This window comes from Daucus carota, chromosome 1 (genome assembly GCF_001625215.2).
Source record: "Daucus carota subsp. sativus chromosome 1, DH1 v3.0, whole genome shotgun sequence".
In the NCBI taxonomy this organism is placed as follows: domain Eukaryota; kingdom Viridiplantae; phylum Streptophyta; class Magnoliopsida; order Apiales; family Apiaceae; genus Daucus; species Daucus carota.
In genome coordinates, this window is record NC_030381.2 from 19595257 (window position 1) to 19667345 (window position 72089).

Consider the following 72089-nt stretch of genomic DNA (forward strand, 5'->3'; position numbering starts at 1 on the left):
CTTATGTCATTGGCATAGAGATTCACAAAGACAGAAATCAACGAGTTTTAAGTCTGTCTCAAAAGACCTACATTAATAAGGTTCTTGAGAGATTTGGAATGAAAGATTGCTCGCCTTCTGTTGCTCCAATTATAAAAGGGGACAAGTTAAGTGAAAAATAAGGTCCACAAAATGAATTGAAAAAGGAGAAAATGAGTAATATTCCTTATGCATCAGTGGTTGGTAATCTGATGTATGCACAAGTTTGTCCTAGACCTGATCTTGCATTTGTGGTTGGACTACTTGGAAGATTTTAAAGTAATCCAGGCATTGAACATTAGAAAGCTGCCAAAAAGGTGTTGCAATATTTGCAAGGAACCAAGAACTATAAACTTACATTCTGACATACCCATTTTTGGAAGTGGTTGGCTATTCAGACTCGGATTATGCTGGTTGCGTAAATGAACTAAAGTCCACTTCAGGATACATTTTCCTTCTTGCTGGAGGAGCTGTATCTTGGAAAAGTGTTAAACAAACTATTGTTGTAGGATCTACCATGGAAGTAGAGTTTATTGCTTGCAATGAAGCAACAACACAGGCTATATGGTTGAAAATTTTATTTCTGGTCTCAAGGTCGTCGATTCTATAGTGAGGCCTTTAAAATTTTTTTGTGATCATAATGCTGCACTTTTCTTCTGTAAGAATAATAAAAGTGGAAGCGGCAGTAAACACATCGACATAAAATATCTCATTGTACGAGAGAAATTCAAAGGGTAGGAAGTGGCCATTGAGCATATAAGTACAAAGTTGATGGTTGTAGATCCGATGACCAAAGCATTGCAGGCAAAACAGTATTTGGTTCATGTAAAGGATATGGGTATGTATTAGCTTTTTATATGCTTGATATGTACTTTATATTTAGTTTGATAATCATTTTAGATTATAACTTCTAATGTTATATTTGTGCACATTATATATAACATTATTGTGGTATATATAAAGTTGGACCAAAATAACTTATAAGAAGTTTATTCATATAGAAAGACTAAGTCACCTATTAAATCTCGTAAAATATTATACACCCTAATACATAGAAGGAAATACTTGATTATCAAAGTACAACCGCTATGATTCTGTGTATTGTATTTTCTTGAGTTTAAGTACATCCACGTATGTTGTATGTTGAGTTATCTATGGCCATTGAAGATATGATCGCTCATACAGATAAGTGTCATTTGGGTGAAGTGGGAGAATGTAAGAAATATACACATGCATGCGTATATTAATTTTGTGACCCTTCATGCACTTATATTTTAGAGGGTGACCAACTAAATGATTTCAACATTTATTACTGATAAGTGGAAAAGACATAAATTTCCTTTATAGGAGGAAACATTACAAAATGAAAGGGTTATCAGGCCCCCAACCTAGCCTATAAATGAGCCTGTGTTCCATCCCATTTGGATTGCCAAAGAAGAGAAGGCAATAGGTTGGAAGCTCTTTGATAAACATAATAAGTTATATACATATCTGGCTCACCAAGAGCAAGTACCAAGTTCTTCTTTGACATCAAATTGCTTAGCTTAGCATGGCCGGAGGTAACGTTCCTATCCTGAGATTTCACGCTGCATATAGTATTGCTTATATAGATAGTGTAGTTCTGTCATAAAGATATATAAGTGTCTCACATTACAAACTAATAAGACGTAGCAGTAGCTTCATTTCATTTAGTACCTCATTGTCAAAATAATGATTATAAAGGTTTGCATCACTATAATTTTGCCAGGAGGAGTTACTAAGCCTCTACTGTCTACTAGGAGTGTAGATTTGAGAATGCAGTTCACAATGTTCACTAGGATGATTATAACCCGTCAAATGAGCAGATAATTGTGAAAAAGCAAATTCAGTTTAGGTTTTCCAGGCATCAATGCACCAGTAAAGCCAACTCTGAAGTTATTTGTAGTACCATGTGCCAAGAATTCCCTGTCCTTATGTGGATTCATAATGTTGGTATTGCTAACAATTATGTAAGAATATGGAATAATTATGTAGGGACGGGGAATAATAATGTTAAGTTATTCAAGACACCATGAAGAGGTTTCTGGTCTAAGATGTTCCACGTCTGTTTAGTGATTAGCCAGTGAAGATGTCTAGGGTATATTTGTTGCTCCTGATTCTCCAACACAGTGAATTCACATTATCCGGAAACATGTATTAAGCTATTGTGAAAGCTCTAGCTCTAGCTCGGTCTGTCTTTCAAACGAATTTTCTTGCACTAAAAATTGCAAAGCCTAAAGCTTAAATCTTGTTAGACACACGATTCTCCCCATTATTTCATTTTCAGAGAGCTTAACTTAGCTTGATTTTATTAATCAATCATAATTAAAAAAAAGGTTTCATGTCTTATTCATCTTGTTTCTATTTATGTTTTAGCATGGAAAATTTTGGTTGCAGTACATTAAGATTGTACTAAAAGTTGTACGAGTGTTTGTTAGATTTTGTTAGATTAATTATATCTAGTTTTTATATTGATCTTTTAAGTGTGTCTTTTAAAAATATAGTAAGAGTTGTAATTAATTTATTATCCTAGATAGTAAATTAAGTAAAGATTATAAGAAATTGTTCTTATTCACTTTGTTGAAATTCACAACAAATGCATCTTTAGTTTTTATTAAGTGTTCAATAATGTGTTTCAAAGGGTTATAGAATTCTCTTAAGTGTTTCACACCGAGATTTACCTTATCTAAATTCCTAACCAAAAGCTACAGTTTTATGGTGTACGCAGTTTCTTGTATTCTTTGTTTCGCATTCGAGATCGGTTTCAGTAAAGCATTTTTTTTTTTAAATTGTTGAGAAATTATTTGCCATGTGATATGTTTGGTGTGCACTTGGACTTTTTTGCTACATCTTGACCGTTTGTATTTCTTTTATATATATATCGCATTGGTGATGGATGGCTCCATCCACACCGATCTTTATTGGTTGTTTAATGTTCTTAGCGCGCTCTTAATGCTCGGATCACTGACAATTATGAAGGGATAAGAAATAGTATTAGTAATTATTATGTATGGATAGTGGGTAATAATGTTAAGTTATTCAGGACATCATGAGGTTTATAGTCTTTATGGTATATCAGTCGCTCTTGATTCTCCAACACAGCGGCTTCACATTCTCGAGGGACATGCATTTAGCAAACGCGAAAGTTCTAGCTCTGGCTTGGCATCTATTTCATGCAAATTTGCTGACTTTGAAATTGCAAAGCCTAAAATTTTATGATCATGATAGACACATGATTTTTCCAAATATTTTATTTTGAAAAATAATATTAATTAGAAATTGAGCTTTGTATATAGATATTTGTGCGGGTAAACAAAATTTAGTGAATATTACCTTTAAGGATTCTCTTAAAATTATTTATTTATATATTTTATGACAGATTCAATCCGAAAAGGAACCAAATTGCATGTCATGTGGTCTTAATCTAAATTTTATATGATATTTTATCGGCATTTGACTCAAACTAAAATGATCCCATCCAAAGTGAATCTGGTTCAAGTTATAAAAATCTCAATTAGATTCGAACCAAATTAGATTTAATTCAAATCAAAGTACATTAAAATTAAACTAAAAGTTGATCGGATCGGAAGCGGATCTAATTAAAAATCTATCATGATTATCAGAATTATCAGGGACAATTTTTTTAATTATAAGAGTACGGATGAATTGAGAAGTATATTTTGAAAATTGAAAAAAAAGTTAATTAGTTTAAAATTTAAAATTTATATAAATTAAATTCTATTCTTAGATTTTATTAGTTGATATATATCATTTGCAGACTGAACAACCTCTAATTCGCTTCTTAAAATTCGATTCTTAGGATCAGTTTGGAGTGCTGTCAAATAAAATTATGGTGAGAAAGAGCAAGCTCAAAACCGTCTTTTTCAAAAATGTGAGAATAACCTCTTTTTCTAAAAATAACTTTTTAAGTTAAAACTTAAAAGTTGCTATAAAAAAATTTACTTTAAAATTTATCAAATAATTTTTGAACCGATTCTTCCACAAAAATTTGCTATTAGTGTCTACGATGACAAAAGGCACTTTTAAGCAAGTCTAAGTCTAGAATTTAAGACATTTTTTATAAATAATTCTTCCAACAATGTCGTAGTGGTGTCTTAAGACAGTAAGACATCCCTCATTTTTAAGGCATCACTAGGCTGTCCTAATCAATAAAAAATTCATTTTCCTCCCTTTTACACATCTCTTGTTTTCTATCTTTTCACTTCTCCTTGATTATAGTTCGATTATAATATTATAGTAATTATAAGGCATAATTATAAGACATATTGTTGGAATTAATATACAAAAATCATGTTTTAAATCTAGGACACAATATTTTAGGGTGAAGGCCTTTTTTTAACTAATTTTAAAAGAGAAAGGCCCGAAATAACCATGAGCGGAACAAGTGTCCTAAATACTCAACTGGATACGCATCGTGGACATGCGCTTAGAACAATACGCATTTGACAAATGCGAGTGTCAGTATACCTTCTTCATCCAGTCACAGGCAAGCATCTAGCGATTGCGTATTTATTTTTCTTTTCATTAATATACGCATATGAAAGATGCGAATGTTAGTACACGCATATAGAAGATGCGAAAGCTTGGTACAATCCATATCCAGAGAAAGTAATATTTAAAGTAAAGCACAAGAGCAATTAGATAGAGGTCCCACACTAGTATCTTGATCTTAAAAACAAAGTGAATGCCCTGTGCGTGTGTTGTTTAAACTTTAAACTAAGTATACGCAGGCTAAATATGCGAGTTACGCAATGCAGAATCTGATATTATAGACATTTACATTTAAAAAATATATTATTTAGGGCATTATCTCCAATATTTTATTAGAGCAACTCCGAGGGACATCACCTGTTTGGTAAAAGTGTTGAGCTAGACATTGAAAAAACAAAATATAGTTTTTCTCTTCAAAATCACAGCTCTAACCGCTCTCACGTGTTAGCTAAAATTTTAGATATTCACTATAGTTACGCTATTTTGTTGAAAGCGAGGATCGGCCTCTAAAGTTGCCACATCATCTCTGGCATTGTTTTAGGTTAAAATACGCTGATACCTAAAACTTAGATTTATAGAATAATATTTTTAGTTTTAAAAATTATCTTATTTTTAAAAAATTTAAATAAAATTTGGGAATGAAATTAATTTTTAAAAGCTATTTGAATTCTAAAATAAAATTATTTATTTAATTAAATAACATATATTCTTGTATAAAAGCTTTATTTGATTAAATTCATAAAATAATTTATTTATGAGTCTTGTTTAGAATACATAACTACAATGGGAAAATTTAGCTGTTAAAAGTTGAAAATAGTAAAATAATAGATTTTTAAATAATAATATTATTTTATTTATCTATAAAAATATATATTTATATAAAATATTTATTTGACTGAATTTATAAGAAAGTTATTTATGAAATTTATTTACGATAAATAACTAATATTTGAAAGTATAACTATTAGAATTCGAAAATAACAAAACAACAAAATTATGAATATAGCCTATAGCTAATGCCACCCAGCTTACACATTCAGCAAATTTTTACCTAATCCATCTATATTTCCACTTTTAAGCAATGTTCTAAAAGTCGGCGATTAATCGGGATTAATCGTCGATTAATCGCTGTTCGGTCGGCTACCGTCTCGATTAAGCGTTAATCGGTGTAAAAATCGTTCGGTCAAAGTCGGGATTAATCGGTCAAAAGACGGGATTAATCGGAAAAAGTCGGTTAAAAATCTGTGAATTTTAAAGAATTTAAAAATACAAAATATTTTTTTAAAAATTGTTAATTTATTTTCAAATAAAACAAAAGGCACGGAAATGAAAAATCACAAAAATTAAAGTTATTTTTATTACTTTTAACTCTTTCAATATTAGGCCCTAAATTTTAATTACAAAATTTGCAATATCATTATTCGCATATTCAATCAAATTCAAGTTTATATACGAGATGATTAGACTTGTATATGTATATAAAAACATGTTTTGTATTATAAAAAATCATTAATCTTTAAATTTTATAAGAATATTAATTTATAATATATATAATTATATTAATATATATATATATAATTTTAAAAATAATATGAAATTTATTACGATTAATGATCCGATTAATCGCTAGACGATGCTTTCACTGACTTAGTTTTAACTAACAATTATAGCTATATACACTTGCCGTTAGTTTTCATGGGTTGATACCTAACGTGAAACTTTAAACATATCTCTATTCAAATCAAAAGATGTACTCTCTTTCGCAATGATAATGATCAACAATTTGATGAAACTGTTTCAAAATTTGCCTCCAATTCGATACATAGATCGTCACCTTTCATGTTTGCAGTTACAGTTATACACTAAGGAGAAGTTCCCATACTTTTTTAAACTTCCCATATTCACAAATAGTTGGTTACACTTTTAGTGCAAGTGGCTACTATTCACCTCTTTTGCACGAAAGAAGAACATTTAGGTTCTTCTAAACTGCACGAAACAATGCACATAAAGATTGCAGTTATTTCATGTTTGGATAGAATGCATGGTCACTATGGTCCTCCAAGAACACTATATAAGCTGGAGCAATGTGATGTAAATTCATCTCATCATATCTTGGCTATCAAGAGCTTTAGTAACAATGACGAGAAATAGGTTGTTCAACACTGCTGTTTTATTTGCACTTGTTGTTATCTTCTCTGGTTTCGAAACCAGAGGAGTCGAAGGTAGAAGTGGGAAGAACATTAATGGAAAAGGCTTCATTAAAACGAGCCGAACTCATTTCGTGCTTAATGGAAAGCCATTTTATCTGAATGGATTTAATGCCTACTGGTTGATGTATCAGGCGTCGGATCCTTCCACGATAGGGATGGTGAGTACGACTCTCCAGCAAGCGTCGATGCATGGCATGAATGTGGCAAGGACTTGGGCGTTTAGCGACGGAGGTTACAGGTCGTTGCAGTCCTCTCCTGGTGTCTACAATGAGGACATGTTCAAGGTACAAGGCTAGAAAGACAGTTTAATTAGTGTGTTAACATGGTCATTTTTATTTTGCTGTTGGAAAGTATAATTTGGTTGATTTTTGTTCAGGGTTTGGATTTTGTGGTAGCAGAAGCTAAGAAGAATGGGATTTATTTGATGCTGAGCTTGGTGAATAACTGGGACGGTTATGGAGGACGAAAACAGTATGTTCAATGGGCGAGGGATCAAGGCCATTACATGAACGACGATGACTTTTTTAGCAGCCCGGTGACTAGAGAATTCTTCAAAAATCATATTAAGGTATTTGTTAAGTATAAAAATTTCAACTGCTTGGAATCATTTTGCATATATGCTTTCCATATCGAAAGTGGTTAGTTATGCCTGTTGAAGAATTTTAAATCCGTACACAAACGACGAGTGCATGGCTGCAGCATGCCATATTCAGTTACTTTGTGTGTGCAACAGGTCTTCTTTTTGCTCTGTTTTGTGACCATTTTTAATTTGTAGGCTGTGCTGACAAGGGTAAACACAATTACCGGGGTAGCCTACAAAGACGATCCGACCATTTTTGCATGGGAGCTGATGAATGAACCTCGCGTCCAGTCTGATCTGTCTGGCAAAGTTTTGCAGGTATGTATAATATTCTTGTCTGCAACTATTTATGTTATGTTCATAATTAGTATGAATCTTATTATATATGTCAATGCTGCAGGACTGGATCGTTGAAATGGCAAGGCATGTGAAATCAATAGACAAAAACCATCTTCTTGAAATTGGCCTTGAAGGGTTCTACGGTGAGTCCATGCCCGAAAAGAAGGTATTCAATCCTGGTTACGAAGTTGGCACAGATTTTATCTCCAACAATCAGATCCCTGAAGTCGATTTCTCCACCATCCATCTCTACCCCGATCAATGGTACATTCATTAACTAATTATTGCACGAACCAGAACCAGAACCAATAAATATTACTAACAATTTAACATTTATGAAACTAAAATGTGTGATCAGGGTGCCAGGAGCCAATGAGCAGGGACAAGCTGATTTCGTGAACAAATGGGTAGCAGCACATATTGAAGACTCGGAAAAAGTGCTAAAGAAGCCAATCATGGTGACTGAATTCGGGAAATCATCACGAACATCAGGCTACAGCGTTGCAGCACGAGACGCGTACCTGGGGAACATCTATGATGCAGTGTACAAGTCTGCAATATCAGGTGGAGCAGCAGGTGGAGCTGCGTTTTGGCAAGTGATGGCCAAGGGAATGGAGGGTTGGGGTGATGGCTATGAGGTTATGTTGGATCAGAGTCCTTCCACTGTGGCTGTTATTGCTCAACAATCTAAGCGCCTTTCAGCCCTTACCCACTGATTCTTGGAGAGGTTATAAATAACTAATAATACACTGAATTCTTATAAATTAAGGGGTTCATTATTCTCCCAGCTTGAGCAATATTGTTATAGGCAATTTTCAATGACATGAATTAATGAATTTCGGGTTTGTTCTTATTGCATTTCGACTTTGTTTTATGCAGTCTGGACGGTGATATTATCCTTTAGATTTACTTGAAAGTTAAAAATACATAGCAAAAAAGATGATTAAAATATTCAAAATAAATATTTCCTCCTTTCATTACATCCTATGCAATAAAATTTCTCTCGATATTAAATATAAACTAATAAATGCAAAGAACGAATTTAACCGTATTAACATTCTCTTGTAATAATAATAATTTTAAGAGGACCGCTTATCTCTTAACATATATATATTCATAGATCATATTTTATTCAAGATTATCAATAAATTTAAATAATTAATGATGGTGTAACAATACCCGCATTTTAAATATTTTTAGAAATATGTTTCGGTAACTAATTTTCAAAAATATAAAATATGTATGATAAATAAGTAGTTAGGTGAATTAGTAATTAAAGACACTAGTTATCATCTATACTTCCACCGTCCCAACTCCCACCCAATAGTATACATTTGGGGACGGGACGCGGCACAGATTTAATACTTTAATAAAATATAGTTCTATAACTCATGTTTAAGAAATTTTTTTCCTCTATAAAAATATAGTCCTTCTGTTCTACTCATTTGTTTACATTGGGGGACGGGGGCTTGGCACGCATTCTAATTTTCTCGTAAAACGTAGTTCAATAAATTATTTTGAATTTTTTTCTTTTGGAATAAAAATTTGATGTTTAAATTTTTATACAAAAAAGAAAAATTTCAAAAATAAGTTATAAAACTATGTTTTATATGCGCCTTAAAATGAGTGTCGAGCAGTATGAAAAAATCGTAAAGAAATGAGAGGGACAGAGAGAGTAACATTTATATTTTTATACAGAGAACAAAAAATTTTTAAAAAAATTATAGAACTATGTATTATTATAAGAACCTTTAAATGTGTGTCGAGTGGTGATAAAGAAACGTATACAATTGATTAGGACGGACGGAGTATAAAGTATCAGTTTATCTCTATTTTCTAATTTAATATAAAAATATATCTTCTAGTAAATTAAAATTTAGATAAATATAATATTTTTTTTGAATTTAATAAAAATAATAAAATATATTTATACTTTATACTAATTAACATAATCATAAAGAAATAATTTATCAATTTCGACATTTATGATATATAATAAAATAAACAATAAATTTAAAATATTCACAAAACAGAAGTTTTAACACCCGGTTCTCGGCGGTTAAGAACGAATAAGAACACAACGCGAGATCTGGAAGTAATGTACAGCTGAAAGATGTTGTCGGCGACGAGCAGAAGCTCCGCATCTTCATTACACTTGAAATCCACCAGACATTTCCATAGGAAACCATCTCCATACACAATCACGCTTTACATAATCGCCCTATTTGCTCTCTCTATTTTCATTTTTATTTACTACAGTAAAGATATCTTAGACATTGATGATCAGCACAAGCCCTTTTCGTCTCAATCCCACCAGGTCTTATATGTTTGCATAAGCGTTTATGTGTGATTTTAACAACTGGGTTTGTGTTTGTTATGGTTTTAGTCATTTGTAGTTGATGTAAGATGAAAAATAGGGGAATTAGGGTGTTTCTTTGTTTTGTTACATTGCTTAGGTTTGTGATTGTGTTCGACAAGTGGCGTGTATGTGTTTGTAAGATGTGATATTGGGTTGTTGTTGAATAGGTTGGACTTGATTATATGTCAATTCACTATGCCGATTGCTTTGTTTAAGTAGGTGTTTTGTCTTCCGAAAAAATATACTTGAATAAGTGATCAAGCAAATTTATGTATACTAAGAGAGATACATACATTCTTTATAGGTTATGCTTACCTCCCCAAGTAGCTACCATGGAGCTTGAATAGCCACTTATTAGAGTGTTTAATTTTCTGCTAGTATTTGAAATTTTCAGATATATCCGTATTCTTAAGTTAGTTTGGGAATAGGAACTAGTCATTGTGATGAGATTTAAGCTATTGTTCTGTTAAGACAAAAAATCAGATGTTGATAATTTATTAATCCATGCAGTGCGTACTAATGTTGTGTTTGGTTGGGGAGAATGGAATGAAATGACTAAAAATACATGAAAATGGTAGAGGTAGGAGAAAAGTTTTGAAAAAAAAATTGAGTTAGTGTAAAATTGTGATGATAAAATTTGAGAAGAAAATGAGTATAGGAAGGAATGGAGCATTCTTTCTCAAATTGGAGGTGTGATTTCTAGTAGGTGTAAGGAATGGAATGGAGGAAGGAATGAAATTTTAAACATTTGTCCATAACATAGTTCAAATTTCATTCCGTTCCTTCCATATTCATTCACCCCAACCAAACACAACAGAAATGGAGTGTCTCCTGAAATTTAAGTATCAATCCAGCTAGGGTCTCACTTCTATAGGATGATGTTAATATTTCAGCAGGATGCAAAATGCTTTAATATAAACAAAAGACTCCATGCATTCATTTCTCATGATTTTTTATAATATCGATTTTTCATGTACAAATATCTGTTGTGCCAAGTGATGTAATAGTCACTCTGCAGAGTAGAAGTGCTAAGTCAAACTATTAGTTGTACTGGAAAAAGATATATTAGACATTTTACCTGATAAAAATGTTACAGCTGTCAGATGAACAAGTCCAGGGAGCTCTCTCGAGCTATGGTTTACATCAATGCGTCGAACCAACTGCAAAATATAAAGGTTCAATCTTCTCATCTGTAGTATTTGTTTTATGTTATGTAACTGAAAGCTAAGACTCAATAGTGCATACTCAAAGAACATGTGAGAGCACTAATTGAACATGAAAACATCCCTAAATGGACGATAATTTTCATTTTTGTCAGTTTTTCTTAGATGATCCTATATCGGTAATATTCTATTTTATTAACTCTAGAACTCCAGCCCGTTACTTCTTATAGAGCTCATAATTTTTGTTGACAATGTCCATTTTCCAAGTTCAGCGGCACTAGGATCGGATCATTATATAACTGTAAGAAGTAATGGAGGACTGAATCAAATGCGAACTGGTGTAAGTAACCAAGTATTCTATTCCATTCCTGTATGTTGTATTATGTATGCTCATCCCGTTTGTGATAGAATCTCTGTTTGTATCGGAAACTATAAGACATTTCTTTAGAATTTCGCATGTAAAGCTGTAGCATGTTTTTATCATCGGTTTTTCTAGTGTGTGCCCACTGCCCATGGACACATGCAAAGAACTAAATTCTATAAGTTTAGCTGATTTTGATTGGCTCCTACTTCTTAATAATGGTGGACCCCCTGCATATACAAAAACTATACCAATCAAACTGAGCTAAATGCATAGAATTTAGTGCTTAGCATGTATGTGCGCATGGGCACACACTAGACAAACCGTTTTATTATACCAATTAAGTGTAGCAAGTTCTTAGCATATGGTTTGAATGATATAGAACATATATGATTGAGAACATTTTTCTTTCGGATTGTTTCCTGATAATAGGAGTCTACTATATATTGCATGTCATAATCTACTACCATAGATAGATCTTACATGGCCACATGGAAAAGATACACATTATTAAAGCCCCACCATATGGACATCTCGACAAAGCTTCTTTTCATCAGGTTGTCTGTGGTGACTCTGGTCCACAACTGTGCCAGTTTTAGAGTAAAGAGTATTGTGTTCTTGTTTTGTCTATTTTCGGATGAGAAGAAAATACTCAATCATTCGTGTTGCTTTCCATCCTTTGTTTCTTGTATGTTGCATCAAAAGATGAACTACTAGTTTAGTTTAGCAGTACTTTAATCCGCTGCCTAGTCCTCTCCAATCTCATGATTTGTATTAATATATTATTATTAAAAAAAAAATTAGATAAGAATTCTATATTGTTTCGTTGGTAACGAAATAATGAAGTTATGGGAGGGCTTGGGACTTTTGGTCGCTAAATTTTTTCTCTTACAGGATTAGAGATACACTTTCCTTTCTTGTTGTTCTTACTTAGGGATCAATTTCTTGTTTAAGTTCATAAAAGAACATGATAGTTTATTATATGCGTAAAATCACATCAAGGAAACACAATTTAATACAAGGTTAGTCTATCTAAATACAGGGTTCTAAGTGCAATGGTCCATTGTCCAAGATAATAGAATGATGATTTTAGTTAAACCCCAAGAGAGACTAAAATACCACAGAATAATATAGGTACTTTATGTTTTGCACATACATACTCACGTACCGTAAGTTATGGTACCAGATATTGTTACTTAATAAACCAGTATATTTCTTGGATACTATATTCCTTTTTTAACTAAACAAAGTATTATGTGGATATGTCAATGCTCATTTAAGCAAACTAGCCAGTGGTTATATGCTCTATTAATATGAATAATAAGATTTTCATATAATTTTACCAATCTATATCTTAAAACTTCGTTTCACTCACAGATATCCGATATGGTGGCTATTGCACACATTATGAATGCAACCTTAGTAATTCCACAGCTGGATAAGCGCTCATTTTGGCAGGACAAAAGGTGGTTTATCTTGCCCCAGTAATATGTTTATACTCCCACCCTTTGTTTCAGAATATATGCACTCTTGTCTGGTACAAAATTAATCAAATTTAGCCAATAATTATTGTTTTCTAACCGTGTAAGTACTCTTATTACATTTTTTTTTATCATCTGAATTTCTCAATTTGTGATTCGGAAACAATTTCACTGACTTTGTTATAATAGATCATTCTTTTAAAATATAATAATGTGTGGTACCAAATAAGTGAATTACTTTTGTTGCTTATGATGCAGTATACAGTACTTGCATCAAATTTCTGTTATGCAACATATATTGTTGTCCACCAATTGTCTGCGCCACTTACACTCTCCTCTCTGTTGCAGTAAATTTTCTGATGTATTTGACGAGCCACACTTCATTAGAAGCTTACAAGGAGATATTCGGATTATCAGAGAGCTACCTGGGGAACTTGTATCTCTCCCTCATGCCAGAAAGCACTTCACCTCCTGGTCTGGAATGGGATACTTTGAGGAGATGAAACAAATATGGAAGGACCACCAGGCATGTTCCTGCTTGCTATCCATTTAAAAGGGAAACATGTAAACTGACATCTTACAGGTGGAAAATAACTGTATCACCATAAAGAATATAGATAAATGATTAATATCTTACTACCATAAAGAATATAGATACATGATTAATATAAGCCGACTTGTTGAGTGGAAAAGTATTTGTGTTTAACTAAAGGAGAAAAGTTATATGTTTCTTAGTGTAATTTAAAATCCAAATGCTACAGGTGAATCAATCCGGGTCTTCTAAGCTATTCGCAATGGATACAGTTTTTTTTTTCCAGCTTTTACATTGCAGCCAAGTGCCCTTACGGCATGCTTATATTTCTTTATTTTACAAAATTCAACCATTTAGTAGTTATACAATTGTAGCTCATTGTTCGTTCAAGTTCAATATTGAGTTTGACATGTAATTTCTGATACGTGCAGGTAGTACATGTTCCGAAGTCAGATGCTCGCCTTGCCAACAATGATCTTCCCCTTGATATCCAGAGGTTGAGATGTAGGTCGCTTTATCATGCTCTTCGCTTCACACCTCCTATAGAGAATCTAGGGAAGGTTAGACTTTTGGCTTACCCTACTGAATTTGCATCCCTTTATCGAGTCTCATTTAACATATGAGGTGCACCAAGGTGCAGAAGTCTCTTTCGAAGCTTAGGCATGGGCCACAAGGCGAGGCACGAGCCCAAATGAAGTGATTTCATCATTTGAGGACATTATATGCATAATATGTGAAATGGAAAGATTAGTCCCATCAAGTACGAGTCCTTGTCCCCCATAATCACATATGCCTACATACTCCTACTGCTTTACACTATAAGCTGTTGCCAAACAGTGGGTATGTGTGTGTCTATATAAAAAATGGTAGTAAATGTAAGGTCGCCAGAAAGAAATGAAATTAATGAAAAGCAGCAGTAGCAGATGGGGATGAAAAGAGGTAAAAAGAAACATAAGTAGCAATAGATTCAAGAAGAAAAGTGAAGAAGAGCAGGGCAGCAGAAGGGGAGAGAGCAATACTACGACAAAGAAGAGAATAAATACTACATACCGGAGTAGTTGAGATTTAAAATAAATATTCACAGTGGGATCACATTGATTTACTACATCTCATCTCATGCATATTATGCCTTGCGTGCCTTGCGCCATAAAGGCCAAGGTACATGCCACATGCTATGACTGCACCTGGTTCAAGGCTTGAAGGCATGGTCGTACAGCCGTGCATCATATAATTATTAACACAAGCTACAATCCCATATTCTTTTGGCTGTATATTTTCTGGTCAGGGCAAGTAGTATTTTTTAGTTTGATCATTGATGGCTTACAGTGTAAATAATTTGCAAGTAGTTTTTTTTAAGATATCAGATTTTGTAGCATGCATGACAATCTTTGATACAAGTTGGAATTTTAAACATGAGAATATTAGAGATACTTTATATGTTTAAGATCATGTGTGATAGTTAAAAGGATACTTTTAAGAGGTCTCCTATGGGGATTCCTGTTAAATTAGGTTCTGAGCATACATGACGGTGACACCACAGAAGCTAGTGGAGCGGCTGAGATTGCGTGCGGAAAGATATATTGCTCTTCACCTCAGATATGAGAAAGACATGTTATCTTTTACTGGGTGTACCTATGGTCTTACTGATGCTGAATCCGAAGAGCTGAGAGTGATGAGGTGAATTTTTTTAAGACCGACACTCAACTTTAATTTTCGTAATTTGTATATAGTCATAGATACCCATATGTGATTTATAATCTTCCTGCTAAAATTTTCGTAGAGGATTCGAGTTAAAGCAATTTTCAATATTGTTTAATGTGGAAATACAATGTGAAGCTTGAGCTAAATATTGGTTTGTTGACGCATGATCGGCTATAAATTATATATGGATATTATATAAAATATTCTATATATTCTTAGTTCCTTGTTTAACATAGTGATAAATTTCACAAATCCCTTAAAAGTCTGTGGATACATGTAACATTTTTAGCATAAATTTATAGGGAAAACACCAACCATTGGAAGATGAAGAAGATAAATTCAACAGAGCAAAGAATTGGAGGGTTTTGTCCACTAACTCCTAAAGAGGTTGGCATATTTCTTCAAGGTCTTGGTTATACTTCATCGACACTAATATACATTGCGGCTGGGGAGATTTATGGTGGAAGCACTCACCTTAAAGAGCTTACATCTCGCTTTCCGAATGTTGTTTTCAAGGTCTGCTGAATGTTACTTTCTTTTGCTTGTATTTCTTTATGTGAAAATACTATTATCTTCCTAAATTTAAATAGGTAATTGAGTTAAGCATAAATTGATGGCAGGAAACAATTGCTACTGAGGAAGAGCTGAAAGAATTAACCAATCATGCATCTCAAACTGCAGCTCTTGATTATATAATATCAGTAGAGAGTGACGTATTCATTCCATCGCATTCAGGTAACATGGCAAGAACTGTTGAGGGGCATCGCAGGTTTCTAGGCCACCGAACAACAATTACCCCTGACAGGTATGTATTATATGTTACTCTTTTACTATAAATATCTTATCAATGTTACACGATATTATTTTTCTCTACTCATTGTGTGTAAAAAAAATGGTTAGCATCACTTCCATTTTAAAGTCCTGTATCAACAGAAAAACACTCTTGTTCATTTCCAATGCATAGAGTAGTGCGAAGTGTGCTATCATAGTGGCCAAGCCTCTGGAAATAAAACAAAAGATCTTTCCTCCTATAATCATGCTGCAGTTTATTTGATTGGATTCTTCATCTGTAAAATGATTACAAGTAAGACCTGTATTGAATCTGATTTGCTTCGGGATGCATAATTTGCAGGAAAGGTCTGGTTGACATATTTGATAAAATGGATAGTGGACTGCTTAATGAAAGCTCATCGTTGTCGCGCCTTATAATTAAGCTGCACAAAAACAGGTAATTTGCTTACTATTGGTAGATTTGGGTGTTTCTGCTGTAGCTTGTACTAAAGTCATAACTGTACTCACGGGAAATAAAAATCTGTGAAGTTCTAGTTAGTTTTGGAATCTGAAAAGTCTATTGTAGTAGCTTCCCATAACACACAAATTTGTGACTTGATAATTGATATGGATTTACAATTACACATCATAATCAAACATTAAAACTAAACTCGTTAAACTTTACATAACTATAACTAGATATATGCAGTCCCTGTTGTTCTTTGTCATCACGTAGTCTCGTAATTTGTGACTTGATAATTGATCTGGATTTACAATCACACATCATAATCAAACATTAAAACTAAACTCGTTAAACTTTACATAACAATAACTAGATATATGCAGTCCCTGTTGTTCTTTGTCATCACGCAGTCTCGTAATTTTCTGTTTTGTAACTTATTCTCATAAACCAACCCCCCCCCCCCCCCCCCCCCCCTCCCCCCGGGGCAATTAAAAATGCAGGATAGATCACTTTTGTAAAAAAAAAAAATTAAAAAGAAAAGACCACAATTTTACCAACTGTAAATGTTTTTTTAACAAATAACAATTCCAGGCGTGGTGCTCCCAGAAAAAGAGGCGGCCCTCCTCCAGGACTCAAAGGCCGAGCAAGGTTAAGGTTTGAAGAACCCTTCTACCAAAATCCATACCCAGAATGTATATGTGATTCAAAAGTCACTACAAATAGTAGTCATAGTGCGTAGGTCAGCTTGCACTTATCACTAAAAAAGATGTTCCGAGACATTAGATAATTCAAATTAGAATGACAGTGCTTTTTACTGCTGCAAGCCTTTTTGTAATTGAACTGGTTCCTTTTTTTGGTTCTTCGATTCTTTCTAGAATCTGTATTTTATGTTAAGATCCTGTACAATCAATACAAGTAGTTATCATATATCAATTATACATTTTACTTGTATATCTTTTAACATTTTTATTAAAGAATTGTTAGAATCCTCCCTCCCCTCTTGTTTTATTTTGAGAGGGTCACCATGTAGTATTTGTCCTTATATATGTTAAATTGATGTCATTAATTGTAGTGTTCTTAATTTTACATAATCTTAAACTGGGAGGAAACCAATTTCGTAACAGAAAGTTTCCTCTGCTTCCTGCACTATATACAGGCCTGTTTGGAAGTAAGTCAAAGTTTTGAGAAAAATTTAGCGGGTGGGGCATATAAGAGGTTTGATCACATGAATTATTAGTGATTGAAAATAAAATAGTGATTTGGACTTAAAAAGTCAATTTTAAAAAAGTTAGTTAATTTTTTTTTGATCTTATCTATATGAATATATAAGCTTAATTTAGCACTATCAATCAAGAAGTGTCTAAGAAGAAATTATATTAGTTAAAAGTGTGAAATTACTCATTAATTATTTATACATGTTCATACATCTTGATTAGGGATGGGCATCATGTCACTTCGGGTCGGGGATCGCTATAACCGGCCCCGATCCCCGAATCTAAACCCAATCCCCATCCCTGGCCCGATCCCCATTGAGGATTATTTTTCGATCCCCATCCCCGGCCCGATCAGGATTCGGGGATACCCGCGGGTGATTCGGGGATTTTTAATTTAAACTAAAACTTTTAATTAAATACTTAAATTCATAATTAGGATTAGTTTTAAATCTGTCTTATTAATATCCCATTATTTTGAGTTATCTTCAATGATTTAATTATGGCATTTTTAATTTTAAGACTTATATTAATAGAATTAAATATTAAAGTTTAATTCAATAAATTTAATTATATTAAATATATAATTATAATATATGTAATAAATAAACAAGTAATGTGAAAATCTATGACTAAAGTTGCACCTAAAGAGGTATATAAACATATTAATAAGTAATTATAATATATATATATATATATATAATAATATAATAATCGGGTCGGGGATCGGGCCGATAATCGAGGGAAATCGGGCCGGGGATCGGGCCGGGGAATGTGAAAAACCGTACCCGGCCCGATCCCCGATATTCGGTGCGGGGATCGGGTCGGGATCGGGCGGGTCGGGATTAATGCCCATCCCTGATCTTGATCTTCAAACTTCAGTGGTTTGGTCATCAAATTGAAGGCTTTTCCACGTACATGCATGATTGCAAAATCTGCGAAAACAGTTTTGGTCCAAGAGATTTGCACATACAATCTGCAACGATCTTGATTTGGCCGTGGGCCTCAACTCACTTAGAGGATAAAAGCCCAAAGACCAAACTTAAATTAGGAGCTTTATAAATAGAAGAAAGGAAAAATAAGCAAAGGGTTGGAATACTTTAGAATGAAAGAACATGTATATGGGGAGAGCCATATAACTCTCAACATTTGGCGTTGGGAGGGGACTCTAGAGTGTTCCAACAAAAAATCACTAGTCCGACCAAAGCATGGCCGAAGAAGAAGGAGAACGAAGAAGGAGCTCCAGATCCGCTCCCAGAACAAAGCTATTGAAGACCATCAACTCGCCAGAAATCCAACTACCTAGCAGCTTAAAGCCTAAGAAGCTGTTCGACGAAGCCTCGCCGCAAGGATCTGTCGCCGTCCCGGCGTTCTCAGACCCTACGGGAGGAGGAAGAAGACGTGGCCCTAAGATGAAGCTCTGAGATCTGAAAACAGATCGGCGCCAAAAACGCATGAGATTTGCATTATACGGTCGCCGGAGGTGAGTCGGCAACGAGAACTTGATCCTTGGAGGTTGTTTGACGACGAACAGCATCCAACACGCTCAGATGCGGTGTGTGGACGTCGCCGTCAAGCTCCAAAAATGACGATCTATTACAACCGGAAAAGAAGGAGAAAAAGCAAGTCAAAGTTAGATTCTGAGAATGATACCTGTAGCAGCAATGAAATCTCCAGGTGTGAGTTAAGGCATAAGAAATCTTCAATGAGGAGCCACAATCAGGTTTGAGCAGAGAACTGATGTTCTCAGATCTGATTGAAAAAGGAGGCGCTGAACCATGGAACCGATATAGTATTAAAATTTTCAGAAAATTATCTAGCATAGCCCTCAAGTGGTTCAACGATTTGCCTCTATGCTCTATCGCTTCTCGTAGTTCATCGGATCACCAGCTCATCAGCCTCCTTAAAGCTAGCTCCTAGAACTTTCTTAAATCTCACAGTGAAATATCATGTATCTTACTCGAAGAAGGAAGCGCTGAGCCGTGGAGCCAGTGAAGCTCTGAAGTCCTTTACAAAAGTACCAAATACAACCTTCAAGTGGTTCAACAATCTTACTCCATATGGCATTAGCTCTTGGAGCATACAAAAATTTGAATCCCAAGGGGATTTAAAGGAAACAAGCATACATCCCTATGGGAATCCAAAAAAAAAACATGAATCTAGAATTCGCCTATTTGGTCCATCAGCTCTCAGAGCATCCTTGAAAGTAAAAGACATTGCCTCAAAATGACTCCATATTTCGCCTCTTCGCTCCATCAGCTCTTGGAGCATACAAAAATTTGAATCCCAACGGGATCCAAAGGAAAAAAACATACATCCCTATGGGAATCTAAAAAAACATGAATCTAGAATTCGCCACTTCGCTCCATCAACTCTCGGAGCATCCTTGAAAGTAAAAGGCATTGCCTCAAAAGGACTTCATATTTTGCCTCTTCGCTCCATCAGCTCTTGGAGCATCCTTGAAAGTAAAAGGCATAGTCCTAAAATGACTCCATAATTCGGCTCTTTGCTCCAACAGCTCTCAGAGAATCCTTGAAAGTAAAAGGCATATTCCTAAAATGACTCCATAATTCGGCGTTTTGCTCCATCAGCTCTTGGAGCATCCTTAATTGCTCTTTCAGCGTCCAATTCATGAAGCATTCTCAATTGCTCATTGAGCGTCCAATTTTTGCCCCGTTTGTGAGGCGCCTTGCCTGTGAGGGGTCTCGCTTATTATGAGGCGTCTCGCTTATGAGGCGTCCTTAAATACAGCTCTTGGTGCGTCCTTAATTGCTCTTCGAGCGTCCAATTCATGAAGCATTCGAAATTGCTCATTGAGCGTCCAATTCATGAAGCATCTTAATTGCTCTAGGAGCATCCAATTTTTGAAGTATTCTTAATTACTCTCTGAGCGTCCCAATATTGGAGCGTCATGCTCTTGAAACATCACACCCTTGAAGCATCACGCTTTTGAAGTGTTCTTAAATACCAAAAACAGCTCTTAAAGTGTCTAGCTCGGCGAGCGTCCTTTAAATGGCAGGGCAAAAACCTACATCGGATCTCAGGTATCACGCCTCCTCACTACATTCCTTCACTAGCTCGGCGAACGTCCTTTAAATGGTAGGCAAAGCCCTACAACGGGTCTCAGGTATCACGCCTCCTCACTACATTCCTTCACTAGCTCGGCGAGCGTCCTTTAAATGGCAGGCAAAGCCCTACAACGGGTCTCAGGTATCACGCCTCCTCACTACATCGCTTCACAAGCTCAGCGAGCGTCCTTTAAATGGCAGGCAAAGCCTTACAACGGGTCTCAGGTATCACGCCCCAAGGTTTCATCAACCCAAACACATCACCTCCGAGATAAGCCCGCTTCGCGGGCAAACAAGTATGTGAATCAAGGCATCAACATTAACTTCCTTATCTGTATGCAATAGTCCACCAACATTACTGTATGTGAATCCGGAGTGCATGACAGCGTACTCTCATATCCAATGTTTTCATTTACCTATTAGATGAAAATTAAGGTGAAAGCTAGAAGTGACAACATTGATATCACCACCAAAGACTGTTCTCCGAGCTAAGCTCACAACCGCTCTACTTCACTCGACAGTTTGTTCTTTTAGCCATCATGTTCTTTCAGCAATTATCACCATCAGATTGGCTTCGATTGTTTGGTAGAAAACAATTAGAGAGGAAAGAAACTCTTTGTACGCAAGGATCTCATCAACCTTCACTGTAGCTTCCTGCTCCTCAACTTCACTGCTTCCATCGCCTCCAAATTTCAGTGCAAGTTTTTATGCAAGTCAGCAGTCCTCGCCACAACGGCCACCATCAACCTCACCACCTCATGCACCTCTTTACACAAATGGCTCACCGCCTCCACGCCACAGTAAACTTGTCAAGCAACAAAAGTCACATGCGGTAAAGACGCTTTCCAAAATAATCTAATCCACATCTAAAGATCTGGAACTACTTTGGAAGGGGACTAATGTTGGGCCTCAGCTCACTTGGGAGATAAAAGCCCAAAGGCCAAGCCTAAGTCAGGAGCTCTATAAAAAGAAGAAAGGAAGACTAAGCAAAGGGTTGGAATACTTTAGAGTGAAAGAACATGTACATGGGGAGAGCCATATAACTCTCAACAGGCCGTATACATTTCGGTCACTCTCATTTCTTGTGCACTTGTATCTCTCAACAGGCCGTATACATTTCGGTCACTCTCATTTCTTGTCCACTTGTATGTTTTTGTCGAGGCCTGCAATCAAGTATCAATTTCCAATAGTTTGTGTCATGAAATTTACTTTAGTGTGTCCGTATGTTTCCACGTAGACACTACAGTAATTACACATATTTACAAAATCTCTGGTTGGGTCCCTAAAGAAGCATTTCTCTCTTCTTCTTCTGGTTATCATCTTCCGGTGAGAAAAATCTAATTTTGATCCTGTTTTTCTTACTTTTGCATTGTACATCATTATCATACAATCTGCATGGACCATCGAAGAGATCATGTTCGTAGGGGCGTAAGGGGTGCTCGGGTTCTAGGAGGGGGTTCTTTAGGAAGATATCAGATCAGATTGGCTAGTTTGAATGTTGGTACTTTAACTGGCAAATTTTAGAATTGGTCGATGTCCTATGGACAAAGAAAGTCGATGTGGCTTGTATTCAAGAAACTAGATGGAAAGGGGGAAAAACCAAGGAGGCTAATGGCTTTAAATTGTGGTATTCAGGCTTAGTTAACTCCCGTAATGGTGTTGGTATCTTGTAATCTACCAAACTTAAAGATAAAGTGATGGAGATCAAACGGTATGGTGATAGAATTATGTATATTAGATTAGTTGTTGGGGCAGTTATTGGGATGGTGATTTGTGTATATGCACCTCAGGTTGGGTTGGGGGATATTGAATTTATGACTTTTTGGGGTTGTTTGGATGATTTGGTTCGAAGTATTCCTCAAGACCAATTTCTATTTGTTGGTGGTGATTTTAATGGTCACATTGGTGCAAAAGTGGATGGATATCAAGGTATTCATGGCGAGTTTGGCTATGGTGTTAGAAATGACAATGGTTCGACACTTTTGGAATTTGCGACAACACATGATTTAGTGATTGTTAACTCTTTATTCGCAAGCGTGATGACAATCTAATTACTTTTAGGAGTGGAGGTGTAATATCCCGTAATTTTTTAGAATAATATTAATTGATTAATAATAAAAAAAGGGATTTAAAATTTGATTATGATTAGGATTTAAAATTGAATTAGAATAATGGGCCTATAATATCGATCAGACTTGTATTCGGATAACGGGTAGGTATAGAATTAGGGTTTGGAGACTCTTTATATATCGATTGCGTTCCGTTATTCTTTTATAATCTTGTGCGAGCCGCCCAAGCTTTTCTTCGTTTTTCTTACAAAAATTCGCAGGCCTTTATTCACGAAAATCAGCTTTCTTGTAAAATTTGTTAGAAAATTCAATTCTTATCGTATTTTGATGATTCTTGATGTTTCGAAAAGATCTTCCAATTTTCTACAACTTTCGTTCACAAAGTTTTCTCATATTCTGTTTCGAACTGTCTTCAAATTACAAAACATATTCAGACCCTGTTTTTCGCTTTGAATCTAAGCAGCAGATGTTTTATTTAATTCCTGATTCGTTAGCAGTCCGTTTTTAATGAGACATATCTTTTCGGAAAGATCTTTTCGTGCTCTACAACTTTTGTGTTCTGAGTTTTTCCAGAAAACATCGTTTAGGGGGTCAAAACAGCAGATAATTGATCTGGGCAGATTGGATTCATGAAGGGTTTTGGAGTTTTAGAGGAGATGATTTTGGTTGCTTGCTAAGGATTGATTATATGATCTAAGATGATGTTAATTATTGGTTTCGGTGTCGAGGTAAGTTTCTGATTGGTCTTTCTAGTGTTTTAAAAATTATGTGTTATATGTTTATATTTGATTGTACAAATTTGGGCTAAGTGGTTATATTTTGAATTTATCTGTGTTCTTGTATGTGTGTGGTGTAGACGATGATTTCGGAACTCTGATTTATGCCATGGTTTGTGAAAATAAGAATAAGAATAAGGACCGAGTTACCGGGTTATAGTGACAGTTTTCAGAAAATTAAGGACCGTTATCACCAGGTTGTAGTGATCGTGGTATAAATTATGAGTTCTGAGTTATTGTTCACTATATGATTATTGTATCGAATAAGAATATGAAAGTGTTTTGAAAGTATTTGTTGCGCATATTGTTATCGTATAAAACTGTATGTTTTATCTTATGTGTATACTTGTTACTTGGCCCGACTAGTTGGATCGATAGTTGCTTGCTAGGCTGTATAGCTCATTACTTTCAATTTTCAGTTTTGATTTAAGAGCAAATTAATGTGCATTGGATTTGGAGTGTGGTGATGTTAGATTTGGATTGACTTTTGGACTTCCGTTAGCTTGTGCTTCAGAACATCGTCTCTTAGCCATGGATTTATCTTTGGATAGTCAGCTAGTGGAGGGATTGAGCGTTGCTACACCAAGAATTCTTTGGCGAAATTCGACAGGATCGAAAATAGCAAAATTTAAAGACATGCTTGAGGGTTGTTTTGGGTTGGTAGATGATGTAGACCAAATGTGGACAAATATGGCTAACTCAACTAGGAGTGTAGCAAAGAGGGTGTTGGGAGTGTCATCAAGAAAGGTCCGTGCTCAAAGAGAGTCTTGGTGGTGGAATGAGGATGTACAAGCCAAAGTGTAATCATAGAAGGGGTGTTTTTTGGAACTAATGTCATGTCCTGAAGAGCCCGATCGGCATTTAAAGAGGGAGTTATTTAAAATTGCAAAAAGAATGGCTAAACAGGCTGTCTAGGGAACAAAATCTAAGGCGTATCAAGGCATGTATAGGCGTCTAAGTACTAAGGAGGGGGTAAATGAAATTTTTGAGCTAGCTAAAGCACATAATAAGAGACGTCAAGACTCAAGATATCGGTTCGGTTTGTTATATTAAGGATGATGGTGATCGTGTTTTACTTCATGATCGGGATATTACAGCGAGATGAGGTAGGTATTTTTCTGAGTTATTTAACGCAGCACGAGGAAGGGAGATTGTATTCGAAAACGAGATTGTACATGTTCCTCACAATGATGTGGATATGGGTCAAGATATTACTGTGGCAGAGGTACGTGCAGTTTTATGCATGATGGGGAAAGGTAAGGCAGTTGGGCTTGACGAGATTCTGATTGAGGTATGAAAGTGTTTGGCAGAATAGGGTGCAAGATGGTTGACGACTCTTTTTAATGTGATCTTCCGAACATCCAAGATGCCGAGTGAGTGGCGGTTGAGTGTTGTGGTACCCATCTACAAGAATAAAGGTGATGCTTAAAGTTGTAGTAATTATCGTGGTATTAAGTTGTTTAGTCATACAATGAAACTCTGGGAGCGAGTTATTGAGTGTAGGGTTCAAAGAATATTAACCATTTCAGTGAATCAATTTGGCTTTATGCCTAAGAGGTCAACAATTGAGGCGATTTATCTTATTCGTTGTCTTATGGAGAAATATCGAGAGCGTCGTAAGGATCTTCATATAGTATTTATAGATCTTGAAAAGGCTTATGATAGTGTACCACAGGCCGTTCTTTGGAGATGTTTAGCAGTGCGAGGGGTGCCGTCGATACATATTCGAATCATACAAGATATGTATTCAGCGGTGGTGACTTGTGTTAGGACGCCCGTTGGAGATACTCAGTATTTTCCAGTAAAGGTAGGACTTCATCAAGGTTTAGTATTAAGCCCGTTGCTTTTTATAGTTGTTTTGGATGTGATTACCTGTGAGGCTGTGACATTCACGCTCCTGTGCCTTGGTGTATACTTTTTGCTGATAATATTGTATTAATAGCTGAGTCTCTGTATGAGGTTAATGTATAACTAGAAAAGTGGTGTACATCACTGGAGGGTTATGGGTTGCGTTTGAGCCGTTCTAAGACTGAGTACCTTTAGGCCAATTTTAGCAAGGAGATTCATGAGGAGGATGTATCTGTATGTATCGCGCAGGCTCGTGTACCACAAGTTAATATATTTAAATACTTGGGTTCTATTATTCAAAGTAATTAGGGCTGTAAACGAATCGAGCTGTTCGCGAACAAGCTCGGCTCGACTCGGTTCGATTCGGTTCGTTACCGAGCTCGAGTTCGAACAAAAAAATTTGATCGTTATTTCACTAGTTATTTCAGGACCACACATATATAAAGTACTAGTTATTTCACTAGTTGATTATTAAAATTTCACATCAAATATATTTTTTGTTTCGTGATATTTTTGTAAAATCATTAAAATAAGAAAGTACTAGTTATTTCACTAATTATTTTTTTCAAATAAAAATCAAATTTTCGCGAACAGCTCGACTCGACTCGAACTTGATTCGACTCGAATTGTTCGCGACCAGCTCGAGCTCGACTCGGTTCTTAACGAACTCGAGTTCGAACAACAAAAAATAATCGTTTACCTTATCGATCAAGCTCGACTCGTTTAGCAAAAACTCAAACTCGAACTCGACTCGCAAAAACTCGACTCGACTCGGTTCGTTTACAGCCCTAAAAGTAATGGTGATATTTCTGCGGATGTGATGCACCGTATTTCGATAGGATGGTTTCGATGAAGGGCTGCTACTGGTGTGTTGTGTGATAAAAGTTTACCTTATAAGTTGAAAGGTAAATTCTATCGAGTAGCGATCAGACCGTCATTGCTATATGGTCCTGAGTGCTGGCCATTGAGAAAAGCCCAGTAGCGTAGGCTAGAGACAGCAGAAATGCGTGTGTTGCGTTGGATGTGTGGTAACACCATGAAAAATCATATACCAAATGTTACTTTTTGACGCCTTTTTTAGGTGTGGAGGCTATCTCTAAGAAAATAAGGGAGGGGCGTTTACGTTGGTATGGACATGTTCGACACGAATGTAACTCGGCCCCGATTAGAAGAGTTGAACATATATCGGTTTGGGGGTAAGAGAAAGAGATGTCGGCTCTGTCGGACGTGGGCTGATCAATTAAGTTTGGATGTGGGAGCCCTAAATCTCACAGGTGATATGACAGTAGATAGAAATGATTGGAGACGGCTTATTAGAGTAGTTGAGACTCGGTCTTGTGGCTTACAGAGGTTTTGATTGTCCGGGCATTATGCTTTAAGGAAAGGTTCAGATCATTTGATGGACAGAGGACATGTTTTTGAGTGTTATGGCTATATACTTTGACGAAGAGGTTCAAATCTTCCATTGACAGACGAATTCGCGGTAAAGGTGAGTCCCATGTGTTCGCAACCATAGGCTCAGGTACTAATTTACATATACATATATGTATACATATGTGTGTGTGTGTGTGTGTGTGTGTGTGTGTGTGTGTGTATCACACCATACTTTGTCTTGCATTAGCCGGAGGTCTGCACGGAAACAACCTCCCTATTCTTTACAGCAGGGGCGTGGTCTTCGTACATTTTACCCTCCCCAGACCCCACTCTAAGCGGGATATACTGGATATGTTTGGTTTGGTTTGGTTAATCAAGAAGTGTCTATTTGGATAGAAAAAGTTAATTTAGTACTTTTTCCGTCCTACTCATTTCTATACAATTTCCTTTTTGGGATGTTCCATCATTTCTATACATTTCAAAAATAGTAATTTTTTATACTAATATAAAACATTATTACACCAACTATTTTCTCTCACTATCTCCATTCTATAATAATAAAAACACTGTTTACACCCCGTACTTTCCTCAACTATCTCTAATTTGTTATTAAAATAAATGGATCCCACCACTTTATCTACTTTTCAACTAACTTTAATTATTTTGTACTCCCTCCGTTTCAATTTACATGTCCACTTTTAAAAAAAATTTTTGTTTCATATTACTTGTCCACTTCAACTTTCAATGAAAAATTATATTTCCAAAGTCAATTCTACTCCACATATCTCTTATTTATATTTCCTATATCAATCTCACTCCACATATTTTGATCATTTAATGCAATTAATTTATGAACATCCATTTTTCTTAAACTGTGTGATTTTTTTAAAGTGGACATCTAATTTGAAACGGCGGGAGTACATTTTTTTGGTCTCAATGTCCGATCCTAATATATATTATTCATTGGGATAGAGAGAGTACTAAAAGTTACTCCCTCCATCCCATTTTAAGTGTCCACTTTGTCAAAAAAAAAATTCCCAAAATATGTGTCATACTCTTTAACCCATGTAAAATTTATACTATTTCCAATATAGTATTAAATACAACCAACAACCCCTCATAAATATATTTAGAAGCATTATGAATGTATAGTGTAATTTGAAGTGAGAGAAGGTCCAATACACAATAATTAATGAGATACGTAATTAATATGTATGAAAATTAAGCAGATTAGTTGTGGAAAGATGATGATAAAAACATTACATTAATTGTTTCTTAATATGTGTGAAAATTGCAAAGTGGACACTTAAAATGGGATGGAGGGAGTAATTTAGTAGTACTATTCATGAAAAGTTTTATATAACTAATTGAGAGTCTGTGAGTGCGGTGAAAATCTGATTATTTGGTAATTTTTTGATATTTGTATATCTTGATTTAATATAATAAAATAGTATTTTGAATTATTATTTTTAAAAAATAGTATCTCTGGTGTAGACAGTTTCTCTAGAAAAGGTGGAGTGCTGTTCAAAGTTACGGTACTGTTAAAGAAAATGTCGGTAGAAAAATATTCTTTGAAAAATCAAAGAATGTTTGATATTTTTTTCATCTATGCCCATTGTGAATTATAATTTAAAATAATAATATTTTTAATGAGTTTTGCTAGTGAAATACATTCCAGTCTGATTTCACTCAAAAATTATTTTAAAATTTAACAATTTTTATCCAACTTTTCGGGTGAAAATTATTGTTTCAAAACAACTACTTCCGAAATCCAGCTTTCTAGTAAATTTTTAGCTAATGTCAGTGGACTAATCTATATAGTAGGCGTAAAATTGGTTAATAATTGGATTTTTTGAGCATGTCTCGAATTCTAAGCACAACCAAAATCAATTTTAAATATATATATATATATATATATATATATATATATATATATATATATATATATGAGTCTCACTCTATGGAGACCCTTCTTATGTGGAGAATCATGGAGACCTCGGATCCAACCATTAATTACAACAATATAATCTAACAGCTGGGGATTTTATTACGAATAGAAAAAAAAAATACACACACGATACACACATTGGAAAAAGGAAACTATTCTATAGAGGGAGAGCCCGTACAATCTGCGCAGATGAGAGAGAGAGTGTCCAGATAATCACAGCAGAGATTAGAGAGAAAACATGAAGAATCAAAGCGGAGATCAGTAATCGAGCATTTGAGCATCGAATCTGAGATTTAAACTTCCGATTTGCGTGTATTACATAGGTTATTCTCCAGTTTTGACTCGTGATTTGATTTATTTGTGATTTATATCTGATTCCACATCCATGTGTTCTTGTATTTGATTATACTCACAAAATAACAATAATTGTTAAATTTATGTGTACTGATTAGCGATTTAAGATTCTGTAACAGAACCAAATGATGTGAAGTAGTGGCTTTGAGTTGAATCACATGTTTGTTGTTTATTTATGTGTAAAATTGTGGTTTTAGAGTAGAATAATTTTTTATTGTTTATTTGATGACTAATTCTGTATATGAAATCAAAGTTCTATAATAGAACCAAATCATGTGAAGTCCTAATTGGGAGTAGAAGCATGTATTTATTGTTAACTTTTGTGTAAAATTGTGGTTCTAGAATAGAATCACATTTGTATTGTTTATTTCATGACTGTTTTTGAAATTAAAAATAATATTCTGTAATAGAACCAAATAATATGGGATAGTGGCTGTATAGTAGAATCTTATATACATTTGGTTTTGCAATCAATCTATGTTACTAATTCCTTGGATTCTGATTCTGTGATAGAATGTTTGATGATTCATGTAAACTATTAATTTGTTTAGTTTTGATTCTTTATTAGAATATTTTTAGTATTTTCAAGTTCAGCTTTGATTCTATAGTCGAATCATATATGTGTTAGTAATATAATGTCTAATTTCTTTTATAACCAAATATAAAATTTGTGATGCTAGAGTAGTAGAAGCATATATGTTTTAGTTAATTAAAGGACTATATATTTGTATGGATTTAAGGTCCTATAACAGAACCAAAATCTCATTATTAGATTTATTGTATTAGTTATTAGTATAGAAGAACTATTTAAGGTTCTATAATAGAACTAAAATTTACTGTAGACCTGTTTATTAGATTTGTGTAACTAGTACTAAAATTTAATGTTAAAATTACATAGTAACTCATATTATTCTATATTGGAATACAGGCATATATATTGCTGGTAGGAAACAAAGAAGGCCTAAATCTGAAAAATAACAAAAACAAGAGTGAAAACACATATATTTTCTCGCATATTGTTGAACTCCCAACATCTTTGATCACAACATTTATCTAATCAGTTTTTAAGAGAAATTTGTAACTTTGGCCTTAATGGTGAGCTTTGCTTCTACTATCACAGGTCAAGCAGTGACTGAGCTCTTTCTTAAGGTTACTAGCATTAACTTGCCAACACCCCAACTCTGTCCACATCAGCAGTCGATGCAGCAGCAGTACTAAACCATGAATCACCACCTGAAAAGTAGAAATTGAAATTACTATCACATGCTCATCATGCTCATGTACGTGTTGTAAAATGCTATCATAAGCAGCAGAGTTGGCTCTTTCATTGGCTAAGTGTTCTGCATTTTAAGAAAATCTATTACGCCACTAAAAATTTGTGCAAGATATAGTACAAATACTAACCGTATTCTCTCACTTCCATAGGTGACTGCAATGTACCAACAAATCTGACCCTCATTTGTAAGTAGAGGACACTTACAAGGGCAACTTGTAAGTGAGGTTGAAGAGATGGCTAGTATTGTCAACAACAAAATGGACCAGGTGTATCAGGTAAATTCTAGTATATATTCTTTCTAATCTCCTTTTAGCAAATTTTTTTCAGATCTGGATTTTTATTTTAATTTTGCATAGTCATTTAGGCAATGTTACTTTGAGGTCATGAGTACTAGCAATTTTTCTTCAAGTAGTATAATCTTTTGTTACAGTTTCCCTTTAAAGATATTAAATTATTTAATTATGGGAACTTATATTGAAGATACATTTACCATCTTCACAATCAAACTGAGAAGCAGTCTTTTCAACGCTAAATAGTGTATCGGCCTGGAGTGGCCAAAGGTTGAGGTCTATGTAGCTGGTTGCTTTTCTGGTGTACCAATTATCTTGACAAAAACTCTACAGCTTGGTTCGAGGAAAAGGTAGGCGAGAAAGGGGATGTTGAAATCAATCCCAGAATATGAGGCAATGGTATGCCAAAAACATTTGCTAGCTTCACCACCTGAAAGGTACGAACAATAATTACTATCACATTTACCATCTTCACAATCAAACTGAGAAGCAGATTTTGATTTTGCAGTAGAATCATTTTTTTGTACTTTTTTATTGTTGTGTGTGGATTCTGATTCTAGTATAGAAGAATATTTCATGTGCGTGGATTTTGATTCTATTATGGAAGCAGATATATAATGATTTTGTAGTATAATCATATATTCATATATTTTTTATAATTATTAAGAATATTTGTACATTGTTATGTTATGGTTCTATAATAAAATAAATATGACTATGTAGTAGAATAAGTAGCGGAATGATTCTATAGTAAAATCATATATTCCTATTTTCTTAGAATCTTTTAGAATATTTGTGTAGTTATCTTATGATTCTATAGTAGAACAAAGCCTTCTCCAGGCTTTGCATTATTAAGTTTCTAAGTAGAATCTCTCTTTCCAGCACATGCTTGTCTACTTCCCATGTTCTCCTCAATTATTTCAATCATACACACACACACACACGCACTACATCTGAGACTCGTTCTACTCTTTGTGCAAGTAAGATTATTTTGAAATTATTAACATGATATGCACCAAACAGGAAGTTAAATGTTATGAGGTGCTGCAACATGTGACCAAACGATGTGATTCCTATGGGAGTGGCAAGGGAGAAGAATATAGTCATTATTGTTCAGTGCAGAGTGCACTAGTAAATTAAGTTTTGCCTACCATAACATTTGGTACATGTTTACGAGATGCAAAATAACACTTTAGTTTGCTGCATGTTCAACATTGCTATTAGATAATGGGAAAGTTGCTTTTATTTATACTTTGTAGTGCCACACTGTATTAAAGGGGAAAGCTAGAGACCCTACCATCAAATTTACCTCTTGCGTTTTTGTTTTTGGTTTTTGGCCTAGATACTGTCATATTGTTATTAAAACCTTGGAATCAGTACATTATTTTTGTCTTTTGTATTACTTGTGCCTTAATTATGGACTTTTTGGTTTACTCAATTTAAGTGGAATGATGCTAGTACTTCTTTAGGCAGGCATGCAGTGGCGGAACCAAATAGGAGTGCACAATACAAGTTTTTGAGTTAAGAATGAGAAACTAGTGCCTTCTAGGATCCGAACCTACACTACATTGTAGAAAGTTTTCTATAAATAATCTCAATTCTGCCCACATGCTCAACATCTAGAACTACTTATAAAATCCAGGGGTGCCCTGGTTTTGCCCCTGCATGGCCTTATTTCCTTCCTAAGATACTACTTCAATTTTACAATGCCTGCATAGATCATGATTCTACACAAAATTTAAATTATTCTACATATATATAGCTCAATGCTTTAGTTTAATGTGTTAGATAGGCATCTGAATATCTTATATGTTATCCAGGTATAGATCAGCAACAAGTGCATATTACTACGGAGCAGTAGGAGCCTTTTTTTTGTTTGTACAAATCGTTAGTATATTGTGTATGGTTTCTTTTTATAAATAGTAGATCTTTGTAATATTGCAATAAATTCTAAAACTGATGATGACATCTATGAAAATCCTGACAGAGGAATGAAATACTGATGTTTAATTGATTCTATAATAGAACAATGTTTTATATTTCTTTCTGGTGAGCTAAATTTGAGTTATATTTTCTTTGTCCAAAATGTTGGTTGGAAATATTGTGCACAGTTGATGAGATGAAGCCTGGTACGAGTATAATCATCAGGAATGCAAAGATTGACAAGTGAGGCTTGCGGTTGATAAATGGAGGCGCTTAGAGGTCACAGAACCTGTTAAGATTGAGTCATGAAGGATAGTAACCTCTCTCTTATATGAAATATGAGCTGTAGAGCTGGTGATTGTTGTTGATCCCAACTAAATACATGAAGCTGGCTGATGCCTGTCGCTTTACTGGTTGAAATTAATTGTTGAGCCATAAAAGAACGACACAAAAGTATTTTTCTCCTTCAGCGTCCTATATTTTTCTAAAACCCAAAAGATAGTCCCGAAAATCTTTAAAACATCGTACTATATTTATCAAAAACCGAAAATACAACCCTGAAATTCACCTGTTAAGCCAGAACGACACAAAAGTATTCTTCCAATTAGGGGTGAACACGGGTTGGGTCGGTCGGGTTAGAGCCGATAAAATGACCCAACCCAATTAGTTCGGTTTTTAAAAATCCAACCCGTTAATTCAAAAATATATGCCTAACCCAACCTTACCCTTTTTGTATTGGGTTGGGTTGGTTCGGGTTAGTTTGGGCAGTTTAGAATTTTATATTATCATGTCAAAAAATTAAGTATTGGACTTGTGAAAAGTAATAAACAATTAATTGTTTTGTTTGTGACATGATAATATAAAAATTTATATTTTTAAAAATAAAAATAGATACTCCTTCTTTGTCCACTTTTAAGAAAGAAATTTGTTTCAATTTAGTTGTTCACTTCAACTTTTATATTTTCAAAATGAACTGTACTTCACATATCTCTTATCTATATTTTCTAGATCAATCTCATTTCACATATTAATTATGAATTATGTGGATTCACTTAATATCAGAGAGCTTGATGTTTACAAAAAAAATACTCTGCTAGCTTGATGTCATTGACACTTCTAGAACATAGCTAACAGGTGCACTAAAAAAAACTAGCATGAATTAGACAAATATTACTTAGCAAAACAAATTAAAATACTAAAATACAATCAAATGAAACATAAAGATGATGTGACGGAAACTAATTTATTTGTTTTGTATATAAACGGGTTGATTTGGGTTGGTTGAGGGTTATAATATATTAAACCCTGACTCAACCCAATTTATTCGGGTTTTTTGAAAATGAACCCATTTAACTATCGGTTTTGGACGGTTCGGTTTAATAGGTTCAAAAGAGGGTTGGTTTGGGTCGGGTTTCGCGGGTTGGGTCGGTTATGTTCACCCCTACTTCCAATCTGCAAAATATTTATAAAAGAAAATTAAATTGATTCACATATAGATTCAAACTTATTGAAAGAACTTGACAAATGCTTGTTTGTTATTTTCTTCTGTAGTGGAATCCAGATGATTTTTCTCACATTAGTAGTTTGTAAATAATAATAATAATTAAAATTCATTATATATTTATGATATAAAAAAACATCAGTATCAATGTATCATCAGTATTTTGTGGACATGCATTTTGTGTATCAGGATATCATAATAAGACCCTTGAATTAAAAATTAATTCAACAAATTTAACAAACCAAATATTATTATGGTTTTGTAACTCATACGTTTCTATAACTTATAAAACATGATTCCAATACAGAATAACGTTATTATTGTATTCTTGTGTTGGGATTTGATATCTCTCATCATCACTAATTGGTAGTTTATTTGTTATTTTAACTCTATAGTAAAATCAACATAAAAATTAAAAACTAAAATTAAAATTAAGAATTATTAATTAATTTAAATATTAATCAAGAGTAATGTCTTGATTCTACAACAGAATTTCGACTGTATTAGGACTTGTTTAGAAAGATTCTATTGTAGAACCAAACCTACTATAGAAAAATGAAAGTTTAATAAATTCACTATCCTGATTCTACAACAGAATCTGAATTCAAGAAATAATTTCAAGCTACATTATTTACGAAAAAAAAAAGATTTCAGAGTAAAGGCAAAACTACAATACAACTAAAAACTAAATGTTTAAACATACTGATTTGATTCTAGAATATGATTCTAGAATAAGACCAATCAATCAAATATAATACAAATTGAAACTAAAACATATTAGATGAATAATATAACTTAAATTTCAACATTTAAAAATCAAAATCCTTAATGAATCCACTAGTTATTAGGTTCAGGACCTTGCCTGTTCTGCTGCATGTTTTCTCTTATTCGTTCAAAGTTTCTTGATCTATCAAAGTTGCAAGGTCGGTCATTGCGCCTATTTCTCTCATCTATATAGGCATTTTCTTTTAGATTGCTTTCCACTTCAATGTCTGCATTTCTCCTATAGTCTGTATCCTTTACACCACAGGCCCTAGAAATGTACCTGATAGCTTCATTAGGATTTTATGAGCCTTCTAGAATTAGACAGGTATTGCACCACAGGCCCTAGAAATGTACCTGATAGCTTCATTAGGATTTTATGAGCCTTAGAGAATTGGACAGGTAGTAGGGTCTCCATCTAGTTCTTAGTTCAGACTCGCAAAACTGACATTGGCATTGTTATTGTTCATCTCATTTGATAGTTTACTTGCATTCCTATAAACTTTCAAGCTAGCATCCTCCGCAGCAGCATAGTAACTATCAGCAGCATGTCCTTTCATCCAATATTTTGTATAATGTGGGACAATCCCTGTTGCATTGATGGCAAACTTAACAAAAGATTCTACTGTAGAATCAAGTCCACAATATAGAACTATGCAAAAATTAAAATTTTATTAAATTCAATGTCTTGATTCTGCAAAAGAACCAAAATTCAAGGAATAATTTCAAACTTCATATTTACAAAACAAGATTCCACAATACAAACAAAGCAACAATACAACTAAAAATTAAAACAAGCTGATTTGATTCAAAAACAAGACCAGCAAAAACCCCTCAACCATGATTTTCTCCTCCTCTTTCTTCTCTTGTTGAACCGCGCAATGGACTAGGCAGTTTTTCCCTCTCTGTTTTGCGGTTTTCATCATCTGTAGTGACTTGAATGCCTCTGTATCTCTTCATCTGAGCCACTTCAATGTCGAGCTGAGAGTACATGGACACAAACTCCCCAATGGCCATGCTACAAGCACCTACAACAAGCCCTGGAAAGCCACTGAGTATCATAGCTTTTACGTCTTTCTTAACAGCTCCCACGCCCATCATCAGCGAGGCAATGGACACAAGTCCATCCGCAGCTCCTAACAGAGCCGCACGAATCCATTGCCCTCTCCTAGAATAGTCTGTCTCTTCCTTCTCGTACAGATAACTCTTGTTTCTCGATCACCTGGCTGTTAGTTATGGTTGCCATTGTTGTCTTTAGCCGAGGCTTACACTTATCACCAACAAATATATGATATATGGTTTTAATTGTAGGAAAAACATCCGAGCACCAAGGATATTTATAGAGTAGGCACAACAAATTCGGTCAGCATTGACAGTGCAATGAGCATTAGTGCTACATAAAAAACTACGCGAGTGTGAGCCACAAGCCCTTTATGATTAACTAATCTGAAATCTTGAGCAGATTGATCAGCAGGTATACAATAGCTTGACGAATCTTAGTAATGTAACAGAAACTTTAAAGGTGAATATGTGCATAAGAGAGCACAACAAGAAACAGAGATTCTATGAAGATGCATTACTAATATAAAATTGTGGGAGTGTGCATTCAATAAGAAAGAGAATTCATAAATTGATGTCTTCATCATATACCTGTGAAACTTGTTGTTCAGGTTTGGCTCATTCATTAGTTCCACATGAAGTGTTATCTTTGTCATTAGCTACAAGTTAGTAGCATCAATTGTCTAGGAGTTAAATGAAAGCTAGAGCCATTTGCAGAAAACAATCAATGAACTCTAAGCAAAATATGAAAATGTCAAGATCCAAAATAAAGCAACCATCGACACTGTCTGTATACAAAAAGAACCGCGCAATCCTTCCTCTACACAAACAAATCCAATTACCAAATCATGATCAAGGGTAATGTCTTGATTCTACAACAAAAGCATAAAGCAGACATAACACGGTTCTAATTAGAACTCTATTACGAAAGATTTCACTATAGAACCAAACCTACAATACAAAATTATGTAAACTGTAATATTTCAATAAATTCACTATCTTGATTCTGCAACAGAATCATAATTCAAGAAAAAATTTCAAATTGCATTATTTACAAAAAAAAAAAAGATTCCACAGTATAACCAAAGCAACATTAATGCTAAAAACTAAAATTAAAACAAACTGATTTGATCTAGAATAAGACCAGGAAAATATAATACAAATTGAAACTAAAACATATTAGAAGAATAATAAAATTTGAAATTCAACATTTAACAAATCAAAATTAACAGAGAGAGATATATATAAGGAATTGTATAGCTAAAAATTTAGAAGTAAATCAGATTGATTTGATTCCACAACAGAACCAAGCAAAATCAATACGAATTGAAACTAAAACATATCATAGGAATAATAAAAATTAAAATTCAGCATATAACGAATCAAATTCAACAGAGAGATAGAGAGATAAGTGTAAGTGTAGCAAAATCAAAATCAAGAGAGAGATAATGAACCTTATGAATTGGTTAAATCGACACTATCACAAATCCGAGCTTGATTTGTGGATGAATGAGTTTGATTTGTTAAAGACGCCATGTACAGCTTCCAGAGAGATAACACGAGCGAGAAAGACGAGAGCGCCGTTAGCGAGAGAGAGAGAGGAGAGAGAAAGAGATAACAGATATATTCTTGTTATAATAATTTAATATTTATTATCCGTTATTACTCACCGTCGGATCTAATCTTTGATCTAATGGTCCATATTAACGGAGGGGGTTCTCCACGGGACTCCATATAAAATGGGTCTCCATGGAACAAGAGCCTATATAACCATATATATATATATATATTTATAAAAGTAAAAGTTATTTCCATAAATAGAATAAATCAAATATTTTATTCAATACTCCCGCTCACTGTCTTCTTTAATTGTTTATATTTGGAATATTAATTGTTTACATTTGGTCCATAGATACGAACATGCATTTTAAGTATGGTTATATGAATTTAAATATTATTATTTCTAAATAAAAATTTAATATTTAAATTCTTTTCCAGATAATTGTTTTTTTTTTTTTGAAACTGTTTCCAGATAATTGTTTTAAAAAATAAGCTGGCCTTAGCATGGGTAGAAACGAGTCGAGGGAAGGAAGGAGCAGATCTTGGCGCTGCTCCACCTCCCAGTATTTATAGCCCAAGCTGAAAGGCCCGTTTTTGTGAAATTAGCCAACGGCCCAACAATACTCTGAACGCGCCTTGGTTTGGGCTGGAACTTGAACATTTTTCACTCACTTTAAACACCCAAAATCCACCAAACCCTAGTTCCCACCCCTCCGATCGAAATGGCCAAAGACGAGCTCGCCGACGCCAAAAGGTCGTACCGGAGCGCCACCGAGATCGGCGACCGCACCGAACAAGCCCGGTGGTCCAACGTCATCGGCGACATCCACAAGAACCGAGGCGAGTATGTGGAAGCTCTCAAATGGCTCCGCATCGACTACGATGTCTCCACAAAGTACTTGCCGGAGAAGCAGCTTCTTCCTACTTGTCAGAGTATCGGTGAACTCCATTTCCGTCTCCTCCACTTCCAAGACGCACTTGTTTATCAGGTTTACCGATAAATTAATAATCTCGATTAATTGATATCCTCAACAAGTTAATTTATCACTTCGAAGACGCACTTGTTTATCAGGTCTACCTATAAATTAATAATCTCGATTAATTGATATCCTCAATTAAGTTAATTTATGTCATTTATTATTATCCATTGTCAGCTAACAACAATGTATCGAACCAAAATGTATGGATACAGTAGAAACTTGATAAATGATTATTCTCGGTGTTGATGTAATAGATCTATTTTTTTTAAAAAAATATTAGGTATAATCATCCATATACGTGTCTATATAATTGTGATTTTGATACAACTTCGATAAATGCTCTTGGTCTTTATGTGATTGAGAGAGTGTGTTTTAATTGTGGTGGATGAATAAAGTTTACCAGTTCTGAGGGCATTTATTTATCAAGGTTTTTTAACTGCATAATGCAAATAATAGTTTGACTGTTCTTTTGGTTGACGTTTTTGCTAAGTAGACGGAGAAGATATTCCTAAGTTTCAGATGATCGAACTTAAGATGTTATTTGTGGTTTCATGGATATTTATTGAGTTTTAAGATGATAGTTAGACTTTTCTTTTGTTTGTAATTTTTGCTAATTAGATTGAAAAGATATTCCTAAGTCTCAGAGACCAAAATTAAGAAGTTGTGTGTGTGTGTGTGCGTGTTTTGACATCGAAAGGGAGGAAATGGTATTAAGGTGATGCTCCTGTTAATTCTTAAGTATGTTAGGTGTTTAGTGACTGAATAGTGATTGAAATGTTTTTCTCGACACTTAGGTAAAGGATACACTTTAAAAATATGCTGCAGAACACTACTGACAGTTTGTAATGATTATTATATGTCACACCTCTCCACAGATTGCTGATGCTTATTTGCTTCCTACGAGTTTTTGTGTGTTTCTGTGAATAAATAGTTTTAGCAGTGTATCATGCATTCATGAGTGATCAAGATTCTATTATTTCTACCGATTGGCTATAGATTTTCATTATGTTTAATTTTTTCTTGGTAGAAAAAACATTTAGAGCTTGCCAAAGACAAGGAAGATCTTGCTGAGCAACAAAGAGCCAGCACCCAACTTGCCAGAACTTACCATGAGATGTTTTTAAGATCGGACGATGATATTTATTCAATTCAGAATGCTAAAAAATATTTCAATTCTGCAATGAATCTTGCTAAATCTCTCAAGGAGAACTCACCTAACAAGTCGAATTTCTTAAAGGAGTATATTGATGCCTATAATAACATTGGGATGCTACAGAGGGATCTTGAAAACTTTGATGAAGCACTAAAAATGCTTACCAGAGGATTACAGATCTGTGATGACGAAGAGGTTGCTCGTCTAGATGATGCACGATCTAGGCTCCATCACAACCTTGGGAGTGTCTACATGGGGCTGAGGAAGTGGAGTGAAGCCCAAAAACATATTTTAGAGGATATCCACATTTGTAATAGCATACAGCATCGGCAAGGAGAGGCGAAAGGGTACATTAATCTTGGTGAATTGCACAACAAGGTCCAAAAATATGATGAGGCAATCTCTTGTTACAAAAAGGCTCTTGATCTTGCACGATCAATGGAAGATGAGGATGATTTGGTTAATCATATTAACGAGAATATGAGAATTGTAAAACAAGCCATTAAGGAAATGGATGAACTGAAAAAAGAAGAAAAAAATCTCAAGAAGCTGGCACGAAACATGGAAATGGCTATTGGTACATCGAGTGAGCGAAAATGTCTCCTGCAGCAAGATGCATCGCTTAGTCGCCTTATCGATATATCAAACTCCATCCTGGCATGGCGTGAAGTATGTTTAACATATTCTTTCTATATTGTTAATATGCTATCCTGATATCTTCATTGTTATAGTTTATATGAGATTGTATCACAAAAAAGCTCTCCTTGGTGTTGACATATTCGCGTCATCTTTATTGACTTTCTGCCATGATTCTGTTTATGACTACAAAATCAAAATAACATGGTCATTTCGCAGAGTTTTTTCCTTATTGTGAAAGTGACAAGGAATTGAGGCCTGCTTGGAAAGGGTCTGAGTTACATGGAGCTTATTATTAATTAATAGAGTTATAACCACAAGTTTTGTAATCTAGTTCTTGTATATGAATTTTGTACATAAAGCCGTTGTACCATAAAAGTTTTCACAAGTGCAGTAGTATTCTGTTTATCAAAGAATAGCACAATTAAACTGTTAGATGTAAAACCTTCTGTTTATTAAAGAATAGCACAAGTAAACTATTCGCTATAAAACCTGGTAGAAAGACTATCTTGTGTTTAAAATTATCACATACAAATTATGCTTGTGTTGTGCCAGGATTGTTTATTGTTTTATAGTTCTTTGAAATACTCAATAGGGATACATAACAAGGAAAACTTGATTCACATGATCTCACATCTAATAAGATTTTCTGGATATGTGATGCTACTGCTATTCTTTGGTATCTAATATGTTTGTTAAAATTAGGTGCAATTAGGATATAAAAACCCCGTATAGTCAGTGTAAGTATTCACAAGGGGAATATGAACTATAGTGTTTCTCCCCACACCTTGAATAATTAACACATATGGCACCTTGAATAGTTGAAACATATTACAATTACTAATGCATAAAAGGGGACTACTGATAACATATATTTATGTACTCATAACGCAAGTTACTTCTTCCACCAATTCTACCTCAACACCGCTAATGATGTGGAATGAGAAATTAAACTATAAATTGGTCCACATTTTATGTTATTGTTTGGATCTAGGTTTGATTGTAAATTTTGTAAATCATTATAACTCTATCTGTATTCTATAAATAGTTCATTAGAAATATTTTAATTCATTCTATTGAATAAGAAAAGGATTCGTTTCCTTTATTATTAGCAATTTACTTAATATTTAAGATTTAGGGATTTACTGTTGTATAAGGAGATGTGATCTATTATTATTATTATGAATAATTTGATTATTTAATTAATTTGAGACTTAATTCTCTGTTGTTATGTGTTTTGATTCATGCAAATTCTTCTCTTTACTGTTAAAAAGACCTAGGGCTAGTTCTTTTGTTGTTGGATCACCTTTTTTGAGGTTATCCTTTTTTACCATTCTTGTCCTGCAGCAGCTAAACAAGTACCCCTGCCTATGTTATAAATCTGACTTTCAGTGGCCAATTTAATTATTTGCTTAAACATAGCAACACTGTGTTCGAAACATGTCAGCTTTGATGAAATGCTGATGTTTTTTTAACACATGTTGCATACCCACTTATTTCCTGTCATGTCTACATGTTTTCATGAGAAATCTTATGTTCTTTCAAGTTGATACAAGTTATATTAGATGTTTACTATTTTAACTTTTCAATTGTAATTGACTTGGCATGTTATATTCTTTTCCAGCATAAAGCTTTTGCTAAAAGGAAGAAGCAAATAGCAACAAAACTGTGTGACCAAGAGAAATTAGGTGATTCTTTCTTGCATATTGGAGAATCATATCAGAAACTCAGAATTTTCGACAAAGCCCTCAAATGGGTCACAAAGAGTTGGAAAGTTTTTAAGGCCATTGGTAATTTGGAGGTTAGTTCATGTTTAGTCTAAATAAATTTTCTGTGATGAATGAAAGACATGTTTAGATGAGAGCTGAGAGTTTTCATAAATGCATAAGCTGCACATGTGATCTAAATAAGTTAGATGGATTGTTTGGTGTTATTTAAATTTCCATAAATTTTGTTAACTTGTTTTTTTCAACCTTATACTTATCTTAAGATGTCAGTGATTACAGGGACAAGCATTAGCAAAAAATAGTATAGGAGTAGCTCTGGATTCAAGTGGTGATTGGGCAGGTGCTTTAGATGCATTTGAAGAGGCTTATGCGTAAGTTGAATCCTTTTTCCTCGTGACTGAGAATGTTTTGATGGTGGAACTGCAATTGATTCAACCAACACAAAAAAATGAAGAGATTAACACAGACAGGGACGGAAATACTTCAATTAAAATGCTAATATAAACTCTCTTCAAGTAACTGATTACAACCTCAGACTTTCGAGTTGCCGAGGAACTCCCAGGTACCACTAGGATTACTAAACAAATATTCCCAGAACCAGACCCCTCTCACTTCTCCCCCTTATCTTGTTTCTTCTCTTCTACCCTGACTGTTTTGATTACTCTTTTGTCCTGTTTTCTTAAAACGACGTCGTACATAATTTATAGCTGAGCCTGTTTTATTATTCAGAATACCAGCCTTATACTGAGGCATTGCAGGAACTCGTATTCACTGGCCTTTCAATTACAAAACTGATACAGGGTGTATACAATAATAAAATTACTATTTTTTACTGCTGTAGTAACAAATGGTTATGAAGTTAGCTTTGGTATATTATGACAGCACTTGCAGCCTAACTAGCACTCTCCGTTCCCTCTGTACAGGGATTAACTGTTGGCAATATATACTGATAATTAAAAGGGAAGTGAATGCTGAATAGTCTAAAGCTCTATTCATCATACGAACCAGAAACCTGAATTTAGAACTCCACTTATGTTAGTCAGTGATGAACAGTAATTTTTATGGGTCATCGGTATTCATGTGCTTATGAGTGTACTTTATGTTTCAGAAATGCCTGTGAAGCCAAACTTCCTTCAATACAGCTGTCTGCACTTGAAAATATGCATTATAGCAATATGATAAGATTTGAGAATTTTGACGAGGCTAGGTAAGCAAGCTTACATGGTTGCTTATTGTTTTTCAGTATGTTTGATTTGTCAGTTGTGGCAATTTAACTTGGCAAAAAGGCTGTCACTCACATGCGCGTAATTAACTATATTATCATGCAGATTTGGTGACTGTTTTATCTTCCCTACCAGCTGTATTACTATGCATGTAATATATGATGTTCTCTGTTTTTGATTGGGTAATATTGTGTAGGAGATTGAGATCAATAATAGACAAAAAAAGGGATTCAGCAACTGAAGTGCTTGAGCCGAAAATCCTAAAGAAGGATTGCTGCTCGGAAACTGAAACTGAGGGAGATGATCAACTTTCAAATAGTAGATCTGACATCAGCTGTTCACCAGAAATAAGTAAATCAAGCTTTAATAGGTATAAACCTGGTCCTGGTGCCAAAGATATAGTGGATGATGCACCTTCAAATTCCTTTCTGTGTCCTGAAAATGCATCTAAATCAAAGCCTCGCCCCATAAAAAAACCTTCCACTAGTAGAGAACCAGATGATAGTTCTCTCAGAAGTCAATCCAGACTTGCCAGTAGTCAGGCAGTTAGCCGTAAACGTGTACGAGTAATCCTTTCTGATGATGAAAGCGAAAATGATGAGGTGCCACCTTCCAGTGGAAGGTTTCGTTTTAGTCCAGCAGAAGATGTTGCCACTTCCGATGAAGGTCAGTCTCTACGAACTTTGTTTTTTCTTCTTTACCGAAAGAGAGTGGGTCTGACTTTCTTATCTTGATTGATGGCAGTTGACCGTACGTATAATATGAGAACTGCTCATGGATTGCAGGTAGTAAGTTTTTTGATTAAGAAAGATTCTATAGCTGCAGTACAGCAGTGGTCATATTAGGATTTATTATGATTAATTTGTTTGACAGGATGTGTCTCCAGTTGCCTCACACTGTGTTATCAGTGCTAATACTCCAATTAATCATGAAGGAACTGCAAGTTCCTACAAATCAAGTGGTTATATGCGTGCAGATCAAGATGCAAAAGATGTTAGATCATCGTGCTCGAACGAAGTTGTTAGTGTTTCTAATGTTCATTCAACTTCTGCCAGATGCAGGTTTAATGACAGTGAAAACCTGTTCCAGAATCACAGGAATTCCGGTCTCAGCCATCATATTTGTGATGATAGCTGTTGTGTGAGTTTCTTTTCGATTAGGCATCATGAGTTTTATCCAAATCATTAGGCTACCATCTTATATCCCGTGTGATGCAAGGGGTATCTTTTAATATTTGTTTTCTTATTTTTTGTATTTTAATAATTAAATTTTCTTCTGTTACATACTTTTTTTTAATTTAGAATAGGTTTTCAAAATGTTAGTGGATAGGCTTGTAAAATAAGTAGGCCCTATATATGTGTTAAAACTAAAATATTGTATATATGATTTAATTAGGATATGTATTTATAATAAACTATAAAATAAGTTTCTACAATAAGTAGGTCCTAGATATGAGTTTAAAATAAGAAGGCATGTAGGCCAAGGTCCTAGATATAAGTTTAAAATAAGAAGGCATGTAGTTTTGCCTTAATGATATGGTATATGGTTGTATGTTTTTGTGCATATTAAAAACTTGATTTCGAAGAAATTTACAAATAGGGTTGCAGTAGTAATAATTAGAAGCAGGATGTGAAGCTTTACAATGTAACTGCTGTTATATCATGCTACAGAAATGTCCACACACCAGTTTTTGGGTTACTCTGCAAGCCTTTTTTAATCCTTTTCATTTGCAAAATATACATGTAATTCATGAAATGAAGATAAAATCTCCACATGTGGGTTGTGTGAGACTACGTATTTGATGGTTCCCGACCATAATATTGAGAAACATGCATAAAAGAGCTATTATATTTGGCTTTAATCAGTGACATGTTGCATATAATACTGGATATTGGTCACAGGATCTGTCAAAGAGGAAGTCATCATGTATACAACGAATGCCTGATAAAGTAATAGTGCCATACATATTGATGCTTGCAACTCATGTCCCATTGGTCTCTGTTGTTACTTATGATCAGTCTGTTTCTATGAAATCTGATCATCCGTAATTGTTTTTGAAAACTTAGGTGCTTTGTCTTTTGTTGTTGATTTTAGAAACATGTGACATTCAAAGTCGAGGAAGAATTGGTAACCATGGAGCTGAGCTCTTGTATGATTGGTGATAAAGTCAGCATAGCAGCCTTAAAGGTTGACATCTCATGCCTGTATTTTCTACAGCTACCTAAGCAAAAAAGGTCAAAGGGTAATAACTCTTTCGTGTTCCCATTTTCTATTTTCTTTTCTAACAATTTTCCTCTGGTTCTTTATGATCTATGGTTGAGATAATGAGATTGTGCCTTCCACAGATTAAATTAACTCACTTATAACTGACACATCTAAAAGATAATACAAGCTAGGATAATCTGTGTTATAATCTTTGCGGTCTTCTTATCATCTTCTTTCAGAATTGTGGTTGTGTACTTGTAATTTTTGTTTTATTAAAACTATGGAGCTTGTCCTTGAGTATGTTGATAATAAGGAGAGGCGCAGAAGTTAAGTCAGGAAAGTTTTTGTAGTATTGACGAGAAATGATAACAAAAGTAATGATAAGAGTCTTTTATATTGTCTGTAAATAATTTAATCATTATTTATTATAGAACTTTGGCATATGTATTTCTGTGGGACTAGTGGTTCATTAATTTGTTGCTTATATATAATAAGTTCTATTGTTCTGGGCTAGTCTACTAGGTTATTTTAGTAGGGTTTCTGTTCCATATATAGATACTGTAATCTCCACATCATTTTAGAATTGCTTAATATACTGTGATTTTCATATTAATCGTGATTTTCATACTAATAGTGATTTGAGCCTCTTCTTGGGTTGCAATTTGTAGCTTTTTTTTCTTTATCTCTTCCACTGTTGGGAAATCCTCGGGGTAGTGATTATTTAGCGGCTGGAATCACCTTACGTTTATCTTATTATCGTTTTGTTAGTATGAAACTATGAATTATTCTTTGTGAAAGCTGTCCTGCACCAAATGGTATCAAGAGCTTAGGTTTTTTTTCATCAAGTTTGAATTATATCCTAATATTATATATTGCCTGTAGGTTCTATTCACGTTTCTTCTGTTTTGTCACTATTGTCAACACTCTCTCATTTTATATATTGTCTTTGGAAATTTATAAAAATATGTTGTTTGGATGTCTATATGCACAGTTCTTGTCCGAAATTATTGTTCACAATGAATAGAAGCATATATACCTGTTTATCAATTGCATGTCCTTCTTAGGTCTTTTACCTATAATTCAACACCTGAAGTGTAGAAGCAAAGTTCTTGACTCACTGGAATCTACTGAAACTTTCAAGGATTACTTTTCGGGAAAAGGATGGATTGATGTTTCTGTTGATGGTATGTGTCCTGATTCCTGCTCATAAGGCCTCCTGAAATTTATCATTCCTGTACTGATGTCTTTCTCCTTTGCATTAAGACCTGTAGTTTTAGATTGCTTAATCAATGTTGCGGTATCCCGTGTAGGTGGGATGATGTTAAATCGATAACCTAAAACTATTCTAGCATAAAAGAAATATATGTTTAAAACATCTGAATTATGCTACAGTTGCCTTTATTGATGAATCATTGCAGATATATGTTAAACATGTTCGTAAAGTTTCAGCACGAAAACAAATACATCATCAAAGAAAGCACTCCCTTTTGAGTATATAAAAATGTCAGACTGTGAAATCAATATATATGCTTACTAAATGGAACTCTGTACTTTAGTTAAACTCAAAAACATGCATTGGGGTACTTGCCAGCAATGCATAGCAAAATCCTAATTTGTGATGAGAAGTGGAAAGGAAATGTTCAATGTCGTGTTTTCATTTTCTTATGTCGGACAAATTGATATATTATTGTTAAGCTGCATTACTTTACTTAAAGAAGTAAATCAACAAGGAAGGCTGCATGAGAGTCATGAAGGAATTTAACTTTGTGTCGTAGAAGAGCTAAATTAGAATTTTAGATATCTGAATATTAGAATTTTAAATACTAAGTGTGTTATTAATGTCAACTATACATCCATGAAGAAGTCAAGCAGCAAACCTAAATAATTATAGGAGGATTGACCTTTGCTACTCTCCTTCCACCACTAAACTATAATTGTTTGAAGCAAGTATAAAACAATGAGGAGCTGATTGGTTCGACTCAGGGAAACGGAATGAAATTTGGAAACGAAGAGAATGAAAAGGAATGATACTCAATTGCGTTACTGTTACCTGTTTGGTTTAAATCCGGAAACGGAATGAAAAGTTATATGATTATTCTATATCTAATTTATCTAATATTACATAATTTGGAAAAAGTTAATGATATTTGATGTTTATAATAATTTATTTATTTATTTAATTTATATAAATTAATATAATTTATTATTTAAAAAATTTATTATTTTTTAAAAGACCTGACTTATAAATTATATCAAAGTTATTTTTAATTTATAAAAGTTAAATTACTTTATCCGTCCCAATGAATTCTTTACATTGGGATTGGGCACGAAGACTAAGAAAAATGTATAAAATAGTATAAAGTGAGTAAGAAAGAGTAAGAAAAGTGGTGGGATCCATTCATATATAATGAATAGATTTGCAGAAGTAGATGAAAGTAGTGGGTGAGATTGAATTTTAAATTGTAAGAGTTTACTAGTTTTGGAAAGTTTCGTAATGTAAAGAAATGAGTGAAATCAAAAAGGGAAACTGTAAAGAATCCGGTGGCACGGAGGAAGTAAAATTTGATTTTGATTTTCCAAAAAGCATTTACATATCATTTTTGTTTTTAATGATTTCTGAAATAAATTATAAATGAAAATGAAAAGAGAATAAGGAAAGGGAAATCAAATACCTAGTGGGGGCTGGGGAATGGATGATAAAGGAAGTTGGTTAATCCTACAACCAAAAAAATGAAAATTTTTATAAAACAAACACCAACAAAGGGAATTAAATTAATTGTTTCCCTCTCCCTTTATTAGTTACCCCCAGACAGACGGCCCCTAAGAGTTCTTTATAATCAAAATAAAATCAACTCTAGAGGCTCTTTTGGGTTTCTTGCATAATTTTAAGCTTAAAGTGATACACTGTTTTTATCACAAAGTACTGTTTTATTTTTGACACAAAGATAGCTTTTGGATTATATAATCCAGAAACAAATTTTAAGAGAGTATTTGACATAGGCAGCCAAAAAATTTAAGGTCTAGATTGAGTTTTTAGAGGACTAGGCCAAGATTTTCTTTTGACTAGTTTCTTATACTTAATTCTCGGTGAGGTGCAAGTGTGATATCTGGTGAGCCACTGATATCAGGCTTATTATTGCTAATTAATTTATTCCATAGCTCCTCTTACCAGACAAGCCTGGTTGACCTTTTACTTCTAGTGTTCTTCAGGTTACCGAAGTATTAATATAGATGAAATGAAGAATGCAAGTAATGAACAGATTATGATTATGGACTGAAGTTGCTGCAAAACAGTTTTCTTAACATCTATATCTCACTTCAAAAACTCTAGCTTAACTTATATTCTTTGCCGAAGGGAATTTCTACAAATGAAGGGTTTGTACTAACAATGATATTAGGAGTCAATGTTTAGGTGAGTTTTGTTACACCCTCCGTCCCTTTCATTTTTTTGCAGTTTTTTTTATTGCTTGGCACGTATTTTAAGGTATATATAAAGTATATTTCCATAACTTATTTTTAGAATTTTCTTTTTATATATATATATAAAAATTTAAATATTAAACTTTTATTCAGAAGAAAATAATTTTAAAATAATTTATGAAACTATACTTTACATGAGCATTAAAATGTGTGCCAAGACCTCTGTCCCCAACGCAAACAACTGAAGGTACAGAGGGAGTACAATTGCGTCAAGAATAATCTAGGAAATATGGATATAGAATATGATATATAACTATATATTTACAGACATGAGGATAAATATTTTCCTTGAGGACAATGTATACTGTAATCTAATGCAATATATCTTCAGCTAAGAATCTTGGGTACAATTTAGGCTCAATCTGAATATCATACTATGCTGAATAATACATGGTATCATAACAACTATAAATTTATATAAATAGTATTACTTTAGACATCCAATGGACTCTTATGCAGATGATTCATATCGTAAAGCATGCATATTATTGTTGTGTATATCATCAAAATTTGAGATTTCGTAAATGCCTTGGTGTACGGATGTATTCTGAAATGAGTATTTGATGTCATCAATATGACTCTCTGACATGCATTGCTCGCAGCTTGGGTACCAAAGCGTTTAATGAAACTGTACATCGACTGTTGCATGGAGCTTTCTGAGCCTCCCAACCTACATCTGCTTAAAAAGCTATACAATTTAGAGGTAAGTGATATTTGAGATGATCTGGTTGTGTAGTACTAGTCACATGCACAGTCGAAGCTAAACTGGTAGTGATGAATAGGTTTGATAACTTGGTAGTTGACAGGATCAGAACTATGTGATGACTGATGAAACCACCTACTTACATTTCCTTTACAAAATGTTGTAGCAAGTCTTAGGAAAACAATGATACATTTTTTGTAATATTAAATCTTGATAAATAATGTCTGTGATCTTTTTAGATGCATTAGTACATAATGGTATATATTTCTATGCTTTCATGTACACCTCAAATTGTATTTGAAGCTATAAAGATTATTTTGTTATCAGGTTTCGGAGGATGAAATCATTGTGTCTGATTGTGGCTTGCAAGACATGTCAGTAGCACCGTTGTTGAGTGCCTTGCATTTGCACAAGACAGTTGCTGTCCTTGACCTTTCCCACAATATGTTAGGTAACGATCATTTGTTTCTGGTTGCACCTTTTATTTGCGATCTTATTACCTATAATTGAGTAATCTATTTGTTCAAAATATCGTGGATATAATCATTACAGATGTCACCTCTGCCTCTATTTACTTGCAAACTTAAAATTTGATGAAGAAAAATGACCTACTTGGTTTGTGTGTAATTCCCAAGAAGTAACAGTCCTCAGTGATTGGTTAGTTTCTGTGAATTCCATCATGAAAGGGAATTCTGATTTTTTTTTTTTGTTTGTCCATACCATTAGGTTTAATAGAACCTAATTTAAGTATGCTGAAATAGTTTATGCGATATGAAATTGATTTTCTTTCATGTATCCAGGAAATGAAACTATGGAGAAACTTCAGCAATTATTTACATCTTCAAGACAAAAGTATGGTGGTCTGATATTGGATTTGCACCAAAATCGCTTTGGTCCTACTGCTTTGTTCCAGGTTTTTACTTTTTCCAACCTAGCTTGCTTGTCTCGCCTTTTGCGTCCTGTTCCTAGCCTGCCGTTCTACTACTTACTAAGGCAATAGAAAACAGTAGAATCTGGTCAAAGCACTATTAAAAAATGATCTTTTAAATTGTATAATTTTGAATGTATATTTTTACTGCAAATTACCCTATGATGTTAAATGTTGACATTCACCAAACTTTCTGTTCTATTGCTCATTATCTATAATGCTTCTACATGCCCACATAGAGACAGACAAGAACGAGAATCCAATCTAGTGTGGGCAAACAAAGTACTTAACCTGACAAGGTGTAAGCTTAAAAAGATCTTTGGAAGTTGTAGAAGTGCTTAAAGAACATACTTCTGAATGTAGAAAACAGTAAATAATCAGGTTAGTGGTTTCTGAACACATAACCAGCTTATGAGCTATTGCTAGCTTTAACTACTGATAAGGGATATTTGACACTTGCTTAAGGTTAAACTTATATATTAGTAAAAGGAACAAGAGCGGTGGCATTTAAACCCTAACAGGTCATGAGAAAGTATATAACCTTTGTAGACAGTAAATTCGATTTTGTGAGAAATGTGTCACATATGTATATTATACGTAGGAAGCCAACCAGGGAAAGTTTCCCCAGTTTACACTAGACACGTGACGTGTCCCTTGTGTGCGGCTGTGCGCGCACACACAGGGTGAGTCAAAGCCCTATAACTGTTTCATGTATGTTTATTGCATCTTCATGTACAGATATGTGAGTGTCCTGTTCTATTTTCTCGATTGGAAGTTCTAAACATCTCTGGAAACCGTCTGACTGATTCTTGTGCATCCTACCTTGCAAACATCTTGAAAAATTGCAAAGGTAAGTAGTAGTCTGATTTCGTATTAGCATTTTTAATTTTGATATGAGAACATACAATGACACTAGCAAATCAAAAAGATATGCTATATGACGTGTAGTGTTGTATAGTTTTTAGTTGGACAAGGCTTATATTATATTTAGGAAATCTATCTCTGATCAGTTCCTTTCTGGAAGCTAGTAGCGTAGATTTTGAAACATTTGTGGTTTTTAACCTTATTTTTTTGTTTTGTAGCACTGTATGGCTTAGACATAGGGAGCTGTTCTATCACATCTAGAACAGTTCAAAAGATCGCCGACTCGCTAGATTCCGGATCTTCACTAGTACAACTTGGTTTAGGTAAAAAAATTGAACAGTATTCTTTTCGGCTGATGAAGAGATTGTACTAACTCTCTTTTTAACAGGATACAACAATTCCATATCTGGAAATGCCATAGTGAATCTATTGGCCAAGCTTGCTACTTTAGATAGGTGTGTGCATGTATTTTCGTTAGCAATATTTTTCACCGGTAGAGTAGGTTGGGATCAGAGAACATTGACTTCCATAAGAATTCCTTACAAGTTTTTGGTTGGTTCACAGATTTGCAGAACTGAACCTCAATGGTTTAAAGTTAAACAAGGCTGTTGTAAATGGCATTTGCCAACTAGCTAAAACCTCATGCTTGTCCGAGTTAATGCTTCAAGATACTTGCATAGGAACTGTAAATCACTTCTTTCTCAAGTTAATTAGCCTCTCATGTTTTATTCATTGCTTTAGTCACTTCTCTTTAGCAAGGGTGATTTGTAAGTGTTGATTAATGCAGGATGGAGCATTACACTTGCTGGAGTCTTTGTCTAGCGAAACTCGAGAACTGGTGAAGCTTGATCTATCATCTTGTGGACTGACATCTGAGTATATTTTCAGACTTAATGATGAAATATCTTTGATCGGTGGTGTTATTGAACTAAAGCTTGGGTGGAACCCCATAACACAAGAGGTCTTTCCCAGAAATCATTTAATTAATGCTATACTTGCAAATCAAATAAATATAGCTTGGTGTATGAGCTTCACTGTGCATAAATTCATAGGATCTGAGTTTTATTGTGTGAAGTCTCAGGCACCACTTGACTGCTGATTAACAAAAATATGCTCTCTTTTTTTTTCTTTAGCATGTTTGTTAGTCTGACTGAAGGTTTTAATACAGTGTGGAAATGCATTGGCGGCATTGCTAAAAAATCCTTATTGTTGCCTAAGAGTTTTGGTATTGAATAAATGCCAACTTGGAGTAGTTTGTCTGCTTAGGACACTGGAAGCACTAGCAGAAAATCTTGTTCTTGAAGAGCTCAATTTGGCAGCAAATACATGTTCTGGTGAAGTTAATAGCTTGTCCCTTAACTTCAATGGTACTTTAAATTCCATGCATGCAGATCTCAGTTTTGCCAATTCCTCAGTTAAAGCATCTGCCTGTAACGATGCTCATGGTGCTTCAGTTGACCCTGATATTGATCAGCTTGAAGTTGCTGACAGCGAAGATGATCTAGACAGCACCAAACCTTCAGTATCTGGTATCCATGGCAGCAGCATGAGCTTTTCAGAAAAGTATTCTTCTAATCTGGAATCCCAATTCATTCAAGAGCTATCAAGTGCCATTAGTAGGGCCAAGCATTTGCAAATGCTGGATCTTAGTGATAATGGGTTTTCTGAACAACATGCAGAAACATTATACCATGCATGGTCAGCAAATTCAAGAGCTCCAGTAGCTGCCAGACACATCGAGGGAAATGTAGTTCATTTGAAAGTGCAGGGGAATTATTGTTGCGGCTTGAAACCTTGCTGTAGAAAAATCAATTAGCTTCTACGCAGGCTCTTGGATTTTCAATGACAATTGTCATCAACCAGTAGCCCGTTTGAGCAAATTGCAAATTGTAAAAACCTCTTCATTTGCCAAGTGCAATTAAGTTAACGGTCCTGTATTTGCATGTATATGTATCCAACTCGCAGTCATATAATTTCATAGCTTTGGTGGTGAACATCAGAGATTATGACTAACAGCATGATATTAGTATTCAGTCTTAGCGCTTACAAATCCGATCAAATCTGAATAAAGAAATTACCCTGCATTCGACTTCTATCCCGGGAATGGAAGAATTATAGAATGTCATCCTCGTACATGTGACAAAATACTATCCGTACTGGAGTCTGAAAAATGGAAAGCGGCTGGTTATAGGAATGATAAACTACTTGTAATATATCATATATCGTGCTTTCTCCGTCCCACTCATTTCTTTACGGTTACTATTTTGGATGTTGCTTTCATTTCTTTACGTTACTATAAATAGTAAGTTTTTCCTATCATTACCCCACTATCTTCCCCTACTATCTCATATTTAACAATAAAAACTACTATTGCACCCACTACTTTCCTCCATTATCTCAAATCTATTACTCCCTCTGTTTTTTAATATTTGACACTTTGACTTTGGACATGTACTTTTAAGTGTTTTGACCAAGTAGTTAAAGATATTATTTTAAAAATTTTTTTTTTTTGAATAAAAATATATGATCAAAATTTTAGTTCACAAAAAAAATTAATCAAAAATAATAATTTCTACTATCCGGTCAACTCACCTAAAGATGTGTGCCAAAAGTCAAAACGTCAAATAATAAAAAACAAATGAAGTATTAAATATTGATAGGTCCCACCACTTTGCCCATTTTTCATCTAACTTTAATCATTTTTTATACATCGTCTTGTTCTTCCGTCCCCCTCCGATGTAAACAATTGAGGGGGACGGAGGGAGTAACAGATTTTTTTTATTATAATTAAAACATACCGTACTTAACATTTTCATTAAAATATATTTGTACCTATTTATATAAGAAATTTTTGACAAGCTTAATTATTATAATTTCTTTTAACTAACTCAAAAATAATATTAATCCAAACATGTTTGTTATCTTATATATATTTTTGATTTACAAACCCGAAACATCTAAATCAAATATATTTTATGGAAATATTAGATATTAAAATATAAATAATAAAATAACAAATACTTTAAGTCACATGTAATGCAATGCATATCTCAAATTGATCAAATTGATCGGCCGAATTGATACTTTTCCCCTTATTTTTTACATGTACGTTTCGTAATGTTAACTAAGTTTTTTGATTTCTTATTTAGTCAGAATAGTTGTTGTGAATTAAATTTGAGTTGTGTTTAATATTAAAAATTCTTTTTTTTGGGAAAACATTAAAAAAAATAATTGGGTCAATTTTATAACTACCTAATTTAACTATCGGGCTTTTAAATATCCGGCCGACATTTCTCAATTTACATATGTATGGTTCATACTATCCTTTTCTTTTCCTTTTTTTTTTTTAATTATGGTTGTTCACACAAACAGATGATTCTTCTCTCTCATTTAGCAACCGCCTCGTAAAAACATTATCACGGACGATTCTCAGCTTCGAACTTGAGTGGTGCGTCACTTCTTCTCATGCAATCAATTTCATAACAGTTTTAAGTCAAATCTGTGACGCCCTTAGACCTGCATCCCGCCGGGTCGCTACTCAACATCTAGCTCACTACAACTTGCATTATATTAATATTACAATTACAACTCTCGACTCACAGATTTAGGGTCGATCGTCTACAACACTATTAAGTCTACTTTGAATGTACAGACTATGATTATTATGAGTATAGTCTGTCCTACTAAACGTAGTTGCCTAGAAGTTTCAGCTCGTGTGATGCGTCTTCTCCTTTCTCTTGCTGACACCTTTTTCTGGGCGGTTCTCTTGAGACGTGCCATACTCAATATTTACTGCTCAGAATGATATAAAGTAGATGTAAGGATGATCACTTGAATACTCAGCAAGTCCATATAGCATCGGACAACAATTAACAAGATATGCTAATAAAGCATTGAAAACAGTTTAGTCAAAGCAACAACATAATTACCACCAAATAACAGAACAAGTCTCAAGCTAAGAAATGCTGGTCTTCCATCTCACAATAACACTACATGGCTCGATCATCATTATTTCGTGTTTCCCGTTCGCTTGTGTAATTATTGAGTTTTCTACGGTTTGAAAATATGATAAACTATCAAGTGTGCTACAGCTCATTCGTCAATAACTCAAGTTCGTGGTAGAAATCATCGATAACTACTTGACTTGTCATTATGTGATACACGTGAGCTATTTATATCGTACTTCGAATTTTTCTAAGTCGCACATTTTTATTTTATTTTTTTTTCTTCAATCTGACAATACATGATTTTGATGATTTTTTCAGTGGACATCTTTATTGTAGCTGATGAATTGTGAAGGAAGAAATATCATAATAGTGATATTTACAATCTAATTACAAACTTTATCACAAAATTGACCAAGTACAAAGTGTTGCAATAAACAAACAATCTTGGGATTATCAATATTATTTGTTCTTATTAATATATATGCATGTCTTGTTCAACAATAATGTTGAAAGGATATATATTTTAAAAAATTGTCAACCTATATGATGTTAGGAAACAATAGTTTTGATGATAACATGACACAATGTAACATGTTCAAGTTAGAGTCGTTGTCAATTTATCAACAGAAATGTTATTTGTATTATCTTGAGATGCATCAACGGATAGGCAGAATAAGATGACTGATTGTAAATATCCAATGCCATGTAATTTTATCTAAGTGAAGGATGATCAACGGATGAATCAACAATATTTCAGCGGATGAAGTCTGCACATTCTCAACGGATGAATCACAGAGTTCTCAACAGATGGGTCTTGTACGGAAGTCAATAGATGAAGCTTGTAAATCAATGCTTGTAAATCAATCAACAGATGAGTCATATTTCAACGGATGAGTCTATAGTCGTTGAAAGTGAACAGAGCTTAACTCTGATAGATCACATGGGTTGATTACACTAATTTGGACGTGGTAGCCTATTTGGGACAATAAAGAAGAAACAAAAAAACATCTATTTCATGCAATGCAACCTGGATTATTTGAAGAAGATCAGTCAAAGATGAAGACAATTCAGAAGACTAAAATAAGACAAATGTATAGCAGCAAAGTTTAGTTTAGAGTGCAGTTTTTGTATCTATTTCTATTTAAATTATAAAGCCTACTACATAAATGGGTACGAATTGTCCAGTTTGTCCCTCACTTTTTGTTGTATCTACTGTATTTTGCCACTCTATACACCTGCTTTATACGGTATAACCACGTGTCCTCTGTTTCAGCCACACAATGTTTTGAAACTACGCACAGCAGCTACCACACACAGCTCATCTACACATCTCTCTCGGCTTACCAATCCAATTAGGTTTCAAATTTGAAAACATTATGCCTTAACCTCTCCCGCGTGAGCTCTGAAGAATTCGGCCATGTCGCCCTTTTCACGCACCTTGGCAGTTGTTCATCATCTTCTTCTCCGAGGCTTGGTTTCATTATGAAAGAGGTTTCTTGCTAGGGTTTCAAGCACGGCGATGCCACTGGAAAATCAATGCTTCTTGCTATGTTTCTTCAGGGTTTTATAACTGCTTTGTTGTCGGATCTAATGCTCTTTTCGATAACGCCAATCTCCGATCCCGGTCCTTCCTCCGCCGTGACTGGTGGTTCCGCGGTGTAGCTGCTGGATGGGAGCCTACAAAACAACACCGGAGGGGGGTTTTGACCCCGCAGCACCTCCGGCGTGAGAGTAAGCGTAGGTTTCGGAAGGATAAAGATTAGAGAGAGTGTGTTATCTATATGTGGTGGGTGAAGGTGTATGTGTGGTGGTTACTGGTGGCTGGTGGCTGAGAGTGTTTGAATATATGCTGAGTGTAAGTGTGTGTGAGAATGAGTATAAAAAGAGAGTAACCCTTAAACTCTTGATCCTTGGCCTATTTATAGGCCAGGGATTAGGGTTTAGGGGTGCGTACCTGGATCCTGGTCCTACACGTGTAGGGGTCTGATCCCTTACACGTGTCCAGGTGTCAGCGTGAGAGTAGTATTTTGGAATGTTCCCTGGCTTGTCTCTATCGCCAGTAGTTGACCGTTATATTTGTCTTCATCGTGTCAGCCTGTGCTTTGTGCAGTAGTTGTCGGCTGGTACATGTTTGGACCCCGGACGAGGGGTGTGTTTAGGAGGTACCCGGGTCCAATTCCTATCCTGGGTGATGTAGGTCTGAGATGCTGTGCTTCCCGAGGATCATGGTCCTTAAGTGGGCCCGGGTCAAAAGGACCTGGGTTATTCCATATCATTTGCCCCCCACTCCCTTATATAGATTCTCTATGTGAGGGAGTAGAGTTGAATTCTTGCTTTTGTTGCCTTGGTCGAGTGGATCCGGGTAAGGTTAGGTCTTTGTGTTTGCTCCCCATCCCGGGTAGATCCGGGTAGGGGTTGGTGTTGGGTGATTCTCGTTGATCTTTGTGTCTCTGCGTCAGTAGGTCCGGGTAGTTGGAGTTGCATGGGTCCAGGTCCCCTATAATGATGGATGGTTGCTTTCTCGAATGTCGACGTCCGGGCTGCACAACTTCGGATGGGCCCGGGGACATTCGCTTTTGTTCTCCTGCCCGGATAGGTCCGGGGGGGGAAAGCTGCTAGTTTTCGTTCATGATTAAGAAGAACCCGGGTGAGTGTCAGGGCTTTCTTCTTCCATTCGTGCTCAGGTGATCGGGGTCGTCGGTTGTCGTCCGGATCGTCTTTTGGAGGCGAAGCGTTTGGAGTACGCTGGAATTCCGAAGGGTTTCTGTAACCGACTCATTGATTTTGAAATTTGAACCAACGCGCCTTTTGAGGACGAATTACTACTGCTGTGATAATTATCAATTGTCCAATATAATGTAGCCACGTGTCTTGTGATGTGACTATATATAAACACAGACCCCCTTCCTCCTTCTTTTTCATTTTCGCTTTTGCTCTCTCCCTTTTTTCTGTTTTCTCTTCGAAGAGTGCTTGGACCGCTTTGCCGTTCGTTGTTTCTCGCCGGAATTCTAGCGCCGACGCCTGCTCCGCTTCTTTACTTCCGGCTGTTCTTCATTTTTCCGGTATGCTTCTCCCTCGCTCTTTGTTTTTTTTTGGTTCTTTTTCGAAGCTTTTCTCTGCGATTTTGTATGTGAAGTTTCTATATTTCGTTGTTGTTGTGTAAAGACTGGTGTTCGTGGTATGTGTATATGTTTATATGCTATTTTGGTGGTTTTTCGGTTTTAGATGTTTGTTGTTGTGTAAAGACTGGTGTTCGTGGTATGTGTATATGTTTATATGCTATTTTGGTGGTTTTTCGGTTTTGGATGTTTGTTGTTTTTGGTTTTGGTGATTTCTGGGTTTTTGATGGTTGGGTGGTGCTGCATTCTTGAGTTTTTGTTGTGTGTATATGTATGTATATATCGGTGGGGTTTGGGTTTTGATCTTTGTTTTTGATTGGGAATATGTTAGAAACTGTTTATGGCCTTTTGGGATTCTCGGGGGTTTGAACTGAACCCGGGTAGGAAAGTTTTACCCGGGTTGGGTAGCTTTAGGATATGGTTGCTTTGGGTGTTTTGAGGATTGTGTATATGATTGTGAAGGGTAGGATTTCCGACCCGGGTACATGTGTTATGTCCGGGTAGGGGTTTTGAGTTGTTCTGTTTCGTACTTAGGAGGACTTTGTTGTATTGTAGTGTATGTGGAACCCGGATGGCTTCTTTGTACATAGTACTCTTCTCCCTACGAAAACCTGGGGAAAGGAGAGGACCGGGTAGAGTCGGGTGAGTTGCTGTAGTTGGTATCCGGGTAGTGTTGTTTGTACTTGGTCGTTTCTCTTTTCTTGATGCTCTTCCACATAGAATTAGGATGGGATCCGGACCTAAACAAAATCTGTAACCATATGTGAATTCTAAAACTGACCCGGGTTGTCTTTTTTATTTAGGTTTATGGTCCGGATCCCTAGGCCTCCAAGGAGAGAGATCGTTGCTTACTCAGCTATACCCGGGGAGTTCTCCAGTGACACCGAGTGCGACGAGGTTCACACCCTTGCTTTCCGTGCCCGGGTTAAGATGGCAGAGAGGGAAGTCTCCTCTTCGGGGGTGGTATCTGAGTTTCAGAAAGTAACAAAGACGATCGGGAAGCAGGTTATTATGTCTCCGGAGGGGATCTGGTGCGACTCCAAATCTTACTTTATCACCAAGGCTCCCCTGGTTGAGGAGAAGGGGTTTTACACTAATATGGCCGGCTTCTATAGGTTTAAGCACCCGAACGGGAAGTTGGGCCCTTATGATAAGGAGGAGTTTGATGAGAGGTTTCGGGAGTTGACTGGAATCCGGGCTCCGTTCCCGTTAAAGAACCATATCAGAGAGATGTCTCCGGATGCGGCTGATCGGATGATCCGGACTGCTTTCCAACTGCCTCCGGAGGTCGAGTCGAGGTGGCCCGAGCCCGGGGAGATGATATACCACCGGCCTGCTGATGGTTTCGTCCCGGTGTGGATGGAACATCTTCGATCCGGGTGGAACCCCCGATGGCATGTTTTCTTTAAACATTTATGTAAATATGAGTGGAAAGTGTCTCCGATGCAGCTGACCCCGAACGCGGTCAAATGGATGACCTGGTTTCTGTGGGCCTGCAATAAGATGAATTACTATCCCACTTTGAGGTTGTTTCGTATGTTATTTCAGTTTAAGAAATCCGGGGTGAAGCCCCTATATGAACTCCGCTTTCGTTCAAAGGAGTGTGGTCTGAGATCCGGGTTCCTGAGCCCGGTTATGCATCAAAGTTCGTTGAAGGGATGGAACGGCGAAGTCATCATGCTGAAGGGTCTGGACTTGGCTTTCATGCCTTATATAGAAGCGGATGACAAGAAGGTGAAGACGGACTCTGGAGCGCCCGGAGCGACTGGGGAGTTCCTGGCTCAGTTGGTTGAGTTCTGTAATTGTCTCGGGTTTCAGTTGACCCGGGATACGTTTATGCAGCACAACAAATTGCACGAGGGCGGCTGTGAGTTGCATTTTTTCCCTTAGTTTTTTGTTGTTACTTTTGCAATATCTTATCCGGGTATCTCTTGTTTGTTACCTGCATATTCATGTCTTGTCCGGGTCTTCTTGTTTGTAGCATATTCCTTGAAATAGTTTATTGTATCATTTTTTTGTATTGACCTGGGTTCTCTTGATTCTTGACAGGTCTTCCATATTTTGACCCGGATCTTTGGAGAGCTATGTCTGCCAACGACTCTTTCGCTGCTGCTTTGAGAAACTTGGGGGGAGTTCATACCCTTCCAAAGCCACAGCCGAAAGATAAGTCGGCGAAGAAGAAAAGGGCCGCAAAGAGGGGGGAATCCGGGTCTTCTCTCCAGGAGACAGACGGGACCGGACATTCAAGTGCTACCCCGGATCCGGAGGTTCCGGTTGAGAACCCGGAGTTGGAGATTGATGCTGTGGAGGTGGAGAGCCCGGTCCACGAACCAAAGAAGAAGAAGAAGAAGACTGGTTCTTCTCATAGAGATATTATTGATATGACGGTGGAGGACCCGGGTAGGGAGGCTATGGATGTGGTGGACTTGGGGGTCGAACTCGAGGGTGGTTCCCGGCCGGCGCCCAAGTTTGGTAAGTATCCGGTCAGAAAGGTGATTGGAATAATGTCCGAACTCCCTTCTGATCAGGATTGGGAGATGATGGAGGACCAGGGTCTTTCTGAGAATTTCAAAGACATAGGGGACCTGTGGGGTCAGGTGATTTTCTAACCCGGATTCAGTTTCCTTTTGTATTTTACTTAGTTGTCCTTGTTTTTATGATTCTGGTTTTGTTGACCCCGGTATCCTGCTTCTTTTTTAGCTTGGCGGTCGTCTGGCCTGGTTCAATACTCATGCATTGAACAGTTTGAAGAAAGAAAGGGACTTCTCTGCTGCTAATCTCGCCAAAGTGGTGAAGTTGGAGAAGGACCTTGACCTGGAGAGGTCGGCCAGGGAGGCTCTAGAGGCTAGTGTTGCCTCCAAGATCAAAGAGGCCGAAATCCGGAAGGAAGCTGAGCTGGGTCAGAAGGTCAAGGATGCCGGGGCCCGGGCTGACAGTGCCGAGAAGAAGGTGACCGGGTTGGAGAAGGAGGTTGCTGATTTGAAGAAGCTCTTGGAGGGGAGGAAGGAGCCGGAGAAGGTCATCACGGAGTTCCAGAAATCTACTGTTTATGCGGATGCCTTGGCCGCTGCCGGAGCTGCTGAAGTTGTCCGGTGTTGGCATGTTGCCGAGCGGCACATCAAAACGGACCCGGAGGCTTCCCTGCAGAGCTTTATAGAGCTCTATCTGGCTGCTAAGGATAAAATTAAGGCTGGGAAGGGAGAACCGGATCCTTACAAAGGCCCCTCTCCTAGCTTTCTTCCTCCTGCCAACCCGGGTGTCGATGCTGATCTGGATTCTTCTTCTGCTGATTCTGAGCCGGCTGATGAGACTCCGGCTGATAAGACTCCGGCTGATGAAACTCCTGCTGATGAAACTCTTGCTGACTGATCCTCTTTTCTTCAGTTTATTCGTGTTTGGTTCCAAAAACAATGTTTTGCAACTTAGTTCTGTCTGGATTTGAATGTTTGGACCCGGTGTCGGGATTTTAAATATTGCTTATGTATGAATGCTTTTGATTTTCGTCAGATATTTCTTTTGTATTTTTCTAAGTAGTTGTAATACATGTGGATCCGGGTAATCTTTTACCCGGGTTGATTGCTTTAGCACCATTTTGTTCTTGGAAATTTTTCCAAGTAAAAGAAACGGGTGGATCCGGGCAACGTGTACCCGGGTATGATTGCTTAGACAGCTTTTATACTTAGAAGTTTTTTCCAAGTAAACGAAACAGGTGGATCCGGGTGGATCCGGGTAATCTTTTACCCGGGTTGATTGCTTTAGCACCATTTTGTTCTTGGAAATTTTTCCAAGTAAAAGAAACGGGTGGATCCGGGCAACGTGTACCCGGGTATGATTGCTTAGACAGCTTTTATACTTAGAAGTTTTTTCCAAGTAAACGAAACAGGTGGATCCGGGCAACGTGTACCCGGGTATGATTGCTTAGATAGCTTTTATACTTAGAAGTTTTTCTTTTCCAAGTAAACGAAACAGGTGGATCCGGGCAACGTGTACCCGGGTATGATTGCTTAGATGGCAACGAAACAGGTGGACTCGGGTAGTATCTGCCCGAGTTGATTGCTTACGTAGTTTTGTACTTTAGAAAATTTTCCCAAAAATAATAATATGTGGGTCCGGGTAGATCTTTCCCGGGTTCAGTTGTTCTCTTTAGCTTTTTACTTAGAAATTATCTAAGTAAAATGACTGTATGGATGGGCTCGGGCGGGTTCTCCCCGGGTTGATTGCTTTGAATATGTTTGTGCTTAGAAACTTTTCCAAGTGAATGAAAGTGGTGGACCCGGGCAACGATTACCCGGGTTGATTGCTTGATTGCCTTAGAGAATTTTCTAAGTAAATAGTAACATAGATTTATCAATAGCAAAAGACTTCATTGATATTAAAACTATTACACAGCTCTGAGAATGATCAAAAGTACATGATTGCTTTTAGGTATATATGGCTGTCTTCTAGGATCCTTCCTTCTCGTTGATTTTACTGATAGAACTTCCTCAACCTAAGACCATGCCAGGTGTTGGATACTTCTGACCCGTCCATATGCTCCAATTTGTAGGTGCCCGGCCTTAGGACTTCTCTGACTTTGTAAGGGCCTTCCCACTTAGGCATCAGCTTGCCAGTGTTGGTTGGATCAGAGGCTTCAGTGTCTCGTAGGACTAGGTCTCATGCTTGAAAATTCCTGACCCGGGATTTCTTACTAAAATGATCCCGGGTCTTCTCTTTGTATTTTTCCATTTTTGCGATTGCCTGATCTCGAACCTCATCTACCAAGTCCAAGTTGACCTGGAGTCCTTCTTCATTGGCGATTTCATCAAAGTTGATTGCTCTATAGGAGGGTGACCCGACTTCAATTGGAAGCATTGCTTCGGTTCCATATGCTAACTTGAATGGAGTTTCGCCGGTGCTTGTCCGGGGACTGGTTCGGTATAACCAGAGAACATGTGGTAATTCTTCTGGCCATTTGCTTTTGATTTCTTCTAGCCTTTTTTCAATTCCTCTCAGGAGGATCCGGTTGGTAACTTCTACCTGGCCGTTTCCTTGAGGATAGGCGACCGAAGACTTTTTATGCTTGATGCCTCTTTCAGCCAGGTACTTTTCAAAATCTGACCCTATGAATTGGGGACCGTTGTCTGAGACCAGGACTCTTGGTAGTCCGAATCTCATTAGAATATTATCCATGAACCGGATGACATCTTGCTGATTGATTGTTCGCATTGCTTTAGCCTCGACCCACTTGGTCATATAATCAATGGAGACAAGCAGGTACCTAAGGTCCCCTTTGGCCCGGGGAAAGGGTCCCATGATGTCTATCCCCCAGACAGCAAAAGGGATCGGGGATAAGACTGAGGAAGGTAGGACAGGGCTTACCCGGGGCACGTTGCTGAACAGCTGACAACTCTTGCATCTTTTCACAAATTCCATAGCGTCTTGGTGGATAGTCGGCCAGTAGTATCCTTGTCTGATGATTTTGTAGGCCAAGCTTTTGGCCGACATATGATCTCCACAGATTCCTTCGTGGACTTCCCTCAAGCAGTACTCAGATTCTTCCGGGCCGATGCATTTTAGGATCGGAGCTGAGTAAGTTCTACGGAATAGGATCCCGTCTTCTACGAAAAACTTGGCTGCCTTAGCCTTCAATCTTTGAGCTTTTCCTTTGTCTTCGGGTAACTCTCCCTTCTCTATGTAGTTGATCAGGGGGTCATCCAGGTAGGGTCGTTGTTGATTTCAAAAATTTCTTCCTGCTCTATTGTTGGCTTGTGCAATTCTTCGAAATAGACTGAGCTATCCAGATCCGCTGAATTTTGGACCAACCTGGAGAGGTTGTCTGCTTCGGCGTTTTCTTCCCTGTTGACTTGCAAGACCTTGCACCCGGGGATCAGAGTAAGGTGGCTTTTCACCAAGGCTTGATACTTGGTAAGAATTGGGTCTTTGGCGAGATATTCCCCATTCGTCTGCCTGACCACAATCTGTGAGTCGCTGTAGATGGTGAGGTTCCGGATTGACAGGGTCCGGACCAATTTTAACCCTGCCAACAGGGCTTCATACTCCGCTTGGTTGTTGGTTGCTGCAAAGTTGAAGGAGATCGCCGTTTTGATTACAAATCCATCCGGGCTTTTCAGAATTATCCCGGCTCCTGACCTTTCGGTTGTTGAGGAGCCGTCGACGTGAAGTGTCCAAGACTCCGGGTTATGCTCTCCCGGGGCCTCCGGTTCGGATTCCATGTGAGTTGTCTGGATCTCTGGGAAGTTGCATTCTACTACGAAATCGGCCAGGACCTGGGCTTTGACTGCTGTCCGGGGTAGGAAGGTTAGGCTGAACTGGCTAAGCTCGATTGCCCAGTTTACTAATCTCCCGGAGATGTCTGGCTTGTGAATGATTTTCCTTAGAGGTTGGTCTGTGACAATCCTGATCTCTCTTCCTTGGAAGTAATGTCTGAGTTTTATGGATGCGGTGATCAGTGCGAAAGCAAATTTCTCTAAGTTGGGGTATCTGGTCTCCGCATCTTTGAGGACCTGGCTGACATAGTAGACGGGCTTCTACTGCCCGGCTTCTTCCCTGATCAAGGCTGCCCCGACGGCAAAGGGCCCGGCTGACAGGTATAGGTAGAGAGGTTATCCGGGTAAGGCCTTCGTCAGGATCGGGGGTTTGGACAGATATGCTTTGATTTCATCAAGGGCTTTTTGGCAATCCGGGCTCCATTCCACTAATTTCTGATTTTTTGCCCCTTTTAACAATTCAAAGAATGGTAGACATCTTTCAGCGAGTTTGGAGACAAACCTTCGAAGTGCTGCTAAGGACCCTGCTAGCTTTTGGACTTCCCTCTGAGTCCGAGGTGGTTGCATCTCTTGTACAGCTTTGATCTTCTCCGGGTTGGCTTCGATACCCCGGTTGCTTACCATAAAACCCAAAAATTTTCCAGCTTCTACTCCAAAGGTGCACTTGTCCGGGTTGAGCTTTAGCTTAGTTCTTCTTATGTTTTCAAAACATTCTCTGAGATCTGAAATGTGACCCGGGACCGAAGTGGATTTGGAGATGATGTCGTCGACGTAGCATTCCAAATTTCTTCCGAGTTGATCTTTGAAAATTTCATTCATTGCTTTCTGGTATGTGGATCCGGCGTTCCTTAACCCGAAAGGCATGAGTTTGTAGGCATATACTGCCCGATGGGTTATGAAAGCTGTTTTGGCAATGTCTGCTGGGTTCATCTTAACCTGGTTGTACCCGGAGAAGGCGTCCATAAAGCTTAACATTAGGTGTCCTGATGTGGCATCAATGAGCTGATCAATGCTTGGTAGAGGATAAGGGTCTTTGGGGCATGCTGCATTCAGATCCGTGTAGTCGACGCACATCCTCCACTTGCCGTTTGCTTTCTTAACCATGACTACGTTGGCGAGCCATTCCGGGTACTTGATCTCACATATGATATCCGCCTTCATTAACTTGCCAACTTCCTCATCTATTGCCTTCTGCCTCTCGGGGGCGAAATTTCTTCGTTTTTGTTTAACAGGCTTCTTTTTGGGATCAACGTCAAGGCTGTGCATTGCCAATGATTCATCCAACCCGGGCATGTCGTCCGGGCTCCAGGCAAATACATCTGCATAGCTCCGGAGTAGTTGGATGAGTTCCTCTTTAAAGACGGTATCCAGGCCTTTCCCAATTTTGACTTTCCTTGTCGGGTTGTCTTTTTCGATCAGGACCGACTCGGTCTCGACCGCAGCTTCGACCTTGGTTAATTCTTGTGCCGAGATCATTTGCTGGATCCGGGCATCAGTGTTTTTCTCAACGAAATTTTGAGCTGGGCTCATGGTTGCTTTCTGGTTGCTTTGTTCAGGACCAGGATTGGTTGCTCCCGGGCTCCGACTGCCCGGGTCTAGGTCGATGACCTGGACTTCACCTTTAGGGTTTGTTCTTGGGTAGGGTCGATGTTTTTTGTTACTTCTCTATTTTTGGAAGACAGTAACCTTTCTCTTGTTGTCCATATGGGTTTCCGCCATAACCAAGGCTTAGCTGTAACACACCCCGGCTGTTTCCGAATCTCTTTTGACTTCGCCTACCCCGAACGGAGTTGGGAATTTGAATTTCAGTTGTGTGACAGAAGTGATGGCTTCGATTTTGTTTAGACCCGGACGGCCAATGATCACATTGTAAGAGGAAGGAGTGTCTGTGACATAGAATTTGATCATATGGACGACCTGGGTTGGGGCTGTGCCAAAACGAACCGGGAGGTAAAGGGTTCCTAGGACCGGGACAATGCTGTTCCCGAATCCGTATAAGGGGTCCTCCCTGTAGTCGTTCATCCGGATGTTCCCTAGTTGCATTCGGTCCATGGTATGTTTGAACAAGATGTTTGCTGAAGAGCCGTTGTCGACTAGGATGCGTCTGACCTCATTCTCGGCTATATCCAAGGTTACCACCAGGGCCTGATTGTGACCCCGGGTGACACCCTCGAAGTCCTTGCTGCTGAAGGAAATGACTTGTTCGCGGAAGGCTTGGATGGACATGACTTCTTGACAGGGGTCCGGGCTGGGAAGAGGGGAACAGGATCCGCCCAGTACTACGTTGACAATGTTCTTTTGTTTCCCCGAACCTTCTCCCTTGTTTGCTGTGTTCTGGGCTATGTATTGCCCCATGTTGCCTTTGCTGATTTGCTCTTCAATGAAATACTTGAGGGATATGCAGTTTTCCGTTTTGTGACCGTGGGTGCCATGATAGTCACAATGTCGGTTGGCGGGTCTACTCTCTGGAGGGGTCTGCATGGGTTTTGGTGGGTAGTAGAAGGATTTGTCTCTGATTTCTTTGAGTATATCCTCGCGGGATCTGTTTAACGGAGTCCAATCAGGTTATGGTTTTGGTTCTCTGGTTGCTTTGTTTGGACCGGGGTCACTTCTGGACCCGGATCCTGGTTGGCTGGTTCTCTTAGAACCTGAATGCTGGATGAAGTTGGTTTGTCTATCTGGCTTGAATTTCTTATCCTGATGGTATTCTTTCCTGGGTCTGTCCTCGACCTGTTTTCCTCTTGAGCTGCCCTGTCTGGTCATTCTCATGGCTTGGAGTACGTCGGTCTCTTTGATGAATTTTGCAGCCATGACATAGGCAGCCGCCAGGCTCTGGGGTTCTTTGTTGATCAATTCGACCACATATCTCTCATTTTGTTCCGGGTCTAGGTTTCTTCTGAAAATGCTTAAAGCCTCACGCTCGTCCAGGTTGGAGATTTTGTTGATTGCTTCCTGGAAACGTTTCATGTAATCTGAGAGTGCCTCATTGTCATACTGACGAACCGTTTCCAGGTGACACATATGAAGTTCATGTGTCTTGTTTGCTCGAAACCTTCTGAGGAAGGCTTCCCTGAAGTCTTTCCAGGACCCGATGCTCCGGGAGGGGATCCGGCTGAACCATCTCTAGGCCCCTCCCTTGAATGTGGACGCGAAGAAGCGGCATTTGGTCAGATCATTGTAGTAGTAGATCAGGGCTATCTGTTCAAAATAGTGCAGGTGTTCTTCCGGGTCACCTAGTCCATTGAAGGATTCGAAGTTGTAGTGTTTCATGCCTTTTTGTCGGGGAATGGATTCCAGGGAGTGGCTGAAAGGAGTCAGGGTTCCCCCAATTTCGAGCCCGGAATCATTTCCAATTTTCCTGTTGAGCTCATTGATCATGTCTCTCAAGTTGGTCTGCCCGTGCTCATTGTTCTCATCATCGGAGATGAGCTCGGGTGTCGGCTCCTTTCGGTACCGCTTGGACCGGGATCCTTTTCTCAACTTCTCCTCCTCGAGTTGAATCCGGAGGGCGATTTTTTGCTCAAGTTTTTCCTCTTCCTCTTTTCGGATCTGTTCTTTCCTTTCAGCCAAAATTTTCAACCGGGTTTCCTCACTTTCCTTTTGTTTCTTTTTCTTTGCTTTGTCTCCGATCCGGTCGAAGACGGAACCCCGGGATTGACGGCTGTTCCCGGAGTCCTCGGATTCACCGATGTCCTCAAGTCTGCGGTTGCTTTTCCGGCGATCATGGTACTGCCGGATGGCCTCGGCCAACTCTACATTGGTGAGCTGGGACAGGTGGAGGGTGGTGACCGGGACATCGGTGTACTTATACTGGTTCGCTTCGATCATGACCCGTGCATCATTGGGGTTGATTGCTTGGTTCTCGTCTGGGTTCACATGGGTGAAAAGGGGTCCTGAGGCATGATCCTGGTTCGGGTTGTCCTGGTCTGTCTGAGGGTTGTCCGGGTTCTGGGGAAGACCCAGGTGGGAGCGTGTCCTTTTTGTCATGGTTTCAAGAACTCACACAGGGTATATGGTTGCTGTTTTGGTGGTAGTGCCCACAAATAGTATAGATAGTGACAGAATGACAGAAATAGTGTGCACAAGTAGTCAACTTACTATTTTCAGAAATACCACAAATAGTTAAGTGACAAAATGTGTGCAGGTCTGAGACAAAAAGATTTTATGTGCTACAGACAAGATTAGGGCTTTGCTCAGACATGGTTTGCTATCATGCTCTACTACAGACAACTTTAGGGTTTTGTTCAGGTGAGATTTTCTATCATGCACATATCAAGAAAAGCCATGGCTGAGGGTTTTGAGGAGCTGGGTGTTTCACGAAAGCTTACAGGTGTGATCTGGACCCCCGTTTCGGGGGCTTGTTGTAGGAGATGAGTCCAGTGGCACCGTGACCACAGGACAGAGGACACCTTCCCCTCCTTCTAGCGCCAAATGATAACGCCAATCTCCGATCCCGGTCCTTCCTCCGCCGTGACTGGTGGTTCCGCGGTGTAGCTGCTGGATGGGAGCCTACAAAACAACACCGGAGGGGGGTTTTGACCCCGCGGCACCTCTGGTGTGAGAGTAAGCGTAGGTTTCGGAAGGATAAAGATTAGAGAGAGTGTGTTATCTATATGTGGTGGGTGAAGGTGTATGTGTGGTGGTTACTGGTGGCTGGTGGCTGAGAGTGTTTGAATATATGCTGAGTGTAAGTGTGTGTGAGAATGAGTGTAAAAAGAGAGTAACCCTTAAACTCTTGATCCTTGGCCTATTTATAGGCCAGGGATTAGGGTTTAGGGGTGCGTACCTGGATCCTGGTCCTACACGTGTAGGGGTCTGATCCCTTACACGTGTCCAGGTGTCAGCGTGGGAGTAGTATTTTGGAATGTTCCCTGGCTTGTCTCTATCGCTAGTAGTTGACCGTTATATTTGTCTTCATCGTGTCAGCCTGTGCTTTGTGCAGTAGTTGTCGGCTGGTACATGTTTGGACCCCGGACGAGGGGTGTGTTTAGGAGGTACCCGGGTCCAATTCCTATCCCGGGTGATGTAGGTCTGAGATGCTGTGCTTCCCGAGGATCATGGTCCTCAAGTGGGCCCGGGTCAAAAGGACCTGGGTTATTCCATATCACTTTTGATCTGATATGTGCTTCTCTCTCTGCTGTTGCCCTTTTTCTAGGATTTCAAGGCGCCGCTCGGAAATCAATCATCCTCCGATTAAATATCTCTCTTGCCGAAGCTGGTAATCTCTCCGCCCCCTATACGTTTCTTAATTTGATTTACTTTAAGCATAGTTAATGCATATTTGTTACTATTTTACTTGAATATATATTTTTTATGCGCTTTTTTCTTTTCAGTTTTACAACTTGAGATAGATTTTGATATGAAGTTTGTTTTTGAGATGATGTTTGTGTTTTTATATACTTTATAGATATATATACTCTTTCAAGTCTTGAAAACTGCCTCTCTCAGTCTCTCCTTAAGCCTCCAGCTCCAGTAAGTACCTCTTTTCTCACTTATTGATTCAATTTGTTCTATACGTATATATGTTTGTGTTCAATTGATTTGATTATATTTTATTCTGCAAAATATAGTGTTATTAATTTGTTTAATTAGCATGGAATTGTCCACATATAGAGTTGAATTGTGAAATAAACGTATGAATCTGATGTTAAATATCTAGACAAATGTTTTTTTGTACAGGTATGGTTTTCTTAAAATAGGGCTGATTTTATATTCTCGAATCCTATGCGTGTTTTCCATGATTTAACTATCTCCTGGGTTTTTCTCTCTCTCTGCGTGTTAGCTTTATAAAGATGGAAACTTTAATTCCAGAAATGGTGTGGTTAATTATGAATGCCCGATTTATAATACTCTTAGGTGGATGTGTTTATAAATCTTTATACTTGATTGTAGAAAGACTATTATTTTATTATTTATTCCCACATTTGATCGAGATTAGATTATAGAGATTTTTGTGTGGGCCTGACGTTTTTATTTGCATTATGTAACATGATTTTTTTTACAATGTTTCTGTAGAAATCCTGAAGATGAGGAACTCCATCTTAGAGAAGCAAGTTGAAATGCAGAGGATGAAGCAAGTGAGCAAGTGTATCAAATAATCCGCTCGCAAGATTGAGGGTAAAAATTCTGAAGCTGTTGCAGGGTGTTACGAAAACTTTCAGCAATATCAATTAGAGTCCCTCTGGCTGATGATGTTAAGGTATATTATTAACTATTTTCTTTTTTATCACATATGAAATTTCTGAATTTTTGTTTTCAATCAACAATATATGAAAAAAAAAAGATTGCCCTGTCTTCTCAAGTAAAGTTATACCCCATTTTCCAACATATATTGTGTAAAGTTATACCGTGGAACATGGAACAGTACAAGTAGCCATGGTGTCCTTTTACGGTCCACCTTTAGCAGATGAGCCTGCAAATATTTGAAAGCATTAACGTTATGTTCTGTTTACTTATTGCAATTAGCAGAGATATACGGTGTTATTATGTTTAGGAGTTCTCATCATGCCAGCATGAATTAGATGCACATAAAGTCGACGAGATTTTTATTTGAGATTATAAATATTAATAAATCTCACATTTTAAGATACATGTCAAGTTGTGAAATAAGAGAGGAAATAATAAATAGAGAATGGAGGGAATAAGTGATTTTAAAAATACTAAATGCAATTTTGTAAGCATTTATTTTTAAAAAGGAGAGTAAATAAATGCAGTAAGTGCTGTTCCCGGTCTCTGTAAGCATTTATTTATTTGGACTTTTCTTCATGAAACTTTATTTTCCAGTTTTTAATGACTATATATTCTATGCTATTGTATTAATAGATATAGGCAGAAACACAAGAAAGTGAGCATCAGAGAAGTAAAACATTGTAGGCAGATGTTGGAAGACCTTCTTTACCTCTATAGCCATAATCCTCCAATTATACATAGAGATCTCAAGTGTGACACTATTTTTGTAAATGGTAATCAAGGGGAATTCAAGTGATCTTGGCCTTGCTGCAATACTATGCACATCACATACTGCTCACTGCATTGTTAAGTTCATGCACTTCGTATTTTAAGGTTCAAATAATTCATGTAAAGTGGATCTGTGCAAGTGAAAATTGGTTTGGTATATAGCATTTGGTGGAGGTTGATGTTCTTCTATTATTTCAGGAGCTTCACTAGGAATGTGCATGCACTATTCTTATCTCTTCACAGAAATAATGAAATTGTCTTTCAGCAATTGAGAAGCCTCAACCTATTATACCAGCAAGGTAGAACATCTTGCATTCCTCTATGATCTCTTCTACTGTCATTTGGTTACTAATTGTGCCCCTCGCATATTTTGC

General features: G+C 36.7%; 3 protein-coding genes and 1 long non-coding RNA gene across 6 annotated transcripts in view; all 4 read left to right on the forward strand.

Annotated features, from left to right (window-relative positions):
* Positions 1-6582: 6582 nt before the first annotated feature.
* On the forward strand, positions 6583-8535 carry LOC108204863 (putative mannan endo-1,4-beta-mannosidase 9). Its single transcript, XM_017374510.2, has 5 exons — positions 6583-7042; positions 7135-7326; positions 7534-7656; positions 7739-7941; positions 8036-8535. Exons 1-5 carry the CDS (start codon positions 6686-6688, stop codon positions 8391-8393), a joined length of 1233 nt encoding a protein of 410 aa, XP_017229999.1. The 5' UTR covers positions 6583-6685; the 3' UTR covers positions 8394-8535.
* A 1194-nt stretch (positions 8536-9729) lies between these two features.
* LOC108204862 (O-fucosyltransferase 38) lies at positions 9730-17459 on the forward strand. Its single transcript, XM_064092624.1, has 11 exons — positions 9730-9994; positions 11133-11211; positions 11472-11539; positions 12938-13026; positions 13390-13571; positions 14009-14133; positions 15114-15250; positions 15577-15790; positions 15895-16079; positions 16407-16502; positions 17100-17459. Exons 1-11 carry the CDS (start codon positions 9791-9793, stop codon positions 17245-17247), a joined length of 1527 nt encoding a protein of 508 aa, XP_063948694.1. The 5' UTR covers positions 9730-9790; the 3' UTR covers positions 17248-17459.
* Positions 17460-38160: 20701 nt separating this feature from the next.
* On the forward strand, positions 38161-53521 carry LOC108202250 (protein TONSOKU). Of its 3 annotated transcripts, XM_017370652.2 has the most exons (20): positions 38181-38516; positions 39535-40329; positions 41921-42097; positions 42303-42394; positions 43132-43230; positions 43443-43912; positions 43991-44031; positions 44120-44386; positions 45341-45488; positions 46516-46635; positions 49534-49634; positions 49962-50085; positions 50435-50547; positions 51301-51412; positions 51645-51749; positions 51815-51881; positions 51991-52111; positions 52214-52387; positions 52595-52989; positions 53106-53521. In XM_017370652.2, exons 1-20 carry the CDS (start codon positions 38250-38252, stop codon positions 53227-53229), a joined length of 3912 nt encoding a protein of 1303 aa, XP_017226141.1. In that variant the 5' UTR covers positions 38181-38249; the 3' UTR covers positions 53230-53521. The 3 variants fall into 3 exon arrangements, 2 of the variants coding, with proteins under 2 accessions (XP_017226134.1, XP_017226141.1); XM_017370645.2 differs by having other exon boundaries at positions 38161-38516; positions 52595-53521; XR_010291511.1 differs by lacking the exon at positions 53106-53521 and having other exon boundaries at positions 51991-52131; positions 52595-52734.
* A 17068-nt stretch (positions 53522-70589) lies between these two features.
* LOC108196707 (uncharacterized) overlaps positions 70590-72089 on the forward strand; it is a 4463-nt gene continuing 2963 nt past the window's right edge. Inside the window, exons 1-2 of the long non-coding RNA XR_001801836.2 lie at positions 70590-70957; positions 71914-72014. This is a non-coding gene — a long non-coding RNA (uncharacterized LOC108196707). The remainder of the gene's footprint in view (positions 70958-71913; positions 72015-72089) is intronic.

Bases quoted from the DNA above. Each gene is read 5' to 3' on its own strand.
- LOC108204862 (XM_064092624.1), top strand. From the start codon at position 9,791: ATGTTGTCGGCGACGAGCAGAAGCTCCGCATCTTCATTACACTTGAAA. The intron at 11,212-11,471 runs GTTCAATCTTCT...TTCCAAGTTCAG, and splicing joins ACCAACTGCAAAATATAAAG to CGGCACTAGGATCGGATCAT. The intron at 16,503-17,099 runs GTAATTTGCTTA...TAACAATTCCAG, and splicing joins ATTAAGCTGCACAAAAACAG to GCGTGGTGCTCCCAGAAAAA.
- LOC108204863 (XM_017374510.2), top strand. From the start codon at position 6,686: ATGACGAGAAATAGGTTGTTCAACACTGCTGTTTTATTTGCACTTGTT. The intron at 7,327-7,533 runs GTATTTGTTAAG...TTTAATTTGTAG, and splicing joins TCTTCAAAAATCATATTAAG to GCTGTGCTGACAAGGGTAAA. The intron at 7,942-8,035 runs GTACATTCATTA...ATGTGTGATCAG, and splicing joins CATCTCTACCCCGATCAATG to GGTGCCAGGAGCCAATGAGC.
- LOC108202250 (XM_017370645.2), top strand. From the start codon at position 38,250: ATGGCCAAAGACGAGCTCGCCGACGCCAAAAGGTCGTACCGGAGCGCC. The intron at 43,231-43,442 runs GTAAGCAAGCTT...AATATTGTGTAG, and splicing joins GAGAATTTTGACGAGGCTAG to GAGATTGAGATCAATAATAG. The intron at 45,489-46,515 runs GTAATAACTCTT...TGTCCTTCTTAG, and splicing joins TAAGCAAAAAAGGTCAAAGG to GTCTTTTACCTATAATTCAA.